Below are 72,089 nucleotides of genomic sequence, written 5' to 3' on the forward strand. Positions count from 1 at the left end.
AAGAGAAACAAGCCGGGCCTGGTTTGGGCTTGCGATTTGGGCTTGGGGGCACGGTCGTCCCAGTGCTGCTCCTGGCTCGGAGGGTCCGGACCGCTCCTCCGGACGTCAATGGCGTCGGGACTAGCACCTCTGTGCCATGGGGTCGCAGCTCCTGGCACCCCACACGATTCGCCCCGCCGAGGATTGGATCTGGTGGGAAACAAGCTGGGACGACCGAATCTGTAGGAAGAGGCGAGGATCCGGTCGGCAACGGGGGCAGCCTGGCGCGGCGGCGGGGAACGGTGGCCGTGAGTGTTCGAGGGGAGAAGACGAGGTAGATGGGAGATGGGAGCGAGCGGTTCTGTTGCGGGTTCGATCAAGGGACGAGGTGACGAATCGTTTTCTCTCGCGGTGGCACACGGCTGTAAATAACTACAACTTCTAATTCACAAAAACGTGGAGCTGGGAATCGGTAGCTTCACAAAAATGCACTACAGCCCGTCGTGGCTTCCTAGATTTCAGCTTCTTGAAGCTATTGCGTTCGGGCTAGCTTCGGGCTGAGATTTTCAGAAGTTTGAAGTGGGAGGAGATCAGAACAGGTAAGATGCAAACTTGCAACATCTATGGAGCTATCTTATTGAGGGTGGCATGTAGATAATAAGCAACCATGTAAAACTGGAGCAGCGTCAGGGCACTCGACCATGCAGGATGGACTGGCGAGAGGAAAGAGAGAGAGTTGGAGAAGCATATGCATCTTGTAGGAGCCATTCGGCTGATGCTTACGCGCAACAACACTAACGGCAACCTTAGAGAAATCATGGAAGAGTGCGATGAAGAAGAGGATAATGACCACAACAGTTGAAATTTTCAATCGGAACATGCATATACACCCAGCCATCATGGAGACAACAGGGATGAAGCCAATCGACTACTTAAAGTGGAGAATCTATTACAACACCCCATCAATTACTCTTTCTTGGAGAAGATGAATAGGTAGAGAAAAAACCATTAGTAATTTGTGCCAATGAAGGGGAGGTGACCAAGACGAAGGAAATTAAGGAGACAAAAGAGCACAGAGTGCCAATGAGAGCAAGGCAAGGGAAACAAATAGTACCGGCATACCATGGAGGAGATGAGTAGTCAATCCGCCTGTGAGTCTTCGAGGTAGATTTTATACCTACAATATGCATGTAGGGAAAATGGAGGAGGGGCTGAGGGTCTGCAGCATAGGTAGCAGCAAGGTTTCCATGGCTCTACGATGGCCTCGGGAAGGGGTGTGGAGGGCAGCTGCGGCTGGGCCAGGCTGATATAGTGATATGGATGGTCGGAGGAGACCGGCTGGGCAAAGCCGACAGTGGTATCTATGGAGAAACTATTGGCATGCGGAAGGAGCGGTGCCACAGCATGCATCGAGTCTCCTGTTTGGGTGGTGGCGAGGCCGCTCGTGCTGGAGCTCACTTCCGGCGGCAGCATAACAGGGGGAAGATGTGGTGCAGTGCAAAAGGCAGCAGCGTTCGCTGGAGAGAAAATACGGTGGGAGGGCGTGGAGACTTTAAGACTGCCTCGTACGTTACAAAAAATGAAAGAAGAAAGGGAGAAGAAACGGCGACTTGGCACCGCACTAAACAAAAATTGAATGGAACGATTTGTTGGTCTGCTAGTCTTCTTGTCTTCGGCTTGGCAACAGAATGCTTGAAAAAGTTGTTGCTGTGGCAGGGACTGATGATGAGGTGGGATCGTTTTGTTAGGTATATAGAATAGGAAAAATAAAATAATTGATGATATGGCATGTATAATGGATAGGCTGCATGTCAAGAGAAATATGGTAGTGGGGATGAACTATTTAAGTATTATAGATTTCATGGAACACTTCTACGACAGCACAGGTATGACTATCTTGATTCTGTCATAAAATCGTCATGGATGTACATGCATGACAAAAAACGCGACCTACTGTGACAAACACGTATCATCGCGGAAGTGTATAGGTCTTTAGAGCAGACAACGCTATCTGACAAAGCGCATGTCTTGTTGGTTACGGATAGCTCGTCAGAGGAGGATTCAGAGACAGATGACCAGTCCTATCCCCCCCCCGAGGTGCATGCTCCAACTTGGCAGGATTATATTGCTCATATCGTGCATATGGTATCTTGCATTGCGATGTCATTTGCTTAGTTTAGACATGTTTTGTGTGAATGCCACCTGTTTAGTGTCTAATTACCATATATGTGAATTATGCAATGTCATCTTGTTGCAAGACATCATATATGTGAATTATGCAATGCTATCTTGTTGCAAGGCATTATATATGTTAATTATGCAATGCCATGAAGTTTAGCCAAGCGTCATATATGTGAATTATATCATGCCATCCATTTTTTGTATTTCTCATTGCATTTGTCAACAATGTTTGTATATTCAACTGCTCTTCCTGTGCATCAGCCATTTGAATTGGTGATGGAGAAATCTGGAGTGAAAACAAGGTCTTCAGAGCAGACAATGCTACCTGCTAAAGCGGATATCTTGCTGGTTACAGATAGCTCTTCAGAGGAGGATTCAGAGGCAGATGACCAGTCCTATTATCCCCTTGAGGTGTATGCTCAAACTTGGCAGGGTTACATTACTTATATCATGCATATGTTGTATTGCAGTGCTTAGTTTTTATATCATATACACAATATTGAATGCCATCTCCTTAGTTGACACATCATATATGTGATTGCCTCTGCTCACTTGCTTAGTATATAAATCATATATTTGAATTATATCATGCCATGATGTTTACATAGACAGCATGTATCTGAATTATGGCATGCCAACCCATTTTCTAAAGACATGATATAGTTATATCATCTCATCCTGTTTACATAGTCATCATATTTTGAATTATGTTATTCTATCCGTGAATTATATCATGCCATCATGTTTCCATCGACGGCATGTTCGTGATTTATGGCATGCCAACCACTTTAATAGACACATCGTATAGTTATATCATGTCATCATGTTTACATAGTCATCATATTTTGAAGTATGTCATTCTATCCTGTTTAATTAGCCATCATACATGTGAAATTGTGTCATGCTATCCTGTTTAATTAGCCATCATATATGTGAAACTATATCGTGCTATTCTGTTTGGTTAGATAACATAAATGTGAATTATTTCATGCCATGTTTTCTTCCCTACCGTCCATTGCACCTGTCTATCTTACAATGTATGTACATTCAATTACTTTTCTTGTTTATCAGCCATTTCAATTGGAGGGCTGATGGTAGTATCTGTGGGAGTAAAAACACGGTCCTCAGAAAAGATCGTGCTACCTGTCGATGTAGATAGAACCACGGTTGTACTTGCCCAAGAACCAGCCCCACCACACATAACCCAGACTCACGCAGATTGTACCCCTACCCAGTTGGACAGAGAACCAGCTACACCCCTTCTAACCCCAACCCCAGCAGATAGTAACCCAGTTCCAGTTGACACAACATCATCTCCACCACAGAGCACCCAAACATGATCAGTTAGTAAGGCAACTACAGTTCCCAAAGCACGAGGACCACCACTCCGAACCCCAAGTCAATGCTTAAAGCAGAAGAAGAATTGTTCTCAGGTCAGGTTCCGTAGCTATGGTTCATACTACTTTGCTCTTGCATCACTGTATTTACTCATATCAACTAATTTCAAATTTGAAGGATGCAATTGAAACCCCAATGGCACAATAGGTATGTTTTAAACCTGTTTCTTTAACGTGTTTGTTGTTGTAACTTGCTCTATGTTGATTTCAGATTCAATTGAATGAACAGTTATGTTCTCATGCCATGCACATTACAAGTGTTGTTATTGCTGTGTAGTTTCCCACACTTATACTTTGTCTGTGCTGCTTTGTATTAAATAGATAAGATTCGAACTGTCTCTATCTTGATTTGGCAACATATACTAGAATGATATAGACCATACAGTGACCATACTACATAGATATATGTTTGTTTCGTGCTGTTATCCTGTCCACCTTACTACTGAACCGGTTTACCAAAATGTGTTTCATATACAACATGGTAAACTTGTGATGTGTTTGTTTGTTTCTCTTTTAGAACGCGGATAATATATTGGAGAAGAGTACCCCCGTTATGCAATGGTAAAGGAATTAATGCAGATAAGGTTCAAGATAGTGAGACATCCATGTTGGTCTCCAAGAAAGCTGATAAAAACTATATTGAAGACACTGAGACGACCCCAAAGTCCTATCTTGATGTAGTGTTCGAGTTAATGGCTACTATTGCTGGCACCAGCTCTTCAAACTCGCTGCCTGAATCAGTTCGGCTTCTTGAGTCTCAACTTCAAGTCGAAAGACATCGATCAGATGTTATGCGACAAGAAGCCGAAGGACTAAGGAAGTCCCTGCAGAATTCAGATGCATACTTCCTGGTGCAACAGCAAGTGCTGGAGGATTTAAGCGCCAAACAAGAGAAAATTAATAAGCTTGCTAAACATCTTGCCAGCATTATGGGTACCCAGGATATTGTTTCTTGAGCTCTTCTGAAGTGGTTTCAGTTCTGGACTTGTTTTGCAGCGGCGTTTATTTGCACTGGTCGCCAACTTTGACAACCAGTGTACATGATATGCGGCTTTGTTCCCTATATTTGCACTAGTGGCAAACTTTGATGCCCAGTGGATGTAATATGTGTAATAGCCGTGATAGCCTAGCGCAAGTTGCTTGCTTATTTATTTCCTTGTTGTCTTATTTATTTGTTTGCTTATAGTCAGTGCAGTTTTTTTTCACGGTTTGCTAGTGGCCGCAATAACCTATTTTTTAAAACTAGGCCACAATAACCATGGGCTACATATTTACTGTATTTACCATGGGCCTCCTACGGGCCGTAGAAACAATGGGCCTTCTACGGGACGTAGCATCAATGGGTCTTCTACGGGCCGTATGATCGATCGGCCAAACATGGGCCAATAACAGACCGCATTATGGGCCATAAACGGGCTAGATTTGAAATCGTCCGTTCATGGGCCGACCATAATGGGCTATCGTTAATTGGTCGTATTTGATGACGTTACGAAAACGGCCCAAAGGATTAACGGGCCAATTGTAACCACAGGCTGAATTTGGCCCACAAGCAGAAAAGGCCAGTAACGGGCCGTAAGTAACCGAATACTGGAAATAAGCCCAAGAATAAATGGGCCCTGAGAAGTACGAAAGATAACACGGGTTGGAAACGACCCAATGGAATAATGTGCCGTTAATGGGTATAAAGCGGTACATTGTTCATTGCGGGCCAGATTCAACACGGGCCGTTAATGGGCCAAGAGTTACAAATGGCCTCGTATGGGCCAAAAGATATCATGGGCCGGAAGTTACAATAGGCTGGAATCATATTGGACGGCCTAGATGAAGCTATTGGGCTTAATTCTGATAGGCCGTAACGGGCCATGAGTTAGCGGGCCGTAAATGGGCTATATACGAACAGGCCGTTAACAGGCTTTCCATGTGCCGACCCATTACCTTTTGACCAAGTCAAATGGGCCGGCCTTTTCACCAGAATGGGCCTCTGTTGAGACGTGCCATGTGTCGATGTATCATAGGCGCCTCCTGTCCAATCAATGGATGACATCTGTCCCAACGGTGAGCCAACACGTGTTTCCTTCGGCCAATGAAAATTTTACACGTGGAAAATCCTCATTGGTTCGGGCTGTTAATGTGTTATCGGATCCAAAACCGGACCCGATAGCATAACGGCGACCCATTATGGTGGATGCCACATGTCGGTCACCCTTAACAAAAGCACTTCTATGATGCGCAATTTATCGTCATGGAAGTGGACACTTCTGTGATGATAATTTTGGTAATGTCATGGAACACTTCTACGACAGCACAGGTATGACTATCTTGATTCTGTCATAAAATTGTCATGGATGTACATGCATGACAGAAAAGGTGACGTACTGTGACAAACATGTATCATCATGGAAGTGTATTTTTTTGTAGTGTTGGCCACAACTTCCTTTTGATTGCTCAAAAGGTCATTGAGATTCTTCTCACCTTGTATGCAAGACATAAGGCCTTTCTCAAGTTGCTCCTTTAACTTTGCATTCTCCTCCACAAGATGCACATGCTCACAACAAGGGTTAGTAGCATTTGCATTATCAATTAAGACCATATGAGGAAAAGTGGCTTTTTCCTTAGTTAGCTTCACTTGGAGTTGATCATGATACTCTTTGAGGCTAGCATGAGCACCCTTCAAGGCTTTGTGAACCTTGTCGAGTATATCAAACTCCTCCTTGAGTCTAGCAAGATCAACCCCAAGTTTGGCCTTCTCAGAATTTTGCACACGAGATACAACAAGAGCATGATCAAGATCTTTCTTTAATTTAGCATGGTCATCGTTGTGTGACTCCTCAAGAGCCAAACGATGACCGCGCTCTTCCTCAAGCACATTAGAGAGATCCGATATCTCATCGACATAATCATAGCTATGCCCCTCCATCTTAGAGATGGTTTCTTCGTGAGCCTCAATCATGTCATTGGCTTCACCAAGTTGTTCCAAGAGAGCAACAAAGTGCTTCTTGGATTTACCCTTTAGTTTACTCATAAAAGACTCGAATTCATTTTCCTCCTCATTAGACCCCTCACTTTCATCAATGCAATCCGTCAAAGAAGGATTAGTAATGATGGTAGTTTTGATGTTGGGGGTTACCTTGTTGGTGGCACTTGGCGGTGATGTTCTCATTGGGTGAGTCGAAGAGGGACACCCGTGGAGTCGTCGCAATGGCAACGGAGGCCATAGCAACCAACTCACTTTCTTCATCATCATCATCCTCCTCATTGTACTCTTCTTGTTCCACCAACCCCTTGGGAGGAGTCTTCTTGGTGAAGTTGCTCTTGTTGGGGAAGGACTTGGCCTTGTCCTTTTGGATGAACTTGCCACCATTGTCTTCCCTCTTCTCATATGGGCACTCCACAACAAAGTGGCTCACATTGCCACAATTATAGCAAGTCCTCACACGTTGCTTGCCCTTCGTGCCACTTGAGTTATTCTTGTTGAAGTTGGGACTTGTGTTCTTCTTGCTCCAAAATTGCCTTGAAGCGAGAGCCATGTGCTCATGATAAACATATTTTGTATCTTCGGGGTTGCTCTCCTCTTCATCCTCTTCTTCCACACTAGCCTTGGCCTTCAAGGCAAGGTTGGGCTTCTTTGCTATTTGAGAACGCAACACCTCATTGTCGGCGGTCTTGTCCAAGATACTCATTGCCACAAACTCATCCAACACTTCACTTAAGGACAAGGTGTGAAAGTCCGGCCTTTGACGGATGACAGAGGACATGGCCTTATGGTAAGGCATCATGGCTTTGAGAAACTTGCGCTTGATCCAGTTGTCATTTGTATCCTTGCTCCCATGATCTCAGAGTGAGACCACAAAAGTGATTAATCTCCGGTAAAGCTCACGAGGTTCTTCACCTTCATTCATTGCAAATTCATCGGCTTCATATTGCACCACTTCATAGTTGGAGCGTTGAATGCTTGCGCTTCCCTTGTAAAGGGAAACAACATGGTGCCATGCTGCCTTTGCCACGATGAAAGGTCGGAGATGCGAAATATCTTCGGATGGAATTGCATCTTTGATGATGAAGAGAGCATTCTCGTTGAATTGATGATCTGCGGCTTCTCGAGGGGTGAAGTTGCTTGGGTCATGCGGATAGAAACATTGCTCAGTGATTCTCTAGATATTAGTATTGACATGATTTAAATGATGTTTAAAGCGATAGACCCAAGAGTCAAAATCCTCATTTTTCACAATCTTAGGGGGAGAACCGGCATGATTCAAATGAGTGGAGGGAACCGGTCCTCCATAAGTAAGTGGAGGTTCAACATGGGCATAGATGCCATTTCCACTTCTACCACTAGATGAAGGAACTTTGTCACTCATAGCTTCCCCCTTGTCGGAGTTAGCATTCGTCACCTTGTTAGTGGGATTGACCACTTCCAACGGTGCGGTGGACAATTTAAGACCATCAAGAAAGTTCTTAAGCATGCCTTTGACCTCGGTCGTCATGGAGGTTTTCAATGTGTCCAAGGCCACATTGAACTCCTCACGTGTGACCGAGGTTCCCTCATCGGCCGTAGACAAGGATGGAATCACACCGGGTGCTCCTCCTCACCATATACGGTGTCAACCATACTCTTCGGATGGCAAAGTCCTTAATAAAGAGATGAGGCTCTAATACCAATTGAAAGGATCGATATAGTTGACTAGAGGGGGAGTGAATAGGCAACTAACAATTTTTAGCTTTTCTTTAACAATTTAAGCTTTGCATCAAAGTAGGTTGTCTAGACATGCAACTAGGTGAGCAACCTATATGATGCAACAACAAAAGCACACAAGCAAGCAAGGGATGCAACACAAAGTAAGCCTGCACAAGTACAGGTACGAGATAACCAAGAGTGGAGCCGGTGGAGACGAGGATGTGTTACCAAAGTTCCTTCCCTTTGAGAGGAAGTACGTCTCTGTTGGAGCAGTGTGGAGGCACAATGCTCCCCAAGAAGCCACTAGGGCCACCGTACTCTCCTCACGCCCTCATACAATGCGAGATGTCGTGATTCCACTATTGGTGCCCTTGGAGGCGGCGGCCGAACCTTTACAAACAAGGTTGGGGCAATCTCCACAACTTAATTGGAGGCTCCCAACGACACCATGAGGCTTCACCAGAATGGAATATGGCTCCGCGGTGACCTCAACCGTCTAGGGTGCTCAAGCACCCAAGAGTAACAAGATCCGCAAGGGATTAGTGGGGGGAATCAAATTTCTCTTGGTGGAAGTGTAGACCGGAGCCTTCTCAACCAATCCCTAGAAAATCAACAAGTTTGATTGGCTAGGGAGAGAGATCGGGCGAAAATGGAGCTTAGAGCATTAATGGAGCTTAGGGATGGAAGAGGTAGTCAACTCGGAGAAGAAGACTCCCCTTATATAGTGATAGGACAAATCCAACCGTTATCCACTTACCCAGCCTGCGATGTGCGGTCACCAGACAAGCGGTACTACCGCAAGGGCCTGTAGTACTACCGCGGGGCCCTACGGTACTACCACTGGCGTGGCAGGAGCTAGACCATCCATGTTGCATTGCAGCAGAAAGCGGTAGAACCGCCGGAAGGGTGCTATCGCTTGCCCTTGCGGTACTACCGCGAGGCAGGGTTTGTCTAGGCTGGGAAAGCACAGACATAAAAAAATACATCCGTGGCTACTTTCGTTCAGTTTCGATCTGTGCAAAAATCCGACGCAGTACTACCGTGAACCTGGAGCGGTACTACCGCGTAGGGCGCGGATGTAAAAAATTACATTCACCCCTACTTCCGCTCGTGTTGTTGCGCCTGGCCCGAGGCCATGGTACTACCGCGCCCTGGGAACGGTACTACCGCAAGGGACTGCGATACTACTGCGACCGTGGCTGGTACTACCGTCAGCCTTTGCGGTACTACCACTCCCATGAGCAGTACTAACGCATGCCCCAGCACAACCAACACTAGGAGTCCTTCATTTTGCAGAGACATGGATAAACGGAGGATGCTCCAAAGAGCCAAAGGAAAGGTGGTGCAAAAGGAACAGACGTGTATGTGATGATTCCACCCAAACCTTTCCAAAGCTGACCCCCTCTTAATACGATTTTCCTACGACTCAAATCCACCAAAAAGAAACGTAGGGAAAACTCCGTCTTCACTAGACTCCGAGGGGAAATGAATCATCTTGTGCCTAAACATGAGATATCTAAAATGCTCAATGCACACGATTAGTCCGCAAATGCATTGTCATCAATCACCAAAACCACTAAGGGATAAATATGCCCTTATACTATCTCAACATCATTATCTGGTTCTTTATCATTATTTGGTTGAGTGTCTTCATGAACCTTATCATCATCTTTTTCATTATCACTAGGTGAGTGTTCATTACCAGATTGAGTTTCAACATCAGAGATAGAAACTTCATTTTCATTATCAGGAGGTTTTTCTATTTCAGGTTCATTAGAAGCATGCAAAGTCCTATCATTTTTCTTTTTCTTTTTAGAAGGACTAGGTGCACTAGTGTTGGCTCTTTGTGAATCTTGTTCAATTCTTTTTGGGTGTCCCTCGGGATAAAGTGGTTCCTGAGTCATTTTACCTCCTCTAGTTGCAACTCTAACAGCAAAGTCATTTATATTATTATTCATTTCATCAAGTAATTCTCTTTGTGATTTAGCAACTTGTTCCAACAGAGTTTGAACCATAGAAGCATGTTTTCCAACACCTCTAACATCATTTGATATTCTAAATAACAAGTCACTCAAGCGAGCAATCATATCAGAATTATATTTCAATTGTTTCATAACATTTGCATTGAAGTGATCTTGTTTTCTAATGTAGTTTTCAAACTCATAAAGGCATTGACTAGGATGCATATTGTGAGGATTATAATTATCATTGAACTTCATTATAGAATTCACCTCTACCACCTTAGGCAGTGGTGGCGTATTAAGCCCATGTATTTCATCAATAGGAGGTAAAATTTTAACATCCTCAGCTTTAGTACCTTTTTCTTTCATGGATTTCTTTGCCTCTTGCACATCTTCAGAACTAAGATATAATATATCCCTCTTCTTTGGAGTGGGTTTAGCCGGTGGTTCAGGAAGAGTCCAATCATCATAATTTTTCAATATATTATTCAATAATTCTTCAGCTTGTCCAACAGTTCATTCCCTGAAAACACAACTAGCACAACTATCTAGGAAGTCCCTAGAAGCATCGGTTAGTCTATTATAAAAAATATCAAGTATTTCATTTTCCTTAAGAGGATGATCAGGGAAAGCATTAAGTAACTGGCAAAGCCTCCCCCAAGCTTGTGGGAGACTCTCTTCTTTAGTTTGCACAAAGTTAAATATTTCCTGTAAGGCAGCTTGTTTCTTATCAGCAGGATTTTTTTCTAGAGAAGTAATAAATCATATCCTGGGGACTGCGCACACAACCAGGAGCAAGAGTATTGTACCAAGCTTTAGCATCACTCTTTAATGAGAAAGGAAATAATTTGAGAATAAAGTAATAGCGATTTTTCTCATCATGAGTAGAAAGGGTGGCTATGTCATTCAACTTAGTAAGATGTGCCACAACAGTTTCAGTTTCATGACCATGGAAAGGATCAGATTCAACCAAAGTAATTAACTCTGGGTCGATAGAGAATTCATAATCCTTATCATCAATAAAGATAGGTGAAGTAGCAAACTTAGGATCACATTTCATTCTAGCATTCAGAGATTTTTCTTTATACTTGCATAGTAATTTCTCTAGATCATCTCTATCTCTGCAAGCAAGAATATCTCTAGTTGTCTCTTCACTCATAACATAACCTTTTGGTACCTTAGGCAATTCATATCTAGGAGGGCTAGTTCTAGTAGGTGTTTCAGGAGATTCAGTTTCAAGCTCATCATCAGATTCAACAACATCATGTTGTATAACTCTAGCAATTTGTTTATCAAGAAATTCACCAAGTGGCACATCATCATTATCAAGCAAGGTACTAGCATCATCATATGCATTATCCATAGCAGAAGTAGCATCATCAATAACTTGCGACATATCAGAATTAATAGCATGTGGTGGTGTTGCAAGTTTACTCATAACAGAAGGTGAATCTAAAGCAAAACTGGATGGCAGTTCCTTACCTCCCCTCATCTTTGAGGGATAAATCTTAGTCTTTGGATCCTTCGGATTCTTCATAGTGATAATATGATAATAATCCCAAGTGACTCAACAAATATAGCTATGCTCCCCGGCAACGGCGCCAGAAAAAGGTCTTGATAACCCACAAGTATAGGGGATCGCAACAGTTTTCGAGGGTAGAGTAATCAACCCAAATTTATAGATTCGACACAAGGGGAGCCAAAGAATATTTGAAGGTATTAGCAGCTGAGTTGTCAACTCAACCACACCTGGAGATTAATTATTTGCAGCAAGTAATCTGTAGCAAAGTAATATGATAGTTTTGATAGCAGTGACAACAGTAATAGTAACGGTAACAGTGATAGCTGTAATAACTTAGCAGAAACAATATAGGATAAATTTGTAGGCATTGGATCGGTGACTTGTTGGATGATATTCATCATGAGACAGTTATAACCTAGGGCGATACGGCACTAGCTCCAGTTCATCGATATAATGTAGGCATGTATTCCGTAAATAGTCATATATGCTTTATTAAAAGAACTTGCATGATGATGTCTACTACACAACCTTCTTCTTGTAGATGTTGTTGGGACTCCAAGTGTAGAGGTTTGTAGGACAGTAGCAAATTTCCCTCAAGTGGATGACCTAAGGTTTATCAATCCGTGGGAGGTGTAGGATGAAGATGGTCTCTCTCAAACAACCCTGCAACCAAATAACAAAGAGTCTCTTGTGTCCCCAACACACCCAATACAATGGTAAACTGTATAGGTGCACTAGTTCGGCGAAGAGATGGCGATACAAGTGCAATATGGATGGTAGATATAGGTTTTTGTAATCTGAAAATATAAAAACAGCAAGGTAACTAATGATAAAAGTGAGCACAAACGGTATTGCAATGATAGGAAACAAGGCCTAGGGTTCATACTTTCACTAGTGCAAGTTCTCTCAACAATAATAACATAATTGGATCATATAACTATACCTCAACATGCAACAAAGAGTCACTCCAAAGTCACTAATAGCGGAGAACAAATGAAGAGATTATTGTAGGGTACGAAACCACCTCAAAGTTATTCTTTCCGATCAATCTATTGGGCTATTCCTATAAGTGTCACAAACAGCCCTAGAGTTCGTAGTAAAATAACACCTTAAGACACAAATCAACCAAAACCCTAATGTCACCTAGATACTCCAATGTCACCTCAAGTACCCGTGGGTATGATTATACGATATGCATCACACAATCTCAGATTCATCTATTCAACCAACACAAAGAACTTCAAAGAGTGCCCCAAAGTTTCTACCAGAGAGTCAAGACGGAAACGTGTGCCAACCCCTATGCATAAGTTCACAAGGTCACTGAACCCGCAAGTTGATCACCAAAACATACATCAAGTAGATCACGTGAATATCCCAATGTCACCACAGATAAGCACATGCAAGACATACATAAAGTGTTCTCAAATCCTTAAAGACTCAATCCGACAAGATAACTTCAAAGGGAAAACTCAATCCATTACAAGAGAGTAGAGGGGGAGAAACATCATAAGATCCAACTATAATAGCAAAGCTCGCGATACATCAAGATCGTACCATATCAAGAACACGAGAGAGAGAGAGAGAAAGAGAGAGAGATCAAACACATAGCTACTGGTACATAGGTGAACTACTCCCTCCTCATCATGGAGAGCGCCGGGATGATGAAGATGGCCACCGGTGATGGATCCCCCCTCCGGCAGGGTGCCGGAACAGGGTCACGATTAGTTCTTGGTGGCTACAGAGGCTTGCGGCGGTGGAACTCCCGATCTAGGTTTCTTTTCGGGGGTTTCTGTATTTATAGGAATTTTTGGCATCGGTCTCACATCAGGGGGTCTCCGAGTCGTCCACGAGGCAGGGGGGGGGGCGCGCCCTCCACCCTCGTGGGCGGCTCCGGACTCTTTTGGCCCAACTATTTTACTCCGGGGGCTTCTTTTGATCCATAAAAATCATCAAAAATTGGCACGTCAATTGGACTCTATTTGGTATTCCTTTTGTGTAAAACTCAAAAACAAGGGAAAAACAGAAACTAGCACTGGGCTCTAGGTTAATAGGTTAGTCCCAAAAATCATATAAAATAACATATAAATGCATATAAAACATCCAAGATGGATAATATAATAACATGGAACAATCAAGAATTATAGATATGTTGGAGACGTATCACATGACATCTTTTGTCCTACCCTCCCGTGGCAGCGGGGTCCATATTGAAAACTAAGGCATATTAAGGCCTTCTTTTAATAGAGAACCGGAACAAAGCATTAACACATAGTGAATACATGAACTACTCAAACTACGGTCATCACCGGGAGGGTCCCGGTTATTGTCACTCCGGGGTTGCCGGATCCTAACATGTAGTAGGGGGCTATAACTTGCAAGGTCGGATCTAGAACATGGATATAATGGTGATAACATAAACGTTTCAAATCTGAAATCATGGCACCCGGGCCAAAAGTGACAAGCATTAAGCATGGCAATCATAGCAACATCAATCTAAGAACATAGTGGATACTAGGGATCAAGCCCTAACAAAACTAACTCGATTACATGATGAATCTCATCCAACTCCTCACCGACCTGCGAGCCTACGAAGGAATTACTCACTCCCGGTGGGGAGCGTCATGGAATTGGCGATGGAGAAGGGTTGCGGATGATGAAGAACGAAGACCCCCCTCTCCGGAGCCCCAAATAGACTCCAGATCTGCCCTCCCGAGGAAGAACGGGGCTTGGTGGCGCCTCCGTCTCGTGGATCATGCTAATTCTTTCTCCCTCATTTTTTTCTCTGAAAATAGGAATTTATAGTGTCAGGGTTGAGGTCTACCGGGCCACCAGGTGGGTACAACCCACCTGGGCGCGCCAGGAGAGGGGGACGCGCCCTAGTGGGTTGTGCCCACCCAGGTGCCCCTCTCCGGCAGGTCTTGGCTCCAGAAATTCTTATTATTGATATAAAAAATCCTCTCAAAGTTTCGTTCCATTCCGGGAACTTATATTTTTGCACAAAAACAACACCATGGTAGTTCTGCTGAAAACAACGTCAGTCCGGGGTTAGCTTCATTCAAATCATGCAAATTAGAGTCCAAAACAAGAGGAGAAGCATGAGAAAAAGTAGATACATTGGAGACGTATCAAGCACGCGCGGGTGGGTGCCCATTTCGAAGCGATGGAGGGTGATCCAACAAGAGTGCAACAAGTTTTGTGCCACTCTTGAGAGCATCAAGGCTCGCCCCGTGAGCAGCATCGGCATGCAAGACATGGTATGCTATCAAGCCGCCCTCTTTTGTGTCATCAAGTTCATGCTTGCGTGTTCATTTGCATACCATTTGCCAATATGCTTGCATGGAAACATTTAGTAGGCATTTCAAGCTTTGGAGGCATTCAAGGTCTAACACAATGGTAAGTGCTTCAACCTCTCCCATTGCTTTCGGGTCATCAAGGACGAGGAGAAGTTCAAGGCGCAATATGCCGCCCTCAAGTCACGTGGGGTGATACGTCTCCAACGTATCTATAATTTTTGATTGCTCCATGCTACTTTATCTACTGTTTTAGGCAATATTGGGCTTTATTATCCACTTTTATATTATTTTTGGGACTAACCAATTAACCGGAGGCCCAACCCAGATTTGTTGTTTTATGCCTATTTCAGTGTTTCGAGGAAAAGGAATATCAGACGGAGTCAAAACGGAACGAAATCCATTGAAGAAGTTATTTTTGGAAGGAAAGCAACCTAGGGAACTTGGAGTGCACGTCAGGGGAGATACGGGCTGCCCACGAGGGTGCCCCCCCCCGGGCGCGCCCCCCTGCCTCGTGGGGCCCCCGTAGCTCCTCCGACGTACCCCCTGCACCCATATATACTCTCGTACCCTAAAACTTCCAGAACAGAAGATAGATCAGGAGTTCCGCCGCTGCAAGCCTCTGTAGCCACCAAAAACCAATCGGGACCCTGTTCCAGCACCCTGCTGGAGGGGGATCCCATCACCGGTGGCCATCTTCATCATCGCGGTGCTATCCATGACGAGGAGGGAGTAGTTCACCCTCGGGGCTGAGGGTATGTACCAGTAGCTATGTGTTTGATCTCTCTCTCTCTCTCGTGTTCTCTCTCGTGTTCCCTCTATGGCACGATCTTGATGTATCCCGAGCTTTGATATTGTAGTTGGATCTTATGATGTTTCTCCCCCTCTACTCTCTTGTGATAAATTGAGTTTCCCCTTTGAAGTTATCTTATCGGATTGAGTCTTTTATGAGAACACTTGATGTATGTCTTGCCGTGATTATCTATGGTGACAATTGGATATCATGTGCCACTTGATGTATGTTTTGGTGATCAACTTGCGGGTTTCGTGACATTGGGAACCTATGCATAGGGGTTGGCACACGTTCCTGACTCTCCGGTAGAAACTTTGGGGCACTCTATAAAGTACTTTTATGTTGGTTGGATGAATCTGAGATTGTGTGATGCATATCGTATAATCATGCCCACGGATACTTGAGGTGACAATGGAGTATCTAGGTGACATTAGGTTTTTGGTTGATTTGTGTCTTAAGGTGTTATTCTAGTACGAACTCTTTTATAGATTGATCCAAAAGAATAACTTTGAGGTGGTTTCGTTACCCTAACATAATCTCTATGTTTGTTCTCCGCTATTAGTGGCTTCGGAGTGACTCTTTGTTGCATGTTGAGGGCTTGTCATACTATCTATCTTTGTTATTATTGTTGAGAGAACTTGCACTAGTGAAAGTATGAACCCTAGGCCTTGTTTCCTATCATTGCAATACCGTTTACGCTCACTTTTACCACTTGTTACCTTGCTGTTTTTATTATTTCATATTACAAAAACCTATATCTACCATCTATTTTGCACTTGTATCACCATCTCTTCGCCGAACTAGTGCACCTATACAATTTACCATTGTATTGGGTGTGTTGGGGACACAAGAGACTCTTTGTTATTTGGTTGTAGGGTTGTTTGAGAGAGACCATCTTCATCCTACACGTCCTATGGATTGATAAACCTTAGGTCATCCACTTGAGCGAAATTTGCTACTGTCCTACAAACCTGTGCACTTGCAGGCCCAACAACGTCTACAAGAAGAAGGTTGTGTAGTAGACATCATGGGGGGAAAGCAAGCCGTGGAGGAGGTTGGGCACGGCGAGACGGCACGGCGAGCCGGCACGGCCGCGGGGGAAGACCAACTCCAAGAAGGAGGACAAGCGGGATGCAGCATCCAACGCCTTGATCGCAAGCGTGGAGGTCATAATGAACAAAAAGGACTCAAGGGAGGAGGAGAGCCGACACTTCAAAGAAGAGCAAATGAATGCCTTCATGGAGATCCAAAGGAGGAGGCTTGAGATGGAAGCGGAGAAGCAAGCCAAGATGCTTGAGCTAGAGGCGGAGAAGCAAGCCAAGATGTTAGAGCATCTCCATCCGTTCGGCCCCCCAGGGCACCGAAAAAGAGCCGCCTGGGGGCGAACCGGCGCTAGATCGGCCCCTGGGGGCGACCTAGCTCCTAGTCATCGGCCCACAGGTCGCCCAGGTTCGGCGATGTTCCGTACAAAATATATGCAAACTCGGTGATTTTGCACGAACTCGGCGAAACTTCATTGAAATTTGTACAAAAAACATGAAAACATGCAAACTATGCCTGAACTACGCCTAACCGCCACCGCCGCAGCTGCCGCCATTGTCTACATGCCGAGAAGCCTGTAGAAGCAAGCGCCGTCGCCGTCATCATCGTTGTCGCGCGGCTAGCTTGGGCTGGCGTTGTCCCTGCTGCAGCCCTGGCCAGGGTCGTCGAGGCGCGGTGGCGCGCTGGACGGGCCGGCCTCGTCCTCCTCGTTGCTGTCGAGGACAATGACGTCGCCCTGCTCGCGCCCGTGGCGCCGGGCCTGATGCCAGGCCTGGAGCTCCGCGTACGCCTGGCGCTGGCGGCGGACCTGCTCCCGGACGTAGTCCTCCTTCACCCACTTGAGGGCGGACTCGTCGTCGGGGGCCGCCATCTCGACGTGCTCCGGCTTCACCGGGAGCAGCCCCGGCTCTAGCTTCGGCCGGACCAGGCGGAAGGAACCGCGCGGGGAGGACCGGGCACCCTCGTTGATGACGAGGGCGCCACTGCGGGTGCGGCGCCCGAGCGGCATCTCCTTCGGCTCGGGCTTGACAGGGCGGAGCATGGCCGGCGAGCCGGAGCCCGACGACGAGGACAACCCCGACTCCATCCGCCGCGGCGTCCAGGAGCTCCCACGGCGGCGAGAGAAGGACGACCGCGGCGGGTACTCGAGGAGCGGCACGTTGCCGATCTCGATGTGGTCGAGGACGGCCTCGAGGGTGCGGCCTGGCACGCCCCATCACTCACGCCGCCCGTCAGAGTTGAGGCAGCCGCGCGGGATGACGCCGTTGGTGGAGACGATATGCCCCTCGCGGCTGCGTTGGAAGTACGTGGTCCAGAGGTGGTGGCTGTTGGCGGCGTAGCGCGACTCGTCCCAATGCTCCTCCGTCATGGACAAGCGGATGCGGGCGATCTCGGCCCGCCACGCCGCCCCTTCGGGCACCGGGACGCCGCCGGCGCTCAGCCTCCACGTCCCCGACACCCGCATGTCCGGGGGTGCCGGGTACTCAGCCTCGTAGAGCAGGCGCGCCTCCGCTTCTTGGAGGTGGCGGCGGCCGAAGCCGTTCGCCACGACGTCGTCGCCTGGGTATCTCTCGGCCATCTTTCTCGTCGTCGGGAAGAGGGGAGTGTTGCTATCTACGCCGGGGAGGGGGGAAAATGATAGTTGTGGCATCCACCGGCGGGGAGGTCGCCTTTTATAGCCATAGTTGGGCGGCCGCGGGCTGCATGCCGGGCGACGCGTGGCTGGACGCGCGTCGCGACGCGTTCACTGCGCCGCCCGTGAGGCATCAATGGAGGCTGACCGGCGCGGCAGCACGGCAGCCTTCGCATTGTTTCCCGCGGGAACCGAGCGATGAGGGCGACGAAGCAGCGTCTCGCTGACTCGGCGGGGCCATCCGCTTTCGCGCCAGTTTCGGCCCAAAGCGGCAAAAAAATGGGCTCCTGGGTGCGCGACTGGGCCGATTTTTGGGTGCCGGCATGGAAAAATCGCCTGGGGAGGGCCTGTTGGGGGCACGGCTGGAGATGCTCTTAGAGATCGAGGCCGCCAATGCCAAGACCAAGGAGAAAGAAGTGGCTCTCGCGAGCATGATGACCGGGGTGGAGACCATGAAGGTGGATCTCAACACAGTGTCGTCAAGGAAGATGTCGTGGTTCGAGAAGATGCAGACCGACATGCTCAAGTTCATCAACGAGCAGTGGCGGAGGCACGGGGGGGGGGGGGGGGGCAGCCAGGGCCCGTGCCCTCCCAACATCCTTATTTCCTTGGTAATATGCAAATGAACAGTGACATCTTTTTACTGTTACCTGCAGCCGGCCCTCCCCAATGTCCAATTATATGCATTCCTGCCTCCGCCACTGCCGACGAGTGATCTCACGCCTTTCTTTTTCGTATGTTGGCTTGTGTGCTGGCATGACCACGGGCCGCGATGGCTGGTCAAACTCAAGTCCCACCCCTTTTGTGTGCTGGCATGTGTGTCGGCCGCTGGCGAGTGCGCCAGCGTGAACTGTGTGGTGATATTTTTTGAAGCCGACAATGTATGTCGGCGCTGGCATGGTGCCGGCATGAGACATGGCTGCTCGTATGATCTATGCGCCGCGGGCCTTTTTTTAAATTGAGTGCAGACATAAAAATGGATCGGCGCGTTGGGTGGGCGGCCGGCCAAAATGCAAAATAGGACGGACACCGGGCGGGCAACCAACCCAAACGGACAAAAAGCGGACAAATGCGCCGTATGTTTGGGTCAGCCGGTTGGAGTTGCTCTTACTGTTCATTCACACAGTTTCTTCACAGTTTTCTGACGTTGCACGTACGGGTAAATTTTTTTTTTGAACTATTGGGACACACGGACGTTTTTTGCTAGCAAAGGATAGAGAGGATTCGCGAAGAAAACGAAGGACGAGAGGCTTCGACGAGTCCGTGGGCCCGTGTGAATACAACGTGCGCGGGGGGCAGAGCAGCGGGTCCGGCCAAAAGCAAGCGTTTCCCAAATCGAATTGCCCCTTTCTTTCCCCTCGTCCAAGCCTCGGCCTCTTTATAACCCCCACCACCTAATCCTGCCCGTCCACCAAAGCCGCCAGCCTCCCTCCCCTGCCTGCCAGCCCCCAAATCTCCCCTCCCTCTGTCGCTCTCGAATCTTCCCCGAGCATCGACCATGTCGGCCTACTGCGGAAAGTACAAGGGTACGCGATCCATCTCCCTCCTTCCCCCTCCTCCCCTCCCTCGTCGTTCTCTCGATACGTCGGCGGTTTGATCTGTCTCGCGTGTAGATCCGTTACCCGTTCGCCGTTCGTCATGCTTAGATCTACCTTTGCTCGCGAATCCGATGTACTGTATGCCCTCCGTACGCGCCGTGCTTTGATCTGCTTGGTTCTAGCGGTTACGCTGTTTTCGAGCGGATTTAGGCGCTGCGTTATTAGATCAGTGCTTTGGGTTCCCCGGTCGCGTCAGGTGATGGGTTGCATGCTGATGATTACTGCTAGGTCCATGCTAGTGATTATTTTGTGTGGATGATGATACTGGCGTTCCTTCTTTTTTTGCAAGTACTTTTTGGGCAAGTTGATAGACTCCGTTGCTCCATCTGTACATAATTCTGTTTGTGTTCGTTGTAGTGGTAATTATGGCTTTAATTATTGAAGATTGTACCTGTAAATCTAGATCTATTTAGATCCTGGTGGCTTCTTTTGCTAAGCAATATACTGTGCTTATATAGTTGCAAGCTGTATTGGTTTGCTCTGCTGCCATCTTAAGGGCTCCTTTGATTCAAAGGAATTTTATAGGATTTCTGGAGGATTGAAATCCTTTGGATTTTTTTGTATGTTGGTCCTTTGATTTATAGGATGGAATCCCATAGGAATTTTTTCCTATGGAATCTTTTGTACGACATTTTGGCTCCGTTTGGTTTGGAGGCAGAAAAAATGAAGGAATAAGTAACTGCACAGGAATAGAGTCGAGTGACTAGAGCGAGCCTATGGAGCCTTGTGACCTGTTCGGTGTGCAGGAAATGGAGCCCTTGGAGTACGATGAAGAGATGGGCGTTCTCACAGCTGATTAGAGTTTTTTATTGTCTCTAGACGTGATGACCTCCCATGCAGCCATTGTTTATTCGGCTGGACCACACTATAGCAAGAGCTTAGCCTCGCGTCTCGGTCAGAACATGAGGTTCCGGTGGATTTTTCGTTTCCTGTGAAAAGTACAGGTTCACGTGACTTTCCACTGGAACAGAATACCAGATTCCTGTGAAACGAACGCACTGCAGGTAGAAGTTACTAAGGAAACTGATCCTTCAAAAGTTCCTGTGAGATTCCTGCGTACCGAACGGAGCCTTTATAGGAAATCTAACATTCACTCCAACCTCTTTTTACAATTCCTTTGTTTTTCCTGTGCCATTAAACACCCATTGCTACTCCTATAGGATTCAAGTGGGCATGCCACTCTAACCCTATACTTTTCCTATTCCTACATTTTCAAAATCCTACGAATCAAAGAGGCCCTAATTCTTTGTTTCCCCTTTGTGTTAACCACCTTGTGCTGTTGTACAGATACTTCTACTGAGAAATTGTCAAAATTTCATAATCACTTGTCCGAATTATGGAATATCCTGTGCTTATATAGTCGCGAGCTGTATGAGTTTGATCTGTTGCCATGTTAATTCTTTGTTGCCCCTGCCCGTGTTAGCCACCTTGTGCTGTTGCGCAGATACATCTTTGAGAAATTGTCAAAATTTCGTAATCAGGTGTCAGAATCATGGTAGTCGGTTTGTTATACATGTGTTGTTAGTTACACTCAACTTCTGCAGTTTTGTAGATTTTAGCACAATCTGAAATACTTATGGCAATTGATCTTAAATACTGATGGTGGTTATCCTGCAGATGAGCTCATCAAGAACGCTGCCTACATTGGCACCCCTGGCAAGGGTATCCTTGCTGCCGACGAGTCCACCGGCACCATCGGCAAGCGCTTCGCCAGCATCAACGTTGAGAATGTTGAGGACAACCGTCGCGCCCTCCGTGAGCTCCTCTTCTGCACCCCTGGAGCCCTCCAGTACCTCAGCGGCGTGATCCTCTTCGAGGAGACCCTGTACCAGAGCACCAAGGGTGGCAAGCCCTTCGTCGACATCCTCAAGGAGGGCAACGTCCTCCCTGGCATCAAGGTGGACAAGGGTACCGTCGAGCTCGCTGGAACCAACGGTGAGACCACTACCCAGGGCTTTGATGACCTTGGCAAGCGCTGTGCCAAGTACTATGAGGCTGGTGCCCGCTTTGCCAAGTGGCGTGCTGTCCTCAAGATTGGCCTCACCGAGCCATCACAGCTTTCCATCGACCAGAATGCTCAGGGTCTGGCTCGTTATGCCATCATCTGCCAGGAGAATGGGCTGGTGCCCATTGTTGAGCCTGAGATCCTTGTTGATGGACCTCATGACATTGACCGCTGTGCTTATGTGACCGAGATGGTCCTTGCTGCCTGCTACAAGGCTCTCAACGACCAGCATGTCCTCCTTGAGGGTACCCTCCTGAAGCCCAACATGGTTACCCCTGGTTCCGACGCCAAGAAGGTAGCCCCTGAGGTGATTGCTGAGTACACCGTCCGCACCCTCCAGAGGACCGTCCCTGCTGCCGTCCCTGCCATTGTCTTCCTCTCCGGTGGACAGAGTGAGGAGGAGGCGACCCTGAACCTGAACGCCATGAACAAGCTCCAGACCAAGAAGCCCTGGAACCTGTCCTTCTCCTTCGGGCGTGCTCTCCAGCAGAGCACCCTCAAGGCCTGGGCTGGCAAGGCGGAGAACGAGGAGAAGGCCAGGAAGGCGTTCCTGGTGAGGTGCAAGGCCAACTCCGAGGCCACCCTCGGCACCTACAAGGGCGATGCCACCCTTGGCGAGGGCGCCTCCGAGAGCCTCCACGTCAAGGACTACAAGTACTGATCTACCTTCGGTGCTGTGGCACGTTTGGGTGTCCTGCTTACCAGTATTATCGTTTGGTTTTCAGGGTCCTGATATATCCTTCGGATATCGAACCTAGCATGGAACTTTACCTTAGGTAGTTTTGTTTTTGGAGTTGAATGAATATCCTGTTTTTGGAGTCGAATACCGTGTAACCTGAGTGCTGCGTATAGTAAGTTGGTGGTAAAACCTGTTATATGCTGAGTACACATGCTTTGAGTTTTCTATTTCGATGATTGTGCGTCGCTTAATTTTTCTTTCGTTGTTGCACTTGGCTGAAGCAACCTTCCTGTTTTCTCTTACATACTTCCTTGGGCTGGAGCAATCTTTCAATTTTCTCTCGAGCAGAAATTAAAACTTGAAATTTCAAATCAAGGTTCTGTATCCGGTTTTTAATTCTATATCACATACACATTTTCAGCCAGCAGCACTTTTTTGAATAATGCAATATTACAGCATTCTTTTCTTGTATTTTGGCTGCTTGGTTGAGACCATCCAACCTAGAGTAAGGCAGCGCTAATTGCAATCAGAAACCAAACTTGACATTCCGTGTATGCTCATGAAACCAAGCCGATAGTTGAACCATACGATGGTAGTGTACACGTGCAATCTTTTTTGTTTGCAGCACTTTTTTTGACTTTTTGAACGATTGGATAATAGTACAATAGTATCGTCAACACAACAGAACGATTGACCACTGCAGCAGTTTTTTAGTTAGCAGGCTTGACTGCCTTCTGATTAGGGATGTAAATGGCAAATAAATGGTGTCCGCAAGTCCCGTTTGGTTAGCGTTGCCTAGCTTCATAGTTCATTTTTGCAGAAAATAAAATAAAATTTTAAACTGTTCGATTATATAGTGGGTTTAAACGGGATTAAATGGGACCCGGTTCACATCCCTATCTGATTGAACTCATTGAAGAGATCATCCAACCTAGAGCGAGAGCAGCGCTGAAGTTGAAACCAAGAAGTTTCGTTGGGTCATCATCAGCGCGTATATGTACATCCACAGCAATCTGCATTTGATTTCAATTTCAGTGGCCGTGAAAAGTTGACTGCTTCCATGAGCACCCTGTCAAACTTAAACTTATGTCCGTGGACTTATAAATTGCAGCTTGAAGTGCACCCCGTCAGTTCCAGACCAGTGCTTCTCTGACCATTTCGAAATCATTCGTTTGCTTTCTTCGGGTTTCTGGCACACTTCATGACCCAAATTTGAATCCATAATAAGTGCCGTGATTTTAGTTTGAACTAAAAGCACGGCACTTATTATTGTGGACCGGAGGGAGTGCTTATTATGAACATGTGATGTGGTTCATAAATTTTTAACTACTACATAAATTTTGAACTGGTACCAGAAAAAAAGTGCTGCACAACATAACCGCACCACAAAGGGAGGAAGCAGTAGCAGATTCATGATTCATGAAGAGCTCTTTTTCCACCAATGTTGGTGACACACAGAGATTGACTCATTACCCAGCGACTGTTCTTTTTTAATTATAGCTTGGCAATTTGCCAGAGCATCAGATACCAAACAAGTAAAAACCTTCATCAGGATCCATCAAACACTTCTTTTTCTGTACACTTATTACCACACCAATGCGATTGCGCAAAGCCAGAGCAACAAATAATGGCGCTTGGCAAACGGACTGACTGACTGACGGCTTCGGCTTCGGCTTTCGCTTGCCAGACACGATCTGCGGAGGATGGTCGGCTGCCGGAGAACCCTTGCACTGTAGTACATCATCGCTATCCCCGCGCCCAACCGGAGCTGGCGCCGGAGCGTCGCTAGACTAGGTAGTCATAGTAGACCAGCAGGAGGTTGTCGGGGACGATGAGGGGCAGGCTGTCGATGAAGCTGTGGAAGTGCCTCACATTCTCCTTCTCCAGGGTCACCGGGTCGATCACGTCCTCGTCGCCAGTGAGCACCCACAGGTCCCTGGACTGGACTCGCTTCAGGCTTCCGCGGCAGAATGGGCACGACTGGGATCTTGTGTACCTGTAACCACGATGCACATTAGAGGTGGGGCTCGATGGCACTTGCAGCACAACAGAAAGCACAAGCTGCTGTCTAGTCTGAAGTAATGCTGTTGGAGAAGCCATTGACGGCCCCCAACACTGTAACGAAGCGGCACAGTTCATTATCATTATAACAACAACTTGCCATGTGCAAAACCTATGACACACACGACGCCGTGCAGATAACACTTGCCTTGGTACACAAGTGTGATCTGCCAGCTAAGGAAACATAATTAGAATTATTAGAATGTCACACGGTCTCTCCCGCGAGAGACAGGGCGAAACCTAACACGCCGCCAGCCCAGCCCCCTCGCTTCCCCACCTTCCCCTCGCCGCCGCCAGGGCGCGCCGCCGGGCGAAGCCCGGCCGGCATCGGCGGCGGCGAGGATCTCCTTCCTCCTCGCCTGATCTGCTGCGGCGCGGGCGCGGCACCTTGGCGGGGACGCCTCGTTCTGGCGCAGGGTGTGGTGGTGGGGCTGTGTACGGTCGCGCTGGTGGCGGGATTGGGCGGCGGCTGGGGCGGCGTGGTGCGGGGCGGCGGCGGCCAGGCCCAGCAAGCAGGCGGCGGCGTACGGCGGGATGTCCAGTGGCGGCGGCGTCCGATCTGGGCTCAGATGGGCTTCGGCGGGCCGTGCTTGCTGCTGGCTTGTCTTCCATGCTCCGTCAATGGCAAACTGCTCCTGGGCTCGACCCGCAACTCGAGTACGTCGGGGGCTCCGGCCCTCGGCGTGGCGGTGGTGGTCGGCCAGCTGGTTGTGGCATCACACATCCAGTCCCAGCGCCAAGTGGGAGACGATGCTGCCGGTGAAAACCGTGCTATGACTTCGGTCAGGGCGGGCGATGGCGGCGTTTTCGCGTCGTTATCTTGATGAAGACATCGCCACTGTAGCTACCGTCGACTCGCTTGCGCTGCTCCGGGGTGAAAACCTAGACCCGGGGTTCCCGGATCGAATGATGGCGACACTTTAGGCGTCGTTCTCCCTCATGGGGGCATTGTTTTTGGAGCAGCGGCTGGATGAAGGAGACAAGTGGTTGAGCGGTTTTTCATTTACCACATCAAAGACGGCGGATCTCGGCGGCGTGGTGCAATGGGGATTCAGTGTCCGATGCAAGGAGATGGACTCGCGCAGGAGGAGGACGCTGTCTGGCGTCATGGTGGCGTCGATGGCAGAGAGGCCTAGCGAGGTCGGTGCGTTAGTTTTTGCTCTGAAGATGGATTGGTGGAAGATGGCGGCGACAGCACATGAGAGTGCGTCAGACCGGTGTATACCCCAAACCTAGTATGTGGCTTGGTTGGGGCCTCCGGCATTAGATGTTAGGCATTTGTGCGATGTCTGTTTGGTATTAGGCTCGGACTATCGGCACACCTTCATCAAGTGGATAGAAATAGTGACATATGTTGCTAGGATGGTGGCTTCAGACTATCTGATGTACTACTTTGTAAGGTCTTTGTGAATAATTAATAAAATGGCTGCATGCATCGCTCAAATGCAGAGGCCGGGGGTAATCCTCCTTTTCTAAAAAAAAAAGAATGTCACACATTTAAATATCCTCCACGCCCCCTTGCGCTTATCCCTTCAAGTTTGTGCTGTGATATTGACAATTGCCACTAGTAATGCAGGACTGCTACTGGTTTTTATTTGTGGACGCAGCTTCCAGGTTGTCTCATTTCCATACCACTGATAAAATAGTCACAAGTGTATTTAGTGTGACAAACAGCAGGGCTTTAAGAATGGTATGAACTATGAAGTACCACAACTGCCCATCAAACGCAAAACAGATTCAGTACTACTCAATTAAACGGGATAGCCGAATGCGTCTCTTGAGTATGGCATAAAGTTGGAATGGTTGGATTATGTAATCTTTCCTAGTTGACAAATGGAATGCCAATAAGAAACACTGCAACTTCCAGCTTCCAGGCAACTAATCAAGTGTTCAGTGCAAGCAAAGCAAAATAATCTGAACAGATTTGCAGTGTTTCAAACAACAGTGAATCAGCGATAACATTTTTGTTTGGTGTGAATTTTGAATATTTTGGAGATAATGTAGCTTAAGTAGGGCTAAATGGAGTTGGAGGGCAATAGAATGCAGAATTGTGTGCGTCAAATACTACTGTTGGGTTGTTGAACTACTCTCTCCCTACCCCTACCAACACTGAATTGAGTAGGAGCAGCTCACAAACAGCACCAAGGTTGAAAAAGAAGTGAACCAATAACTTCTTCGCACAATACAAATGCATTGTTAGAACCCGTGATTCCAAAGCTGTCGCCGCTCACGCGATTCCTCACATATTTATCTCTTAAATTGACCTTATCTCGAGGCTCTTTCAACCACTGGCAATTTTTAACATTAGCGTGTGACGTGGGGACTATAGATGATAAACAACATATATGGTGCTAATTAAATACGCCTCAAACGGATAAGAGCAAGGGGAACCAGGGGCAATTACCAGTCTCGGTAACAGTTGATGCACATGGCATGGTTGCAGTTGGGAAGGACCATCTTGGTGCAGGCCTCCAGGCAAATGCCGCACTCGTCTTCCCTCTCGGCGTCCTTGTCATCGGCGTAAAGCTTCCGGCGGCCGCCGCTGTCGCCGTCCCCCTTGCACCACCCCTTCTCCTTGCAGTCTCTCGCCATGACGTTCTCCTCAATTTGTTGCAAGTAGGGGTATATTATGGCTGCATTCCATGGCACATCAGACGCACATGGTGTCAGTGCACGAAAAAGGCCTGAAACTGAAGAATTTCCCCCCAACTATGTGCTTGCTGCTATGCATACCGTAGAATTCTTTGAGGCTCGCTCGCCTTTCGATGGTGGATATGGAGGCATCCCCATCAACATAAACCTGCAGTGAGACCAAAGCATCTAAAAACATCATTATCATGGAGCAAAAAGATAAATAATCTGGAAATGAAATTCGGCTCATGAATTTCAGGGCCTGCAGCAAAGACTGAATGAAACAAGTACCTTGTAGACGAGAACCTCGAGAAGGCCCAGGTAGCTGGGGAGGGTGTAGGAGAGGGAGCAGCTGCAGTCCATCCACTGGATAAGGTTGAGGATGATTGGAGCCATGGAGCTGTAGGACAGCCTCATCTGCACGCAGGTGCCCCCGTAGGCCCTGTGGATAGCATGCGCCCTGAAAAAAGAAGCACCGATTCATCAAAACATGCCTGCAGACATGGATTTAACACCCCCACAAATTGCATCAAACATGTCAAAGTAGGGACCAAATACAGCCAGGAACCAAAAGGGGAACCTTTCCCTTTCTACTCCTTTTTCCAGAAAAAATCAAGTACAGAAGGAGAACAACACCCAGAATCAAGAAAAGCATGGAGGGGAAGGAGAGGATTTGCTTACAGGGTGTTGGCGTGGTGGATATCGGCTTCGAGGGCCTTGAGGGAGCCCCTGAGGGACAGCGGCCTGCCACCGTGAAGCATGGCTCTTCTCCGGCAACCCAAGAACCTCCTGTGGCTGTGGACTAGTATGGTTCAGAGAGAGAAACTTGGGGGAGGAGGAGAGGGGCTCGAGGAAGCAAGAGGCGACCGGGCTACCAAGCAAGAAGAAGAGCGCGGAGCAAGCTGTTGAGGTCTGGGTGTGGGGAAAGGTAAGCTTTGGGGAAGCTGTGAGGGAGAGGGAGAGGGGTGAGGAGCTTTTGTCCTGCGGCCTCGGCCCCCTCGGTTTTATAACGGGAGGGCAGGCTACGGCCGTGCAATCTGTGGCTGCTTTGCTTTCGCTTTGTTTTTGCTTCCATGGTTGCTTGAGGGCTTGAGGGGAGGATAGATAGAAAGGAAATGCTTGGGAATAAAGAAAGCGGAGGAGACAAAGGGAGAGGGAAAGGCTACACAAATAAGGCATAGAGCGGTTATGAGCTTATAATCTACGTATTTCCACTATCGTAGTACAAATATATAGTGATTCTATTCGCAAATCATAATTTACCTATAAATTTTGCTCGCACCAGTCGGTTTTTGGATGAGGCCGAAGATGGGGCGACGTGACGAGCGTCGATGACAAGCGTTGATCCCGACGAGGATGAGCCAGGACCTCGCCGGAGATGGGGATGTTGCTGGGAGGGCGTTTGCGGCGTCCTAGGTAGGCGAGGAAGCAGGTTGACGGGTGCAGATGTGGGGATGTTGGTGTCGGAAAACAGGAGGTTGGGGGTTGGGTGGGGCCAAAGATGGCCTTGGACATGAGAGATGTGATGGTGCACTCCGACGATGGAAGGACGAGGCAGCGGTGCGATCGCGGAGGGGAAGGGGGAGGTTGGCGGTTAGGGTTGGGTTGGAGGGCGACGACGCGAGGAAGAAGAACATGGGGAAAGAAGATGAACAATGCGATTTTGGTTGGTGGTTGTTGGATGATGATCCGACGCTCCATATTTTCAACCGGTGGCAAAACCGTTTTAGGTATCTGATGAATATGTGCTTTCGGTTTTTTGGTAATTTTTCTGCTATAGCTATTTATTCTTCATTTAGAGATTGCCATGAAACTAAAAAGATTATATCATCTGATGATTCTATTTTCTAATCTTCACGTTCCATAAATTTCACGTGTGTCGGTCGATTTTCAGACAACCCCAAAAATGGGACGACGTGAGGAGCGCCGGCAACGATGGAAGGGCGAGGCAGCGATGCGATCTGGGAGGGGGGAGGTTGGCGGTTAGGGCTGGGTTGGACGACGATGACGCGAGGAAGAAGAACGGGGGGGGGGGGATGAACAATGCTATTTTGGTTGGTGGTTATTGGATGATGATCCGACGCTTATTTTCAACCAGCGGCAAAATGGTTTTAGGTATCTAATGAATATGTGCTTTCGCTTTTTTGATGTTTTTATACCTATTTATTCTTCATTTAGAGATTGCTATGAAACTAAAAAGATTGTATTGTCTGATGATTCTATTTGTTAATCTTCACGTTCCCATAAATTTCACGTGTGTCGGTCGATTTTTGGAAAACCCCAAAAATGGGACGACGTGAGGAGCACGAACGACGAGTGTTGACCCCGATGAGACCGAGCCAGGAACTCGCTAAAGACGCGGCCGACGCTGCGAGTAGCAGTGAGCTGCAGCATCTCGGGTGGAGGTGAAGAAGCGGCTTAACAGGTGCCGGGGTGGGGGCTGTCAACGTATAAGAGCAAGGGGTTGGGGGAGGAGAGGTAGAGATATTGCCCTTGGTGACAACGACACGGTGGTGGGCTGCATAGGGGGGGGTGACACGGTTGCCTGGGGTGGTGCTCAACGGGATGGGTTGGAGGAAGAAAATGAGGATGAAGATGAACAGTGCATTTGTTGGTTGGTGGTCGTTGGATGTTGATCAGACGCTCCAGATTTTTTATTGAGGACATTGTTTTTGTACGAGATATGATGAATACGTGTTTCCGAATTTTGGGTATTTTTTCTTGTGCCTATTTATTATTTATTTAGAGATTGCTATGAAACTAAAAAACATGTTTGAAAATTCTCAATAATAGGTGTTTTGAGGGGAAATGTTGAAAATGAAATATATGGGAAGAAAAAGAAATGGGAGTAGATAGATAGATAGATGGATTGATGATGGATGGTGATAATGAGGCGTTGGAGGAGGGCGCAGAGGACATGTAGAAAAGAAAGCTCTTGGTGGGGGTGAGGTGGCTGGCTGGCCCTATCCACTACCAGCAGCACGCTGGGACCCGCCGCCGGTTTCCCCTCGGGCCCACTTTCTTAATCGGTTTGATTCAACGGACAGGGATGCTAATCACATTCAAAATCCTTTTAAAGCCCAATCATGCTTAAACCGAAGGAATCCATCTCAACTGAAATATCATACTCTATGCAAAATCTAGTCTCTACTACTATAGTACACAAATTTTCAAACTTGGATAAGCCACCCACAGTGATGCTGTTAGCCGTTGATCTCTTCCACCGGGTGAATCGCTGCCATTTATCAATGTTGGCCCCAAGTGATCCAACGGTCATGGTTCGTTGGATTCGCTTCATACATTCGCGCGCCAAAACGAGGTTGGGTAGATCTTTCTAGAGTTAACCGCACTTGGCATCTGACCAGACTCAGCTTGGTGGAGAACTTTCACGTGAGGACTGAGGACCTAGCTTTATTGTAGTGAACTGGCTCTGTTAGATAAGGACATACTCCAGTGTAGACTAGAAACATCTAAACAAGTGTGTACGTAGAGGCTGGCAGCCTATGTTACTGTAGACTGTAGTAGAAATTTGCTCCTCACATGAGTACAGTGGAATGCATGCACGGAAGCATATTTTATTTTTCTCAAAGAATTATTCCCTCCGTCTAAAAATACTTGTCATCAAAATGGATAAAAATAGATGTATCTACAATTAAAATACGTCTATATATATCTCCGTTTATCAATTTTGATGACAAGTATTTCCGGACGGAGGGAGTAGTAATATTGTTGTACGTTGAGAAATATGCAAACGACAAGTAGAAAATTTAGATTTGGATTTTCTTTTCTTTTTCCTAACGGGTGTTAAGTTATTTATAATGTTGTTCGGTGGAGAACACAAAGATGAAATAGAATTAATAAGAAAATGCTGACTTGAAGGTTTGGAAAGGTGAAAATTATAACATCACACTAATTTTATATGTATTTCAAGTTTGAATTTGAAGAAACTAAAATATTTAACAAACACATCAATATTATATTACTTTTAAAATAAAAGTATATGTTTTTTCTGATGCATTCTTCATATAGAAATTTGTTGTGCTACTGTGATTTGATACGAACAGTAAAAAAATCCATGAGTTCCTACCACAAAACACAAATATATTATTGAAAATTACATTATAATTTCATTATAACATACTGCAGAATATTTACTTTTACTTTAAAATGATTAAGTACTGTGATCACACATAATAATCTAACGTGCAAAGCACGTACAAATTACTAGTACAGTAGTAGTATATATTTTAGCTACCGCACTGTTGAGATATTTTGGTATTCAGAGAATTTTACCGTTTACGTCGCTTCACTCGCTACGGGAGATGCTACACTGATTGATGAGTTCTGCGCATGGGCAGACAACGGGAAAGCTCGCACTGTTTCTAGATCTTTCGCCGGCGGGACCCGCGGATCCCCACTAGAGAAAAAGCTATCGCATTCAGAGATCACTGGATCAGTCTATCAAGAATATTTCTCGGTGGCCCGGGGACCGGTCGGCTCGGCCCAGCCCATCCGAGCCTGAGGATGAGGGCACAGCCTGTGTCATCCTACTTTATCCTCTCAGATTCCGTTTTACCCTAGATTTCTGGCTCTTGTCCCGTCCCGTCCCGGCGAAATATTCATCGTCCACGGAAACTTTATTGGCTCGAAATATTCATGTCAGAAAACTTTATGGGTCTATGAATATGAAAATACTCGCAATTATCAGAGGAGGAGTACACGGCGATGGAAACTAGCGGGGGTGCCTCCGTGCCCGGTCGTTGCTTCAGCACGGCCGCCGACCAGACTTGGAATCCAAGGAAGAGGAAAAGAAAGAAAGAAAATACTTTTCGGCGCGTACTGGCTGGCTTGATCACGGGTCGGGTGAGACCGTGGGCCGATGACCATGCCGCATCATCACGGCGTACGCACAGAGAAAAGTTCTTCCAGCTCCTTAATCCGGGGTTGAAAAGTTCTTGTTTCCCTGCGTATGGCGTGCTTGGGAGGAGACAGCTCGCAGCTGTGGTTTATTGTCGCATCGTTTTCTCCTGGGCCGCAAGTATTCCGTTCCGTCCCGTTCCATTTCTTGGACGGCTCTTCTTAGGCTCTGACCCTTTGCAGCCGCAGGGTCCGGACATGCCGCACCGAAAGGGCCTTTGGTTTGTTTTGGAGCATCGGCTTTGTGAATGAGCCATTTTTCTTTTCGAATGGTCGAGAACAGCTATCTGTGGACGCATAATCTTATTGGATTAGTACTTACTCCATATATTATATCAACCGCCTGCTGGATTGATTCGTCGGGGTTCCCGATGTGGCATGACGAAAGGGATTGCCTCACCCTCAGAAACCCAAACCCTGCCTGGGTTTCTTTAGCAATTGTCGAGTACGGCCACGGGAGATGCCTTCCACCATGAGCACACGTTTTGTTCTGTTGGATGGACGGACCTCAAGTCACTCGCGGCGACGGAAGGAACACGCACACGCCGACTCGCCCGGAAGCCGCCGAGCCAGCGACCAACCGAATCCGGAGGGTACGCGGCGGCGGTGCGGCGATAAGGATCGCGAAACCAATCGGGTCGGCACGGGCTTGGCTACAGGCCACGGGACGCGTCACGCTCGAGTCAGCCGGGCTTATCGCGCGCACCGCAAGTTGCCGAGCCCACGCCGAGCATCGTCGGTCGTCGATCGTTTCTCTTTCTTTCTCTGCCGTTGAGGGCCTGTGGCGTGGGGGTCAACCAGCCTTGATTGAACGGCAGAGTGACTGGGAGGGAGGGAGGGAGCTCGTGTTCACTCCGTACGCACCCTCCGCTCCACGAGTCCACGGGCGGATGGTTCTGGATTAGCGGCATGGGCAGCAGTGGTGAGTGGCGGTTGGTTGTCTGGTTGGGGCAGGAACGGGTTTGAGGTGGAGGCTTGCCTGCGGTTGCCGGTCGGACGGGGCTACGTGGACGCGCTCTGCTTCACTACAGTTAGACTATCTCATTATTTTGTGTGTGCGTGTGGGATTGACCCATTGGTCGCTCTCGTGATGCTCTCCGGGACGTTGATGGTGTCCAGTGGATGGAGTAGGAAGCAAAACCCGAGGTCGGCGAGCTCAATTAGGAGCAACTCCAAAGAATTTCCTAAATTCTAAGCATACATAATAGGTTTATTTAGATAGACCTTCAATAGTAATTTCTTAAAGGCACAAAGCAAGCGTGTTATATCAGATTTTTTTCTTCTAAAGTTATTCTTCTTGCACGTGGGACCCATTGTCAACGGGTTGTCCCTACTTTATCTTCCTCGCCTACGCCACCTGCTACCGCTCTGGTCCCATCTGTCAAGGGTCATGCTCATGGACGCTCTGACCGCATATACCGTCTCTCTCTTTCGTCGTGGGTCCGAAGACCTGGGTCGAATCAGAGTAGCCGAGGGCTTTTACTCACTAATCGTTAGAATGGACATCCATTTTAAAAAGTAAAAGTAGTCAATGTAGATAACCATTCTTCAATAATTTTGAGCAAGATAATATTATATTGATCGGCTTTCTTAAGAAACGCAGTGATACATTAACATTGACACATTCAAACCATTATGTGTCTCGTTTGCCCATTCGGGAGATGAACTATATATGGTGGCCATTATGTGTCAAATTGATGTGTTGTTTGTCCATTAGAGAAATGTAGTGCATATAATGGGTCATACGGCAACCAAACTCCATTTTGCTGGGATCTTTGTTATCCCGTTTATGTAATGAATGAAACATGTTAGGTTTGACATCATTCCCTCACATTTATAATGTTGTGCCCCATTCTCCTACATTAACACCATAATTTATACCCATTATGTTTGTGTTTATATAGTACCAAAACAAACATCTTTTATACCCTTCGAAATTCCTGTGAAAATTCTCTAGTTGAGGAGGAGGCCTGAACATCGTAACAAAGTTTTCCGTCCATGTTGGGTGAGTATGCAACAACTAGTGTAACATACACTTTTTCTAACATATCATTTCTTCGCACAAAATCCCTCGACAAAATGACGCAACCTCAAGTAGGAGCAACTCTACATAAACACAAGGCGCATCAACCCCCTTCATCCTTGCCCCCTCCTCCAACCCATGGTGTGACGGTTCCTCTTCTTGCCCCTGCGCCGAGTTTTTGATCGACAAATCAACATTTTTGTGTGATGATTGCACTTGGTTCTGGCTTAACAGCGGTGTTCTTTGCTCTCTTTTTTACACTTGTACATGTACTCTTGAGAAATGGATGCATATATGATGAATGGACCTCGACTTCGCCTCCAAGGAGGATAACGGCGCTGAAAGACGTCGCCGCTGCCGGGCCAAACCAGCCGACCAAAGTTTCATCCGGTCCCAATCCTACACCACCAACCTCTGTTTGCTCTGGATGAGCCGTCAACCGGGGCCTACAAGGGAGAGAGTTCCATGGGGCTCAACCCTCTAGATCTGGCGATGAGGAAGGTCGTGCTGCTCCATGGTTGCCGCCCGGTGGCACCTCATCATCCGCATGGCTGAAGGCGCCGGCAACGCCATTAGCCACGGAGACGACATCGCCCTTTGACCCCGGCTAGGCCCGCCACCGCGCATGTCGGTCTGCACGCCGCCGCCGCCCGACGAGGCCCGTCGCCACAGCCCGCCACGAGTAATTGAATATTTACTCCGTACCCCTCCCGACTGTTAGAGCAAGTATAATAGGGTGACATAAGCAGGCTATAAGCATTAGAATAATATATCTTAGTTGGAGGAGTGAGAAGAGGAAAGAGAATAGAAGCAGGCTCTTGGTTAGTAGCTAGCTGCAACATGAGACCCAAGATTCTTTGTGAGGATGTAAGGCGAGCCAACTACTGATAAACTAGTACATATTTAAAACTTACTATTGTACATGCCGGCTAAGAGGTTGGCTGTAGATGACGTGACAACTTCTTATAGCTGACTGATGGTTGTATTATTAACCATGCTCTTAGGCCTCCTCTTCAGGCAAAATTGACAATTTTGACCTGTGGACGCAATATATTCACAAAATGAACTGCCCCTAAAACTATTTCACGCGGCTGACCTTTTTGAGTGGCTCTCGACATGCAGGCGCCACACCCTACGGTGCAGCGCCCAACTCTGGGGCGTTACACCTCTGTCCATGGTGGCAGCCGCTGGGCCCGCACCCAGCAGTGCAGCGCCTCCGAGCTAGGCGCCACACGTGTAATGTGCAGCGCCTAGCCCTTATGCGTTGCACTGTCTGTTACTAGTTAGCCGCCCCCTCCCCCACTCACCCCACTCACCCCACACACACCCCAACCCCCAAACACATCCCACCCGAGATCTGCCCCCTCTTCCCCTCTCTCCTCCTCTCAAATCCTTCCCCTAATCTTCCAAATTTGAAGATTTTGTCCGTGAATTTCGAACTCAAACCCTCCCTCAAGGTAATCTTCTCCGATCCCCTTGTTTTGATCCAAGTCATGCTAACAAATTGCTCATTTGTTGCTAGTTTGGAGAAACCATAGTTTTGTATGGATCTACAGATTTGCATGGAGATGTGAGATGTTTGTTTGCCAATTTCCTATGATTAGGCTTGTTAGTATGTTAGGGTTATTCTTATGGGTGTTCTTATGTTGGTGCTAGGGTTAGGGCTAGGGTTATGGTTGTTGTTTCATATATATGTTAGGGTTTGTATTCCTTGTTAATCTTTGGTTTAGTACTCATGGAAGAAATGTTATGTTGTGTTGTTTGAATGCTTATAGGGATGGGAAGAACATGTGTGTTTGTTCATCATGGGGACAAACATGCCTTCTTGAAAGGCAATATTGAACCGAAACCGGATGAGCTTGACATGGTGTTTGATAATGGTCCTAGCTATGCAGAGCTCTTGCAACAAGTGAGGAAAGATTTGAATTGGATGGACCCTAGTGATATCGTTGAGTTGGAGGGAAGGCATAATGTTGGTTTTGGAATGCACATCCGTTGGAAGACAATGTGTGTCAACTCGGAGCAACGTTGGGTTGCATACTAGGAGACAATGGCCGAATCACTGGACAAGGCTCTTGAGTTATTTGCAACGAAGAAGGTTGATTCAAGTTTGCATTTGGACTTGAACCGGAACCCCTCCCCTTTGGTTGCTAGTAGCCCCCCACCCTTGAACCGAGATGAAATTGTTGAACCTCTTATGACCCAAGAAGTGAGGCCAACATTGAGCCCGTTTCCAAACAACCAAAATGAAGCTTTGCAAGAGGAGAATGATGAGTATGCGGACGATGACAATGAAGTTGATCTCCATGACAACAATATGGGTGATCTCGACAAATATCATTTGCAAGAGACAATGGACCATTCCATCCCTTATTCCCGTGGCTATGCATCGGATTCGTATGACGAAGGTCCCGATGAACAAGTTGATGAGGAGGGGTTCACGGTGAAGGAGGCCGAAGGTTTCGAGAAGGTATTCAGTCGGGATCATCGGACTACATTGTTCAAGGATATTAGTCTCGCGGATGAAGCCGTGGTAGATGGTGGCCAAGGTATATCTCTTGGGGTTAGTCCAAGCTCTCACCGTGATTTGGATGATGGCAAGAACGGGATTGCTAAAGGGTCTAAGTTCCAAACCTTCTTGGAATTGAAGATGTGGCTCGACAACTACTCGGTTATGCATTATTGTGCACACAAGGTGGTGCACTCGGACGTTAATGTGTGCTACACGGTTGCATGTGCATGTGAAGATGAAATATGTCTGTGGATTGTGCGTGCAAGACCATGGAAAGGAGGTCCCACTTGGCATGTAGTGAGTTGTGTGTCAACTCACATGTGCCGAGGCAAAAGGGTGGATGGCAAGGTTGTGTCCCAAGACCATAGACAACTCACATCTGAGTTCATTACTTACAGGCTCTCCAACTCAATATCCACACTTCCAACAATGAGAATCCAACATGTCATTGACCTTGTGAAAGCCATCTTTCATTACAAGGTGAAGTACGACAAGGCATGGAAGACGAAGCAAGCCGCATTTAAGATGTTGTATGGTAGTTGGGAGGAAGCATACAACCGAATCCCTAGGTTGTTGTTAGCCATGGCCGCCACAAACTCGGGCATGGTTCATGTGGTCGAGCCTCATGGGAAAAAACAACGGATCATGACGGAAGGAAAGTCTGAGTATTTGGCCGTGCATTTTGGGCATTCGAGCAATGCGTGAGGGCTTTCGAACACTGTAGGCCGGTCATCGCCATTGATGGCACGTTCTTGACAGGACAATACAAGGGCACCTTGTTGGTTGCGATAACAAGCGATGCCAATAACCGGGTGTTTCCATTGGCATTTGCTTTGGTTGAGGTGGAGAATAATAACAAGTGGGAGTGGTTTTTGCATCTTTTGAGGACGAAGGTGTTACCCGCTCAGAGGGAAATTTGTGTCATATCGGATGGGCATCCAAGAATTCTTAATGCGGTGGAGATTGACATTCCTGGGCATGCTCCATTGCACCATCGATGGTGCATGAGGCTGAATCTGGCTGTAGCTTCTGTTGTTCTCTGGATAGCCTACCCAGGCGTGCAACGCCTCCGAGCTAGGCGTTGCACTGCACGGTGTGGCGCCTAGCTCGGAGGCGTTGCATGCGTGGGTAGAGCTATCCAGGGAGCAATAGAAAGTTTGCACCCAGTTTGGGGGGCAAAAAATCTCTATGTGTTGGTGTGGCGCCTAGCTAGGAGGCGCCACACTGTATAGTGCAACGCCTCCGAGCTGGGTGTTGCATAATACAATGCGGCACCTTCTAGCTAGGCGCCACACTAGGCTGTATCTGGCTATAGCTTCTGTTGCTCTCAAGATAGACTACCCAGGCGTGCAACGCCTCTGAGCTGGGCGTTGCACTACACACCATGGAGCCTAGCTCTGAGGTGTTGCACTATAGAGTGTGGCGCCTCTTTTTTGGGCGCTGCACCAACATTTAGTGTTTTTTTATCCCTCAAATTGGGTCATTTCAGACACATGTTAAGGCACATTTTCAGGCACATATACTTGCATCACAGAATAAACAGTAATGATCATCATGATGACATTTTCAACACCTCTTCAACTTGAACAAAGACAATATTTCTTAGAGTGACCATCACTTCAAGTTCAACATTACTAAGACATACAACCAATTCAAGTTCAACATTACTAAGAGCTACTACCACTTCAAGGTCAACGACATAACAAGTTCGACATAAGAAAAACGCCCACTAGGCGAGTTACATAACAAATGGAGGATAGAGACTAGTTCCTTGTGCGCTTTTTGGCTCCTCTCCCCTCTTGTTGGCTATCTTATTTGCCTTCCTAGGAAGAGCAACCCGCTCCGGCTCCGGCTCCGGTTCCTCCACATCATCCACGTCATCCACATAGTCATCCAAAGCCGTCATCCGCAAGGTGCCCATCGTCCTATTGCCTCTTTCGTGAACTCTTCGGTTGTGTATTTATTGATTCCCCTCCTAGGCTTTAACATGTATGTTGACCGAACTTGATAGGTCCCCAAGGTCATGTCATCATCAACCTATTACAAAAACAAAAGATATGGAAAAGACCGTCTGTGAGGATAAAGTTAGCAATGCATCAATAATTGAATATATGCTATTGGCTTACCTCTTGGGTGACCATGTTGGGGAACGTGGTAATTTAAAAAAAATCCTACGATCACGCAAGATCGATCACTAGGTGATTCATAGCAACAAGAGGGGAAACTGTTGTCTACGTACCCTCGTAGACCGAAAGCGGAAGCGTTATGACAACGTGGTTGATGTAGTCGTACGTCTTCACGATCCGACCGATCCTAGCACTGAAGGTACGACACCTCCGCGATCTGCACACGTTCAGCTCGGTGACGTCCCGCGAACTCTAGATCCAGTTGAGGTCGAGGGAGAGTTTCGTTAGCACGACGGCGTGGTGACGGTGATGATGAAGTTATCGGCGCATGGCTTTGCCTAAGCACTACAACGATATGACCGAGGTGTGTAACTGTGAAGGGGGCACCACACACAGCTAAACAATCAACTTGTGTGTGTGTGTCTTTGGGGTGCCCCCTCCCCGTATATAAAGGAGGGGAGGAGGAGGCTGACGGCCAACAAGGGGCGCGCCAAGGGGGAGGACTCCTACTCCCAGTAGGAGTAGGTCTCCCACCTTTCCTAGTCCAAGAAGAAGAAGAGGGAAAGAGGAGAGAAGAGAAGGAAGGAGAGCCCCCCCTTCCCTTGTCCAATTCGGACTGGGCAAGGGGGGGGGGGACGCCACCTCTGGCCGGCCCTCTCTCTTCTCCACTAAGGCCCACTAAGGCCCATTAATCCCCCAGGGGGTTCCGGTAATCCTCCGGTACTCCGGTTTTATCCGAAACTTCTACGGAACACTTTCGGTGTCCAAATATAGTCGTCCAATATATCAATCTTTATGTCTCGACCATTTCGAGACTCCTCTTCATGTCCATCATCACATCTGAGACTCTGAACAATCTTCGGTACATCATATCACATAAACTCATAATACTAATCATCATTGAACATTAAGCGTGCGGACCCTACGGGTTCGAGAACTATGTAGACATGACCGAGACACGTCTCTGGTCAATAACCAATAGCGGAATCTGGATGCTCATATTGGTTCCTACATATTCTACGAAGATCTTTATCGGTCAAACCGCATAACAATATACGTTGTTCCCTTTGTCAACAGTATGTTACTTGCCCGAGATTCGATCGTTGGTATCTCAATACCTAGTTCAATCTCGTTACTGGCAAGTCTCTTTACTCGTTCCATAATACTTCATCCCGCAACTAACTCATTAGTCACAATGCTTGCAAGGCTTATAGTGATGAGTATTACCGAGAGGGCCCATATATACCTCTTCGAAACACGGAGTGACAAATCCTAATCTCGATCTATGCCAACCCAACAAACACCTTCAGAGACACCTGTAGAGCACCTTTATAATCACCCATTTACATTGTGAAGTTTGGTAGCACACAAAGTGTTCCTCCGGTATTCGGGAGTTGCATAATCTCATAGTCTGAGGAACTTGTATAAGTCATGAAGAAAGCGGTAGCAATGAAACTATAACGATCATAATGCTAAGCTAACGGATGGGTCATGTCCATCACATCATTCTCCTAATGATGTGATCCCGTTCATCAAATGACAACACATGTCTATGATTAGGAAACATAACCATCTTTAATTAACGAGCTAGTCAAGTAGAGGCATACTAGGGACTATACGTTTTGTCTATGTATTCACACATGTACTAAGTTTCCGGTTAATACAATTCTAGCATGAATAATAAACATTTATCATGAAATAAGGAAATAAATAATAACTTTATTATTGCCTCTAGGGCATATTTCCTTCAGTCTCCCCTTGCACTAGAGTCAATAATCTAGATTACACAGTAATGACTCTAACACCCATGGAGCTTTGGTGTTGATCATGTTTTGCTCGTGGAAGATTCTTAGTTAACAGGTCTGCAACATTCAGATCCGTGTACATCTTGCAAATCTCTGTGTCCCCTTCCGCCACTTGATGACGAATGGAATTGAAGCGTCTCTTGATGTGCTTGGTATTCTTGTGAAATCTGGATTCCTTTGCCAGGGCAATTGCACCAGTATTGTCACAAAAGATTTTCATTGGACCCGATGCACTAGGTATGACACCTAGATCAAATATGAACTCCTTCATCCAAACTCTTTCATTTGTTGCTTCTGAAGCAGCAATGTACTCCGCTTCACACGTAGATCCTGCCAAGACGCTCTACTTGGAACTGCACCAACTGGCAGCTCCTCTATTCAATAAAAATACGTATCCGGTTTGCGACTTAGAGTCATCTGGATCAGTGTCAAAGCTTGCATCAACGTAACCGTTTAGGACGAGCTCTTTTTCACCTCCATAAACGAGAAACACATCCTTAGTCCTTTTCAGGTATTTCAGGATGTTCTTGACCGTTGTCCAGTGCTCCACTCTGGGATTACTTTGGTACCTCCCTGCTATGCTTATAGAAAGACATACATCAGGTCTGGTACACAGCATTGCATACATGATAGAACCTATGGCTGAAGCATAGTGAATGACTTTCATTTTTTCTCTATCTTCTGCGGTGGTCGGGCATTGAGTCTGGCTCAACTTCACACCTTGTAACACACGCAAGAACCCTTTCTTTAACTGATCCATTTTGAACTTCTTCAAAACTTTCAAGGTATGTGCTTTGTGAAAGTCCAATTAAGCATCTTGATCTATCTCTATAGATCTTGATGCCCAATATGTAAGCAGCTTCTCTGAGATCTTTCATAGAAAAACTCTTATTCAGGTATCCCTTTATGCTATCCAGAAATTCTATATCATTTCCAATCAACAATATGTCATCTACATATAAGAGTAGAAATGCTGCAGAGCTCCCAGTCACTTTCTTATAAATACAGGCTTCTCGAAAAGTCTGTATAAAACCATATGCTTTGATCACACTATCAAAGCGTTTATTCCAACTCCGAGAGGCTTGCACTAGTCCATAAATGGATCGCTGGAGCTTGCACACTTTGTTAGCACCCTTTGGATCGACAAAACCTACGGTTGCATCATATACAACTCTTCTTCCAGAAATCCATTTAGGAATGCAGTTTTGATATCCGTTTGCCATATTTCATAATCATAAAATGCAGCAATTGCTAACATGATTCAGTCAGACTTAAGCATCACTATAGGTGAGAAAGTCTCATCGTAGTCAACTCCTTGAACTTGTCGAAAACCTTTCATAACAAGTCGAACTTTGTAAACAGTAATATTACCATCAGCGTCGGTCTTCTTCTTGAAGATCCATTTATTTTCTATGGCTTTCTGATCATCGGGAAAGTCCACCAAAGTCCACACTTTGTTCCCATACATGGATCCCATCTCAGATTTCATGGCCTCAAGCCATTTCGCGGAATCTGGGCTCATCATCGCTTTCTCATAATTCTTAGGTTCATCATGGTCTAGTAACATAACTTCTAGAACAGGATTACTGTACCACTCTGGTACAGATCTTACTCTAGAAGACCTACGAGGTTTGGTAGTAACTTGATCTGAAGCTTCATGATCATCATCATTAGCTTCCTCACTAATTGGTGTAGGAATCACGGGAACTGATTTCTGTGATGAACTACTTTCTAATAAGGGATTACCTCATCAAGTTCTACTTTCCTCCCACTCACTTCTTTCAAGAGAAACTCCTTCTCTAGAAAGGATCCATTCTTAGCAACAAAGATTTGCCTTCGGATCTGTGATAGAAGGTGTACCCAACAGTTTCCTTTGGGTATCCTATGAAGACTCACTTCTCCGATTTGGGTTCGAGCTTATCAGGTTGAAGCTTTTTCACATAAGCATCGCAACCCCAAACTTTAAGAAACAACAACTTTGGTTTCTTGCCAAACCACGATTCATAAGGCGTCGTCTCAACGGATTTTGACGGTGCCCTATTTAAAGTGAATGCAGCCGTCTCTAAAGCATAACCCCAAAATGATAGCGGTAAATCAGTAAGAGACATCATAGATCGCACCATATCTAATAAAGTATGGTTACGACATTCGGACACACCATCTCGCTGTGGTGTTCCAGGTGGCGTTAATTGTGAAACTATCCCATGTTGTTTCAAATGAAGACCAAACTCGTAACTCAAATATTCTCCTCCACGATCAGATCGTAGAAACTTATTTTCTTGTTATGATGATTTTCCACTTCACTCTGAAATTCTTCGAACTTTTCAAATGTTTCAGACTTATGCTTCATTAAGTAGATATAACCATATATGCATAAATCATCTGTGAAGGTAAGAAAATAACGATACCCACCACGAGCATGAATACTCATTGGACCTTATACATCGGTATGTATTATTTCCAACAAGTCAGTAGCTCGTTCCATTGTTCCGGAGAATGGAGTTTTAGTCATCTTGCCCATAAGGCACGATTCGCAAGCACCAAGTGATTTATAATCAAGTGATTCCAAAAGTCCATCAGCATGGAGTTTCTTCATGTGCTTTACACCGATATGACCCAAACGGTAGTGCCACAAATAAGTTGCACTATCATTATTAAACTTCAATCTTTTGGCATCAACACTATGAATATGTGTATCACTACTATCGAGATTCAACAAAAATAGACCACTCAGCAGGGGTGCATGACCATAAAAGATATTACTCATATAAATAGAACAACCATTATTCTCTGATTTAAATGAATAACCGTCTCGCATTAAACAAGATCCAGATATAATGTTCATGCTCAACGCTGGCACCAAATAACAATTATTCAGGGCTAAAACTAATCCCGATGGTAGATGTAGAGGTAGTGTGCCAACCGCGATCACATCGACTTTGGAACCATTTCCCACGCGCATCGTCACCTCGTCCTTAGCCAATCTTCGCTTAATCCGTAGCCCCTGTTTCGAGTTGCAAATATGAGCAACAGAACCAGTACCAAATACCCAGGCGCTACTGCGAGCATTAGTTAAGTACACATCAATAACATGTATATCAAATATACCTTTCACTTTGCCATCCTTCTTATCCGCCAAATACTTGGGGCAGTTCTGCTTCCAGTGACCAGTCCCTTTGCAGTAGAATCACTTAGTTTCAGGCTTAGGTCCAGACTTGGGTTTCTTCTCTTGAGCAGCAACCTTTTTGTCGTTCTTCTTGAAGTTCCCTTTCTTCCCTTTGCCCTTTTTCTTGAAACTAGTGGTATTATTGACCATCAACACTTGATGCTCCTTTTTGATTTCTACCTCCGCGGCCTTTAGCATCACGAAGAGCTCGGGAATAGTCTTGTTCATCCCTTGCATATATCACGAAGCTTTTGTGGCTAGGTGGCAGTGACTGAAGAACTCTGTCAATGACACTATCATCAGGAAGATTAACTCCCAGTTGAGTCAAGTGGTTGTGGTACCCACACATTCTGAGTATGTGTTCACTGACAAAACTATTCTCCTCCATTTTACAACTGTAGAACTTATTGGAGACTTCATATCTCTCAATCTGAGCATTTGCTTGAAATATTAACCTCAACTCCTGGAACATATCATATGCTCCATGGCATTCAAAACGTCGTTGAAGTCTGTAAGATTGTGGATGTCGCCTAGAGGGGGGGGGATAGGCGCTTTTAAAAATTACGGTTTAGGCTTGAACAAATGCGGAATAAACCTAACAGTTAATTTGTCAAGCACAAAACCTACAACAACTAGGCTCACTTATGTGCACCAACAACTTATGCTAAGCAAGATAAACTACTAAGTGATAGCAAGATATATGACAAGAAACAATATGGCTATCACAAAGTAAAGTGCATAATTAAAGGGATCGGGTAAGAGATAACCGAGGCACACGGAGACGACGATGTATCCCGAAGTTCACGCCCTTGCGGATGCTAATATCCATTTGGAGCGGTGTGGAGGCACAATGCTCCCCAAGAAGCCACTAGGGCCACCGTAATCTCCTCACGCCCTCGCACAATGCAAGATGTCGTGATTCCACTAAGGGACCCTTGAGGGCGGTCACCGAACCCGTACAAATGGCAACCCTTGGGGGCGGTCACCGAACCCGTACACTTTGGCAACCCTTGGGGGCGGTCACCGGTACCCGTCAAATTGCTCGGGGCGATCTCCACAACCTAATTGGAGACCCCGACGCTTGCCCGGAGCTTTACACCACAATGATTGAGCTCCGAACACCACCAACCGTCTTGGGCACCCAAGCACCCAAGAGGAACAAGCTCAAGGGTACCAAGCACCCAAGAGTAATAAGCTTCTCAACTTGTAACTTCCACGTATCACCATGGTGAACTCAAACCGATGCACCAAATGCAATGGCAAGGGCACATGGAGTGTCCAAGTCCTTCTCTCCTAAATCCCACCAAACCAACTAATGCTAGGGAAGAAAATGAGAGGAAGAACAAGAAGGAGAACACCAAGAACTCCAAGATCTAGATCCAAGGGGTTCCCCTCACATAGAGGAGAAAGTGATTGGTGGAAATGTGGATCTAGATATCCTCTCTCTTTCCCCCAAAAAACTAGCAAGAATCCATGGAGGGATTTAGAGATAGCAAGCTCAAAGAAGGTCAACAATGGGGGAAGAACATGAGCTCAAAAGGATAAGGTTCATTGGGGAAGAAGACCCCCTTTTATAGGAGGGGGGAAATCAAACCATTATGCAGCCTGCAGCCCGCATCTGGGCGGTACTACCGCTGCTGGTGCGGTACTATTGCTGCCATAGCGGTACTACCGCTGTGGCAAGCAGGCATAGGGCAACCAGGGCTAAGGGAGAAGAAGTACATGCACTAGAGCAGTACTATCGCCCTGTGGGCAGTACTACCATCGATAAGCGGTACTGCCGCTCCCTACAGCCACTCGAAAACAGGGGAAGGCAGCGAGCTGAGCGGCAGTTGTAATGGATGTAGGAGCGGTACTACCGCTAAGAAGCAGTACTACCGCGCCCTATTGCCGTCCCTACTACCGCTCCCATATGTGGTCCTTTACGGAAACCCGACATGAAAAATTGAGACCACAGTAGGGACGGTAGTACCAGCGGCGCTAACAAGCGGTACTACCGCCGATAGGCGGTACTACCGCCCTGGCCGCGGTACTACCGCTTAGCACCCAATACCCCTTGTTTTGCATAACACAGATCCAATAAAACCAGAACTGCCATAACTTCTGCAAATGAGCTCCGAATTGAGCAAACTCAAGCTTGTTGGTTATAGTAAGAAGAGGCAGGGGAGGTATGCCACTTTTTCGCACATCTTCACAAATCCATTGTTACCACAATGGATGGCAAGATTCAAGAATTTGATCTCTTCGTGATGCTCCACTTGAACGCGCACACCACAACCTAACCCCACAAGGAACTCTCACATAGACATGGGTTAGAACAGAAAGCACAATGGACAATGCTTACCATACCATGGGATCACTTGATCCCGCTCGGTACATCTTCTACACTTTGTGAGTTGATCAACTTGATTAACTCTTGACTTAGTCTTGATCAACCTTGAATCTTTCCAACTCTCTTCATTTGGATGAAGTCTTGAAGGTAAACATGAATGATCACACAATCTTCTTCTTCAAGACATGCTTGCAATAAGCTCAACACTCACATGACCAATCTTTGGATAATTCCTTCATAACACCTTGGTCAACTCATAAACTCCTTGAAACCAACACATGGACTTCAAGAAAAGCCTATGGGCAAATCCTTCAGATATAACTCAAGGCAACCATTAGTCCATAGAGATTGTCATCATTACCAAAACTAAACATGAGGGCACCGCATGTTCTTTCAAAGTCCCGGTTCTAAGCCGTAATGCATGGCACACTGAACTATCGAGTAGTCATCAACACACGTCTGCCAGGCATTCACAATGTCTGCAGTTGCGGGCGCGGGTGGTACACCTAACAGTGCTTCCAGGACGTAATTCTTCTATGCAGCAATGATGATAATCCTCAAGTTACGGACCCAGTCCGTGTAGTTGCTGCCATCATGTTTCAACTTAGCTTTCTCTAGGAATGCATTAAGATTCAAAGGAACGATAGCACGGGCCATTGATCTACAACAACATAGACATGCAAAATACTATCAGGTACTAAGTTCATGATAAATGAAAGTTCAATTAGTCGTATTACTCAAGAACTCCCACTTAGATAGACATCCCTCTAATCATCTAAGTGATCACGTGATCCAAATCAACTGAACCATGTCCGATCATCACGTGAGATGGAGTAGTTTTCAATGGTGAACATCATTATGTTGATCATATCTACTATATGATTCACGCTCGACCTTTCGGTCTCAGTGTTCCGAGGCCATATCTGCATATCCTAGGCTCGTCAAGTTTAACCCGAGTATTCTGCATGTGCAAAACTGGCTTGCACCCGTTGTATGTGAACGTAGAGCTTATCACACCCGATCATCACGTGGTGTCTCGGCACGACAAACTGTAGCAATGATGCATACTCAGGAAGAACACTTGTACCTTGAAATTTAGTAAGGGGTCATCTTATAATCCTACCGACGTTCTAAGCAAAATAAGATGCATAAAGGATAAACATCACATGCAATAAAAAAATGTGACATGATATGGCCATCATCATCTTGTGCTCATGATCTCCATCACCGAAGCATCGTCATGATCTCCAACGTCATCGGTGCGACACCTTGATCTCCATTGTAGCATTGTTGTCGTCTCGCCAACTATTGTTACTACGACTATCGCTACCGCTTAGTGATAAAGTAAAATGATTACATGGCGATTGCATTGCATACAATAAAGCGACAACCATATGGCTCCTGCCAGTTGCCGATAACTTTGTTATAAAACATGATCATCTCAGACAACAATTAATATCACATCATGCCTTGACCATATCACATCACAACAAGCCCTGCAAAAACAAGTTAGACATCCTCTACTTTGTTGTTGCAAGTTTTACGTGGCTGCTACGGGCTTCTAGCAAGAACCGTTCTTACCTACGCATCAAAACCACAATGATTTTTTGTCAAGTGTGCTGTTTTAACCTTCAACAAGGACCGGGCGTAGCCACACTCGATTCAACTAAAGTTGGAGAAACAGACACTCACCAGCCACCTATGCGCAAAGCCCGTCGGTAGAACCAGTCTTGCGTAAGCATACGTGCAATGTCGGTCTGAGCCGCTTCATCCAACAATACCGCCGAATCAAAGTATGACATGCTGGTAAGCAGTATGACTATTATGGCCCACAACTCTTTGTGTTCTACTCGTGCATATAACATCTATACATAGACCTGGCTCTGATACCACTGTTGGGGAATGTGGTAATTTTAAAAAAAAACCTACAATCACGCAAGATCTATCACTAGGTGATGCATAGCAATGAGAGGGAAGAGTGTTTTCTATGTACCCTTGTAGACCGAAAGCGGAAGCGTTATGGCAACACGGTTGATGTAGTCATACGTATTCACAATCTGACTGATCCTAGCACCGAAGGTATGACACCTCCATGATCTGCACACATTCAGCTCGGTGATTTCCCGCGAACTCTAGATCCAGCTGACGTCGAGGGAGAGTTTCGTCAGCACGACGGCATGGTGATGGTGATGATGAAGTTACTGACGCAGGGCTTCGCCTAAGCACTACGACGATATGACCGAGGTGTGTAACTGTGAAGGGGGCACCGCACACGGCTAAACAATTAACTTGTGTGTGTGTCTTTGGGGTGCCCCCCTTCCCGTATATAAAGGAGGGGAGGAGGAGGCCGGCGGCCAACAAGGGGCGCGCCAAGGGGGAGGACTCCTACTCCCAGTAGGAGTAGGTCTCCCACCTTTCCTAGTCCAAGAAGGAGAAGAGGGAAAGAGGAGAGTAGAGAAGGAAGGAGAGGGGGGCGCCCCCCTTCCCTTGTCCAATTCGGACTGGGCAAGGGGGGGGCACCTCTGGCTGGCCCTCTCTCTTCTCCACTAAGGCCCACTAAGGCGCATTAATCCCCTGGGGGGTCCGGTAATCCTCCGGTACTCTGGTTTTATCCGAAACTTCTTCGGAAAACTTACGGTGTCCAAATATAGTCGTCTGATATATCAATCTTTATGTCTCGACCATTTTGAGACTCCTCCTCATGTCCGTGATTACATACGGGACTCTGAACAATCTTCGATACATCATATCACATAAACTCATAATACTAATCATCATCGAACGTTAAGTGTGCAGACCCTACGGGTTCGAAAACTATGTAGACATGACTGAGACACGTCTTTGGTCAATAACCAATAGCGGAACGTGGATGCTTATATTGGTTCCTACATATTCTACGAAGATCTTTATCGGTCAAACCGCATAACAACATACGTTGTTCCCTTTGTCATCGGTATGTTACTTGCCCGAGATTCGATAGTCGGTATCTCAATACCTAGTTCAATCTCGTTACCGGCAAGTCTCTTTACTCGTTCCTGAAAGGATCAATATAGTTGACTAGAGGGGGGGTGAATAGGCAACTAACAATTTTTAGCTTTTCTTTACCAACTTAAACTTTGCATCAAAGTAGGTTGTCTAGATATGCAACTAGGTGAGCAACCTATATGATGCAACAACAAGAAGCACACAAGCAAGCAAAGGATATAACATAATATAACTTGCACAAGTAAAGGTGAGAGATAACCAAAAGCGGAACTGATGGAGACGAGGATGTGTTACCGAAGTTCCTTCCTTTTGAGGGGAAGTACGTCTCCGTTAGAGCGGTGTGGAGGCACAATGCTCCCCAAGAAGCCACTAGGGCCATTGTATTCTCCTCACGCCCTCACAGAATGCGAGATGTCGTGATTCAACTATTGGTGCCCTTGGAGGCGGTGACTGAACCTTTACAAAAAAGGTTGGGGCAATCTCCACAACTTAATTGGAGGCTCCCAACGACACCATGGAGCTTCACCATAATGGACTATGGATCCGCAGTGACCTCAACCGTCTAGGGTTCTCAAACACCCAAGAGTAACAAGATCCGCAAGGGATTAGTGGGGGGAATCAAATTTCTCTTGGTGGAAGTGTAGATCGAGGCCTTCTCAACCCATCCCTAGAGAATCAACAAGTTTTATTGGCTAGGGAGAGAGACCGGGTGAAAATGGAGCTTAGAGCATCAATGGAGCTTAGGGATAGAAGAGGTAGTCAACTCGGAGGAGAAGACACCCCTTTTATAGTGGAAGAGCAAATCCAATCGTTATCCACTAACTCAGCCTGCGTCGCACGGTACTACCGCACCTTACGAGCGGTACTACTGCACGGGCCTGCGGTACTACCGTGGGGGACCGCGGTACTACCGCTGGCTTAGCAGGGGGCAGGACTAGACCTGTTGTGCACAGACAGGGAGCGGTAGAACCGCTGGCGTGGTACTACCACGCCCCCTTGCGGTACTACCGCAAGGCAGGGATAGTCAAGCCAGGGAAGGCAAGGATATAAAATTTTACATCTGTGACTACTTCCGTTGAGTTTAGGTCTATGAAAAAAATCTGATACGGTACTACCGCAAGCCCAGCATGGTACTACTGTGTAGGGCGCGGATGTAAAAATTACATCCGCCCCTACTTTCGTTCATGCCGCTGTGCCTGGCCAGGGCTTGCGGTACTACTGCGCAAAGGCGCGGTACTACCGCATTGGGCGTAGATGTAAGAAATTACATCCGCCCCTACTACCGCTCGGGCAGCAGAGCCTGACCTGAAGCCTACGGTACTACCGCTCCCAAGGAGCGATACTACCGTGAGCACTCACGGTACTACCGCACAGGATGCGGTACTACCGCAAGAGCATACAGTAGTACCGCTCTATGGAGCAGTACTACCGCCTGCCTTAGAACAACAACATTATTAGTCCTTCATTTTGCCTAGACATGGAAATACGGAGGATGCTCCAAGGAGACAAGGAAAGAGGGTGCACAAAGGAATAGACGTGTATGTGAGATTCCACCCAAACCTTTCCAACGCGGACCCCCTCTTAATAGTACAGCTTTCCTATGACTCAAATCCACCGAAAAGAAACGTAGAGAAATGCCGTCTTCAATAGTCTTCAAGGGGCACGAAATCGTCTTGTGTTTAGACATAATATATATGAAAATCTCAATGGACACGATTAGTCCGCAAAAGCATTGTCATCAATCACCAAAACTTAAGGGCTAAATATGCCCTTACAATCTCCCCCTTTTTGGTGGATTGATGACAATACGGGATTTGCACATAGGGATAAAAAAACGCGACGGCAAACACACAATCTATAAAATATAGATGGGATCCCCCTAGATGTGTGCACTCTAGAGATGTGCTTTGGACTGCACGGCACACATAATAGGATCAACACTTCCCCTATATTTTATAGGCAAGGCATCACTTGCAAGAAAATAACTAACACTAAGTAAGTAGGCAAGATAACTAGAGTGAGCATAACGAGAAGGGCACAAGATAGCATAGGCTCACGAATAACTTAAGCAACTAAGACAATACGATAGAGTGCATATGTCTTACACCACATGATAGATAACTTGGTCTTACGAGCACAAACCAAACCAAAGCAAATGAAAGCAAATGAGGTTCAACAGACCAAAAGAAAAGCGACAAGGCTAAACACACGACACAAGACGCGCAAATCCTACACTCTCTCCCCCTTTGGCATCGAGACACCAAAAAGGCAGAGAAGACACCTACGAGCTATGACACAGGTGGTAGCTCAGGTTGAAAACGACTCCTCGTTGGACTCGGCAGCGGGAATAAACTCCTCCTCTGACTCCATCCACTGATAGCCCTGCTTGGCTATCCAGGCAGCCTCAGGAGTGATGACTTCCTCCGAGCCACTGGTGATCTCCTCGCCAAGGGTCCTCAATATCTTCTTATCGCGCTGGTGACTCCTCTTGGAGTCAACATGGGCCTTGTACTGCCCCTTGGTCTGCATGAAGAACAGCTTCTTCATCTTTGTCTCCATCTTCTTAGCCCAAGAGGGCTCAGTAGAGGGAGGAATGTATCCATTAGAACTATCCTCATCAGCTTCCTCCTCCCCGATCTCATCCTCATCCACATGCATCCTGGCACCCTTGGCCTCAGCACTGGTGGTGGTGTTAGCCCATTGGCTCTTGACACGGAGCTTGATGGGCTCATGACGAATCCAGCCAAGGGCCTCGAACTCATCATTGGGATAGAGCTGCTCCCAGGTCTTGGAGATCAAGTGGAACAGGTAAGGTCCATAGATGGGCACCTTACAGTTGAACACGGCAAACTGAAGCTCGCACCACATGATATGTGAGACATCAAGTGGTTGCATCTGAGACTGACGGGCCTCCTCACACATGAGCATGATATCCACAAGATAGGCATGCACCTTGTCCTTGTCACCGATGCGCGGAAAGAGGGTGTTGCGGAAGATGAGATGCATGATGTCAAGGAAAGAGTTTAGCACCCATGCCTTCTTCTTATTGGGAAGCCTCTTCTCAACAAAGAAGGGCTGCAACTTGTTCTTGTTGGCTGACTCTGGATTAGCGTGAGGGCGAACTCCAACGGGCATGTTGAGCCCCTCATCAGGAACCTGAAGCAAGTCCATGAAGTCCTTCCACGTAGCAGTCATTTGCTTCCCATTGGTCATCCAGGTCATGGTCCGTGCCTCATCAAAATGGAAATGGACCAAAACGAAGAACTGAGCCACAATCTCGGGGTCAAAGTCCATGTGAAATGTGAGCATGTGCTCAATGCCAAACTGCTCCACCAGGTCCAAAGCCTCGCCAAAATAGTCATGGTGCTTCTCCTGCCTCATGTGAGTCATGTCAATCCAGTGCACGTCCACGTAGATGTTCTGCTTGGCCTTGATCATATCCAGATAGATAAGGTTCTACTGCTTGGTCCAGAACAGATAATTCCCTGTGAAGTTGGCACGTGGATTCACATAGGGGTTGAACTTCCTTCGAACAATGAACTCAGCCAAAGGTATCTCATCCACGACCATGGTGGGCTCCTTGAGCTTGGTGGCAGTGTGCTTGGTTCTGCGTTGGGAGGGATTGGAGCCCTTTGGAGCTTTATCTTGGTTGCGCAGGCACTTGGAGCCCGTGTCACGGCTGGGATTCGAGCAACAAACATTGGAACCAGAACCACCACCTGAGACACACAACACAAAAACACGCAAAAGAAGCAAGAAGGATCAATGCAAAGACCAGGGACAAAGCCAAAGAAACAAGCAAGAACGAGAGTTGGAATGACAAAACAGCAGAATTTGCACATCCACGGTAGTATTGGACCGGCACATGGATGTAAAAAATTACATCCTCTCTGGCCGCGATAGTACTGTGCCGGGGTGCCACGGTAGTACCGCACCTGGAGCGGAAGTAATTTTGTACTTCCGCGCCCCGAGCGGTAGTACCACTCCAAGGGCGGTAGTACCGCGCGAGGCAGATCGCGCGCGAGGATGCGGTAGTACCGCTCGAGAGGAGCGGTAGTACCACACAGATTCAAACGCGCGGATCTGGATCAGGAACAACCGCGAAACTCAGTACTACCGTTGATCAAACTAAACTGATGTGTGATACGTCTCCGTCGTATATATAATTTTTGATTGTTCCATGCCAATATTCTTCAACTTTCATATACTTTTGGCAACTTTTTATACTATTTTTGGGACTAACATATTGATCCAGTGCCCAGTGCCAGTTCCTGTTTGTTGCATGTTTTATGTTTCATAGAAAACCAATATCAAACGGAGTCCAAACGAGATAAAAATGGACGGAGAATTATTTTGGAATATTTGGGATTTTCCGAAGGAAGAATCAATGCGAAACGGTGTCCGAGGTGGCCACGAGACAGGGGGGCGCTCCCCCACACCCTGGGCGCTCCTGGCCCTCTCATGGGCCACCCGTAAGGCGGTTGATGCCCTTCTTTTGCCGCAAGAAAGCTAATTTTATGAGAAAAATCTGGGCGAAAGATTCACCCCAATCCGAGTTACGGATCTCCGGATATTTAAGAAACGGTGAAGGGGTAGAATCTGAGAACGCAGAAACAGAGAGATAGATCCAATCTCAGAGGGGCTCTCGCCCCTCCCAAGCCATGGGAGCCAAGGACCAGAGGGGAAACCCTTCTCCCATCTAGGGAGAAGGTCAAGGAAGAAGAAGAAGAAGGGGGCCCCTCTCCCCCTTGCTTCCGGTGGCGCCTGAGCGCTGCCGGGGGCCATCATCATCACCGTGATCTTCACCAACACCTCCGCCGTTTTCACCAACATCACCATCACCTTCCCCCATCTATATTCAGCGGTCCACTCTCCCGCATCCCGCTGTACCCTCTACTTGAACATGGTGCTTTATGCTTCATATTATTATCCAATGATGTGTTGCCATCCTATGATGTCTGAGTAGATTTCTATTGTCCTACCGGTGATTGATGAATTGCTATGATTGGTTTGAGTTGCATGTTTTATTATTGGTGCTGTCCTATGGTGCCCTCCGTGTCGCGCAAGCGTGAGGGATTCCCGCTGGAGGGTGTTGCATGCGTTCATGATTCGTTTATAGTGTGTTGCGTGAGTGACTGGAACACAAACCCGAGTAAGGAGATTGTTGTGTATGGGATAAAAGGGGACTTGATGCTTTAATGCTATGGTTGGGTTTTACCTTAATGAATCTTTAGTAGTTGCGGATGCTTGCTAGAGTTCCAATCATAAGTGCATATGATCCAAGTAGAGAAAGTATGTTAGCTTATGCCTCTCCCTCAAATAGAATTGTAATAGTGATTACCGGTCTAGTAACATAGTCAATTGCTTAAGGACAATTCCACAACTCCTATCACCACTTTTCCACACTCGCTACATTTACTTTCTTGCATCTTTATTTAAACAGCCCCTAGCTTTTATTTACGTGCTCTTTATTATCTTGCAAACCTATCCTACAACACCTACAAAGTACTTCTAGTTTCATACTTGTTCTAGGTAAAGCAAACGTCAAGCGTCTGTAGAGTTGTATCGATGGTCGATAGAACTTGAGGGAATATTTATTCTACCTTTAGCTCCTCGTTGGGTTCGACACTCTTACTTATCAAAAACTGTTGAGATCCCCTACACTTGTGGGTTATCAAGACCTTTTTCTGGCGCCGTTGTCGGGGAGTCATAGCGTGGGGTGAATATTCTCGTGTGTGCTTGTTTGCTTTATCACTAAGTAATTTTTATTTGCTGTTCTTAGTTGTTCTCTATCTTTAGTTGTGGATATGGAACACGAAATACCAAAGAAATTAGGTGTACTTGCTACTCATGGAGATGGGGAACCTCCTAAAATCCTCGATGCTAGTTATGTGAAAGAAATTATGTACTACTTTAATAATCCCGAGAAAGCCCCATTCAATTATGTTATGGGAGACACGTTGGATCAACGTGAATACTTTAGGGATTATTGCTTGACACAAAAAGGGAAACTATTATGGGATCAAATTTATATGTTGTATTGGTATGCTAGGCAACTATACTTGAGATATGATATTACTTGTTGCTCTAGGATGAAGGCTCCACACCTTCCCTTTTCATGCGAATTTAATGATAATAAAACCTTAGCTTCTTATGCTAATGGTATATATGATTACTGTGATGTGGAACAAATTGAAGAATTTGTTGCTTTTAAGGCTGCTTATGAAATTGAATCTTTGTTTGAAAAGTATGAAGCTTTAGATGATGATGTTTATAGGCCTGAAAATCTTGCTATACTTAGACATTGCTATGAAAATTATGAACACAATTACTATATTAATGCATTTATTGAGAAAGGCTCTGCTGTCCAAGAAGAGACTAATATTTTGCAGGAAGCTATGGAAGAAGAAATTGATGAAACTGTGAGCTCATTGGATGAAAAAGATGATGAGGAGAGTGAAGAACAAAAGGAGGAAGAGCGGATTGATCACCCGTGCCCACCTTCTAATGAGAGTAACTCTTCAACTCATACATTGTTTAATTCCCCTTCGTGCTTACCAAAGGATGATTGCTATGATGATTATTATGATCCCGTTGATTCTCTTCAAATATCCCTTTTTGATGATGCTTGTGGCCAAGATGCCAATATGAATTATGCTTATGGAGATGAACTTGCTATAGTTCCTTATGTTAAACATGAAATTGTTGCTATTGCACGCACGCATGATAGTCCTATTATCTTTTTGAATTCCCCAAACTACACTATATTGGAGAAGTTTGTGCTTATTAAGGATTATGTTGATGGGTTGCCTTTTACCACTACACATGATGATTTTGATAGATATAATATGCATGTGCTTGCTGCTCCTACTTGCAATTATTATGAGAGAGGAACTACATCTCCGCCTCTTTATGTTTCCAATATGATAAAATTGCAAGAAACTGTTTATACTATGCATTGGCCTTTACTTGGTGTGTATGAATTGTTCTTTTATGACATGCCGATGCATAGGAAGAGAGTTAGACTTCGTTGTTGCATGATATATGTTACTTTGTGCTCACTACTAAATTACAAATCATTTTTAATTAAAATTGGCTTTGATATACCTTGGGATCCGGGTGGATCCATTACTTGAGCACTATATGCCTAGCTTAATGGCTTTAAAGAAAGCGCTGCGAGGGAGACAACCCAGAAGTTCTAGAGAGTCATTTATTTCTGTTTAGTGCTTTTATATAGTTTAAAAATAAAAAAATAAAGAGGGGAACTCAAAACTTTTCAAAAAGAAAAGTGAAAGTGAGAGAGACAAGCATTGTTGAAGTGGGAGAGCTCCTTGAACTTTGTTCATGCTCACGGAAACTTTGTGAATCTTGATTACAGAAACTTTTCATCAAAAAATAATTATCCCCTTGTACGATTCCATTGTATTATAAAAATAATGTGCTAAGGTTTGCCTTTAGGATGTTTACAATGCTTGTTGGTTTGTGCGGTGCAGGACAGAAACTTTGGCTGTAGTGCTCGATTTTACATTTTTAACTGGAACGTCAAATGGTTCTGATTCCTTTTGCATTGTCTTGATGTACAACTTGTTTATTGTTCCTAATTGTGGTAGAATTTTTGGGGTACCATAAGTATGGTGGATGTTCATATTTCTACAGACTGTTCTGTTTTTGACAGATTCTGTTTTTGATGCATAGTTTGCTTATTTTGATGAAACAATCAATTTATATTAATGGATTAAGCCATGGAAAAGCTATATTACAGTAGACACAATGCAAAAACAAAATATGAATTGGTTTGCAACAGTACTTAGAGTAGTGATTTGCTTTATTATACTAACGGATCTTACCGAGTTTTCTGTTGAAGTTTTGTGTGGATGAAGTGTCTAATCGAGGAGGTCTCGATATAAGGAAAAGGAAGAGAGGCAAGAGCTCAAGCTTGGGGATGCCCGAGGAACCCCAAGTAAATATTCAAGGAGACTCAAGCGTTTAAGCTTGGGGATGCCCCGGAAGGCATCCCCTCTTTCTTCAACAAGTATCGGTATGTTTTCAAATTTGTTTCCTTCGTGCATTATGTGCAAGTCTTGGAGCGTATTTTGCATTTAGTTTTCATTTTTCTTTTATGCACCATGCTGGTATGAGATAGTTCTTGGTTGGCTTTATAGAATGCTTCATGTGTTTCACGTATATCGTTTGAAGTTTGGATTGCCTGTTTCTCTTCACATAGAAAACCGCCATTTGTAGAATGCTCTTTTTGCTTCATTTATATTCATTAGAGCGTGGGCATATCTTTTGTAGGAAGAATTAAACTCTCTTGCTTCATTTATATCTATTTATAGAGATGACATGAATTTGTCATTCACATGGTTAGTCATAAAATCCTACATAAAGTTGTAGATCGCTGAATATGATATGTTTGATTCCTTGCAATAGTTTTGCGATATAAAGATGGTGATATTAGAGTCATGCTAGTGGGTGGTTGTGGATTGTAGAGACACTTGTGTTGAGGTTTGCAAGTCCCGTAGCATGTACGTATGGTAACCATTGTGTGACAAATTTGAAGCATGGGGTGTTTCTTTGATTGTCTTCCTTATGAGTGGCAGTCGTGGACGAGCGATGGTCTTTTCCTACCAATCTATCCCCCTAGGGGCATGTGTAGTAGTACTTTGCTTCGAGGGTTAATAAACTTTTGCAATAAGTATATGAGTTCTTTATGACTAATGTGAGTCCATGGATTATACGCACTTTTACCTTTCCATCATTGCTAGCCTCTTCGGTACCGTGCATTGCCCTTTCTCACCTCGAGAGTTGGTGCAAACTTCGCCGGTGCATCCAAACCCCGTGATATGATATGCTGTATCACACATAAGCCTCATTATATCTTCCTCAAAACAGCCACCATACCTACCTATTATGGCATTTCCATAGCCATTCTGAGATATATTGCCATGCAACTTCCATCATCATCATATACATGATTTGAGCATTTATTGTCATATTGCTTTGCATGATTGTAAGATAGCTAGCATGATGTTTTCATGGCTTGTCCATTTTTGATGTCATTGCTACGCTAGATCATTGCACATCCCGGTACACCGCCGGAGGCATTCATATAGAGCCATATCTTTGTTCTAGTATCGAGTTGTAATATTGAGTTTTAAGTAAATAAAACTGTGATGACCATCATTATAGAGCATTGCCCCATGAAAAAAAAGAAAATAGAAAAAAAAAGAAAAAAAGGAAAGGCCAAAGAAGCCTAAATAAAAAAGGGGCCAAAGAAGCCCACAAAAAGAAAAAAAAAGAAAAAAAATAAAAAAATAAAAAAGAAAAGAGGCAATGTTACTATCCTTTTACCACACTTGTGCTTCAAAGTAGCACCATGTTCTTCATATAGAGAGTCTCTTATGTTGTCACTTTCATATACTAGTGGGAATTTTCATTATAGAAATTGGCTTGTATATTCCAACGATGGGCTTCCTCAAATGCCCTAGGTCTTCATGAGCAAGCAAGTTGGATGCACACCCACTTAGTTTTCAGTTTGAGCTTTCATACACTTATAGCTCTTAGTGCATCCGTTGCATGGCAATCCCTACTTGTCACATTGACATCAATTGATGGTCATCTCCATAGCCCATTGATTAGCCGCGTCGATGTGAGACTTTCTCCTTTTTTGTCTTCTCCACATAACCTCCATCATTATATTCTATTCCACCTATAGTGCTATATCCATGGCTTGCGCTCATGTATTTCGTGAGGGTTGAAAAGGCTGAAGCGCGTTAAAAAGTATGAACCAATTGCTCGGCTCGTCATCGGGGTTGTGCATGATGGGAGCATTTTTGTGTGACGAAGATGAAGCATGGCCAAACTGTATGATTTGGTAGGGATAAGCTTGCTTTGGCCTTGTTGTTTTGAAAAGACATGATTGCTTTATTGGTATGCTCGAAGTATTATCATTTTTTATGTCAAGTGATAGACTATTGCTTTGAATCACTCGTGTCTTAATATTCATGCCATGATTAGACATATGATCAAGATTATGCTAGGTAGCATTCCACATCAAAAATTATCTTTTTTATCATTTACCTACTCGAGGACGAGCAGGAATTAAGCTTGGGGATGCTGATACGTCTCTGTCATATCTATAATTTTTGATTGTTCCATGCCAATATTCTTCAACTTTCATATACTTTTGGCAACTTTTTATACTATTTTTGGGACTAACATATTGATCCAGTGCCCAGTGCCAGTTCCTGTTTGTTGCATGTTTTATGTTTCGCAAAAAACCAATATCAAACAGAGTCCAAACGGGATAAAAATGGACAGAGAATTATTTTGGAATATGTGGGATTTTTCGGAGGAAGAATCAACGCGAAACGGTGTCCGAGGTGGCCATGAGACAGGGGGGCGCGCCCCCACCCCCTGGGCGCGCCTGGCCCTCTCGTGGGCCACCCGTAAGGCGGCTGATGCCCTTCTTTTGCCGCAAGAAAGCTAATTTTATGATAAAAATCTGGGCGAAAGATTCACCCCAATCGGAGTTACGGATCTCCGGATATTTAAGAAACAGTGAAGGGGTAGAATCTGAGAACGCAGAAACAGAGAGATAGATCCAATCTCGGAGGGGCTCTCGCCCCTCCCAAGCCATGGGAGCCAAGGAACAGAGGGGAAACCCTTCTCCCATCTAGGGATAAGGTCAAGGAAGAAGAATAAGAAGGGGGGCCCTCTCCCCCTTGCTTCCGATGGCGCCGGAGCGCTGCCGGGGGCCATCATCATCACCGCGATCTTCACCAACACCTCCGCCGTCTTCACCAACATATCCATCACCTTCCTCCATCTATATTCAGCGGTCCACTCTCCCGCATCCCTCTGTACCCTCTACTTGAACATGGTGCTTTATGCTTCATATTATTATCCAATGATGTGTTGCCATCCTATGATGTCTGAGTAGATTTCTATTGTCCTACCGGTGATTGATGAATTGCTATGATTGGTTTGAGTTGCATGTTTTATTATTGGTGCTGTCCTATGGTGCCCTCCATGTCGCGCAAGCGTGAGGGATTCCCGTTGTAGGGTGTTGCAATGCGTTCATGATTCATTTATAGTGGGTTGCTTGAGTGACCGAAACACAAACCCGAGTAAGGGGATTGTTGCGTATGGGATAAAAGGGGACTTGATGCTTTAATGGTATGGTTGGGTTTTACCTTAATGAATCTTTAGTAGTTGCAGATGCTTGCTATAGTTCCAATCATAAGTGCATATGATCCAAGTAGAGAAAGTATGTTAGCTTATGCCTCTCCCTCGAATAGAATTGCAATAGTGATTACCGGTCTAGTAACATAGTCAATTGCTTAGGGACAATTCCATAACTCCTATCACCACTTTTCCACACTCGCTATATTTACTTTCTTGCATCTTTATTTAAACAGCCCCTAGCTTTTATTTACGTGCTCTTTATTATCTTGCAAACCTATCCTACAACACCTACAAAGTACTTCTAGTTTCATACTTGTTCTAGGTAAAGCAAACGTCAAGCGTGTGTAGAGTTGTATCGGTGGTCGATAGAACTTGAGGGAATATTTATTCTACCTTTAGCTCCTCGTTGGGTTCGACACTCTTACTTACCGAAAACTGTTGCGATCCCCTACACTTGTGGGTTATCAAGAATGTGTCATACCAAATAGCATGCTTGCTGCACTACCACTCGCCTACAATTCCCTCTTGCACAGATCTAGCCAAAAATCACATGAACAAGACAAGCATCTCCCCAAGACCTAGAAGCACACGAACGGAACAAAAAAGAGAAGGACTTTGGGAAATACCAGGGTCCATGGCAAGAGGACGAGGTGGGGAACGATCCCACCGGTCGGAATGCGAGGAGAGCGGCCGGAGACGGAAATCCGGCGAGGGACGCCGGTGCCGTTCTTGGGCAGGAGAGAGAGAGAGAGAGACAGGGTGGTAAAAATAGATGAATGGGTATGGGGGAGTTGGAACTCCCCCTGCCCCGCTCTTAGCCCCCACCCACTCGCAACGGCGCAGTAGTACCACAGGTCATCGCGGTAGTACTGCTCGGGCGGAAGTACCGCTCGCTGGGCGGTAGTACCGCTCTTCCAGCGGTAGTAGAAAATTACTGCCGCCATGGAAGCGGTAGTACCGTGCGCCTAGGATGCAACTGTGCATGCACAGAGCACACCACTCCTGCAGTAGTATCGTGGCTAGCCACGGTAGTACCATACCCCCAAGAGAGTGCAAGTTTTGCAAACAAAGAGAGAGACGGCCTTTGCAAAGCAACCTTTAACGCTCCAAGAGGCAAGCACAAAAGACAACACACACACGGCACAAGAGAAGGCAAAAGACAACAAGGACCAAAACACAAAACACAACTCCCAGGAAGAGAGGGCGGTGTCCTTAGCCACCTATGTATGAGTCAATTGATATGGCACTGCGAAGAATTATCCTTGGGCCCATGGCCAAAACTCGTCTTTGAAGCACAAGTACCATCAAGAATGGCTAATGTGAAAGAGTTGATCAAATTATGCATAATGGGGGGAGGGAGAGTTCATTGAGAGAACAACACTTCCCCTATGTCCATGCCTACACCTAAACAAGATATCTAGTTGAGTATGGCGGGGTGTGCAAGGATTCAAGATACATTGCTCGAATCAATGATATTTAGCTCATGCCTTAACTCGCGAAATCTTGCTTCATCCAAGGGCTTCGTGAAAATATCTGCAAGGTTATAATGAGTGTTGACATATTTGAGCGTGATCTCCCCTCGCCTAATGTGATCCCGGATGAAGTGATACTGAATCTCAATATGCTTCGTCTTGAAGTGTTGCACCGGGTTGAGAGAGATCTTGATGGCACTTTCATTGTCACACCAAAGAGGCACTTCATCACAAGTGACACCGTAATCCTTCAAAGTTTGCCTCATCCATAGAAGTTGAGCACATCAACTACTGGCAGCCACATACTCCGCCTCGGTGGACGTGAGAGACACACAACTTTGCTTCTTCGAAGACCAACTCACCAAAGAGCATCCAAGAAATTGGCACCCTCCGGAGGTGGACTTCCTATCCACTTGGTCTCCCACACAATCTGAGTCAGAATAGCCCTCAAGGTCAAAGTTGGCTCCTCTCGGGTACCATAAGCCAAAGTTTGGGGAATGAGCCAAATATCAAAAGATTCGCTTGACCGCAAACAAGTGGCTTTCCTTAGGTGCGGCTTGAAACCGTGCACAAATTCCCACACTCAACATGATATCCGGTCTAGATGCACAAAGGTAAAGCAAGGATCCAATCATGGAGCGATATACCTTTTGATCCACCGCTTTACCATTGGGATCAATGTCAAGTTGGCATTTGACGGGCATTGGAGTGGAAGCCGACTTGACATCACTTAGCTTGAATCTCTTGAGCATGTCTTGAGTGTATTTGGCTTGGTTGATGAAGGTTCCTTCTCTTCTTTTCTTGATTTTGAACCCGAGAAAGAACTTAAACTCTCCCATCATAGACATCTTGAACTTTGAGGTCATGAGAGCGGCAAATTCCTCATTGAGAGCTTTGTTAGGGGAACCAAAGATAATATCATCAACATATAGTTGGCAGACAAACAACTCCCCTTTGACCTTCTTAGTAAAAAAGAGTGGGGTTGATTTTCCCAATTTCAAATCCATGATCTTGCAGCAACTTGGTAAGGTGATCATACCACGCATGTGGGGGCTTGTTTAAGGCCATAGAGTGCCTCGTCGAGTTGATACACATGATCGGAGAAATAGGGGCCCTCGAACCCCGGGGGTTGTTTGACATACACCAACTCATTAATAGGACCATTAAGAAAAGCACTCTTCACATCCATTTGTTGCAACTTGAAATTATGATGAGAAGCATAAGCAATCAACAAAATAATAGACTCAAGGCGAGCAACGGGAGCAAAGGTTTCACCGTAGTCGATACCCTCGACTTGGGAGTAGCCTTGTGCCACCAAGTGTGCCTTGCTGCGAACAATGATCCCATGAGCATCTTGCTTGTTCTTGAATATCCACTTGGTTCCAATGATGTTATGATTCCCCGTTGGCCTTGGCACCAATCTCCACACTTGGTTGTGCTTGAAGTTGTTGAGTTCTTCATGCATGGCATTGAGCTAATCCGGATCCTCGAGTGCCTCATAGACCTTTTGGGGTTCGACGGAAGAGACAAATGCGTGATGTTCATAATAGTTTGCTAATTGTCTACGAGTGCTTACCCCCTTTCTTAGGCTTCCAACCACATTCTCCATGAGATGACATTTGGTTGTGAGCTTTCAAGAAATCTTAGCGGCATGACGCTCTAATTCCTCCTCAGGTGTGAAAAGAGGAGCAGAAACTTGATCATCTTGAGTGTCGTCTTGAGCTTGATCTTGATGTTGAGCTTGTTCTTGATCTTGAACTTGCTCGGAAGGGAGAACTCGACCTTGGGCATCACTTGGTGGCTCGCCACCATCTTGAGTTTGATCTTTCCCTTGGTCTTGTTCACGAGGTTGAGGGCCTTCAATTTGTTCTTTGGAAGCGTGTGGGTCTTGGGTCGGTGATGGCTCCACTTGAGTGGAGTCTCCTTAGGCCACAAGGGGTTCCTCAATGGGTAGGATATGACAAACACCCATTCTTCTTATGGCTTGGGGAGGAATTTCATCACCTACATCACAAGTACCACTTTCCTCCACTTGGGAGCCATTATTCTCGTCAAACTCCATGTTACACGTCTCCTCAATGAGTCCCGTGGACTTGTTGAGGACACGGTAAGCATGAGAGTTTGTAGCATAACCAACAAATATGCCCTCATAAGCTCTAGCCTCAAATTTAGACAAACGAACACCTTTCTTGGGAATGAAACACTTACACCCGAACACCCGGAAGTACTTGAGGTTGGGCTTGTTACCGGTGAGTATTTCATATGGAGTCTTGTTCATGCCTTTGCGGAGATAGAGCCAATTGGATGCATGACACACGGTGTTGATGGCTTCGGCCCAAAAGTTATACGGAGACTTGAACTCCGCCATCATGGTACTTCCCACATCCATCAACATCCGGTTCTTCCTCTCTGCTGCACCATGTTGTTGAGGGGTGTAAGGTTCAGAATATTGATGCTTGATCCCCTCATCACTAAGGAACTCATCCAAGGTGTAGTTCTTGAACTCAGTGCCGTTGTCACTTCTTATTGTCAAGATCTATGCATCATGTTGACGTTGACCTTCATTTGCAAAGTCGACGACAGTTTGTTGAGTTTCACTCTTCCTCTTGAAGAAATATACCCACGTGTACCTTGAGTAATCATCGACTATCACCAAGCAATACTTTCTACCCCCAAGACTATCAAAGGATGGAGGCCTAAAGAGATCCATGTGAAGGAGCTCCAAGGGTCTCTTCGAGTAGATGATAGTCGTGGGAGGGTGAGCCTTCTCATGTAACTTTCCTTCGATACAAGCACTACAAGCACGATCTTTGGCAAAGAAAACATTGGTTAGTCCATGGACATGGCCCCCCTTGAGAAGACTTTGCAAATATCTCATATTGACATGGGCTAAACGATGATGCCAAAGCCATCCCACATCAACTTTAGCCATTAGACATGTCGCGGTCTTAGTGGGTCGCTCCGAAAAGTTAATCACATAAAGACCGTTCTCGACATGCCCAACAAAGGCTACTTTAAGAGTCTTGCTCCACAAGAGGGCCACGGTATCAATATCAAAGAATGTGGCAATACCCATAGTGCAAGTTGACGAATGGAAAGTAAATTGTATGCAAGGGACTCAACAAGCATGACTTTCTCGATCGTGAGATCATGATAAATGACAACCTTGCCAAGACCCAATACCTTGGAGGACAAGGCATCACCCCACTCGACATTGGTGGGCATAGATGGAATCTTTTGCACGTCCACCACCAAGTCCTTGCTTCCGGTCATATGATTTGTGGCTCCACTATCGAGCAACCATGATCCCCCACTGGAAGCAAACACCTACAAGAGATCAATGCTTGGTTTTAGGTACCCATTTTGTAATGGGTCCTTTGATGTTAGTAACAAGGGTCTTAGGAACCCAAATAGACCATTCAATGTACTCATAAGTACAACCAACAAATTTAGCATAAACATGCCCATCACTAGCACGACACAACACATAAGAAGGGTTAAAGTCGTCGGCTTTGTTGGAAGGTGTGGCATTGCCCTTTTTGACATCGCCACCCTTCACATTGTTCTTATTCTCCTTTGAAGCACCCCTCCCTCCTTCACAAAGGTTTGCTTGAGAGGAGGAGGTCGTTTGGTCTTGTCATTCTTCTTATTGTTCTTGGACTTGGGTGCAAACCCAACTCCCTCCTTGGCCACAACTTCATTTTGATTGCTCAAAAGGTCATTGAGATTCTTTTCACCTTGTATACAAGACACAAGGCCTTTCTTAAGTTGCTCCTTCAACTTGGCATTCTCCTCCACAAGATGCACATGCTCACAACACGGGTTAGTAGCATTTGCATTATCAATTAAGACCATATGAGGAAAGGTGGCTTTCTCCTTGGTTAGCTTCACTTGGAGTTGATCACGAGACTCCTTGAGGTTAGCATGAACACCCTTCAAGGCCTTGTGAGCCTTGTCAAGTATGTCAAACTCCTCTTTGAGTCTAGCAAGGTCAACCCCAAGTTTAGCCTTCTCAGAATTTAGCACACGAGAAACAACAAGAGCATGATCAAGGTGTTTCTTTAATTTAGCATGGTCATCATTGTGTGACTCCTCAAGAGCCAAACGATGAACACGCTCTTCCTCAAGCGCATTAGAGAGGTCAGATATCTCATCGGCATAGTCATGACTATGACCTTCCATCTTAGAGATGGTTTCTTCACGAGCCTCGATCATATCATTGGCTTCACCAAGTTGTTCCAAGAGAGCAACAAAGTGCTTCTTGGATTTTCCCTTGAGCTTACTCATGAAAGACTCAAATTCATTTACCTCTTCATTAGACCCCTCACTTTTATCAATGCAATCCATCAAGGAGGGATTAGTAATGATGGTAGTTTTGATGTTGGGGGTTACCTTGTTGGTGGCTTTGGCCATGAGGCACTTGGCGGTGATGTTCTCGTTGGGTGAATCGAAGAGAGCCACATGTGGAGTTGTGGCAATGACAATGAAGGCCATGGCCATGAATTCACCATGATCATGATCATCATCATCATCATCATCATCATCATCATCATCATCATCCTAATTGTATTCTTCTTATGCCACCAACCCTTTTGTCAGAGTTTTCTTGGTGAAGTTGTTCTTGTTGGGGAAGGACTTAGCTTTGTCTTTTCGGATGAGCTTGCCACCATTGTCTTCCCGCTTCTCGTAAGGGCACTCCGCAACAAAATGGCTGCTACGTCTTGAGCTAGCGTTGGTTTTCCCCGAAGAGGAGAGGGTGATGCAGCAAAGTGTAGCGTAAGTATTTCCCTCAGTTTTGAGAACCAAGGTATCAATCAAGTAGGAGGCTCCTCAAAAGTCCCACGCACCTACACAAACAAACTGAGAACTCGCAACCAACGCAATAAAGGGGTTGTCAATCCCTTCACGGTCACTTACGAAAGTGAGATCTGATAGAGAAAGTATGATAACATAAATATATTTTTGGTATTTTATAATATAGATGCACAAAATAAAGATGCAAATAAAAGTAGATTGAAAGAAAATATGATAAGAGATAGACCCGGGGGCCATAGGTTTCACTAGAGGCTTCTCTCAAGATAGCATAAGTATTACGGTGGGTGAACAAATTACTGTCGAGCAATTGATAGAAAAGCGAATAATTATGACGTTATCTTGGCATGATCATGTATATAGGCATCACGTCTATAACAAGTAGACCGACTCCTACCTGCATCTACTACTATTACTCCACACATCGACCGCTATCCAGCATGCATCTAGAGTATTAAGTTCATAAGAACAGAGCAACGCATTAAGCAAGATGACATGATGTAGAGGGATAAACTCATGCAATATGATATAAACCCCATATTGTTATCCTCGATGGCAACAATACAATACGTGTCTTGCAACCCTTTCTGTCACTGGTAAGATCACCGAAAGATTGGACCCAAAGCTAAACACTTCTCCCATGGCAAGAAAGATCAATCTAGTAGGCCAAACCAAACTGATAATTTGAAGAGACTTGTAAAGATAACTCAATCATACATAAAAGAATTCAGAGAAGATTCCAATATTATTCATAGATAAACTTGATCATAAACCCACAATTCATCGGATCTTGACAAACACACCGCAAAAAGAGATTACATCGAATAGATCTCCACAATAGAGGGGGAGAACATTGTATTGAGATCCAAAAAGAGAGAAGAAGCCATCTAGCTAATAACTATGGACCGTAGGTCTGTGGTAAACTACTCACAACTCATCGGAGAGGCTATGGTGTTGATGTAGAAGCCCTTCATGATCGATTCCCCCTTCGGCAGAGTGTCGGCGAAGGCTCCAAGATGGGATCTCGTGGATACAGAAGGTTACGGCGGTGGAAATTGTGTTTCGTGGTGCTCCTAGATGTTTTCGGGGTCCATGGACATATATAAGAGGAAGAAGTACGTCGGTGGACGCCCGAGGGGCCCACGAGACAGGGGGCGCGCCCTACAAGGGGGGGCGCCCTCCTATCTCGTGGGTCCCTCGGAGCTTTCTTGACTTGCACTCCAGGCTCCCCCGATGAGATTTGTTCCAAAAATAACGCTCCCGAAGGTTTCATTCCGTTTGGACTCCGTTTGATATTCCTTTTCTTCGAAATACTGGAATAGGCAAAAAAACAGCAATATGGGCTGGGCCTCCGGTTAGTAGGTTAGTCCCAAAAATGATATAAATGTGTAGAATAAAGCCCATAAACATCCAAAAGGGGTAATATAATAGCATGGAACAATCAAAAATTATAGATACGTTGGAGACGTATCAATGGATCACATTGACACAATTGTAACATGTTCTCACACGTTGCTTGCCCTTCAAGCCACTTGAGTTGTTCTTGTTGAAGTTTGGCCTTGTGTTCTTCTTGCTCCAAAATTGCCTTGAAGCAAGAGCCATGTGCTTATGATAATCATATTTCTTGTCTTCGGGGTTGCTCTCCTCATCTTCCTCTTCTTCCACACTAACCTTGGCCTTTAAGGCAAGGTTGGGCTTCTTTGCTCTCTAAGAACGCAACACCACATTGTCGGCGGTCTTGTCCAAGATCCTCATTGCCACAAACTCATCCAACACTTCATTTGAGGGCAAGGTGTGGAAGTCCGGCCTTTGACGGATCACGGAGGACATGGCCTTGTGGTAGGGCATCATGGCCTTGAGGAACTTGTTCTTGATCCAATTGTCATCTGTATCCTTACTCCCATGATCTCGGAGTGAGACCGCGAGAGTGGTTAATCTCCTGTAAAGCACATGAGGTTCTTCATCTTCATTCATTGCAAACTCATCGACTTCATCTTGCACCACTTCATAGTTGGAGTGTTGAATGCTAGCACTTCCCTTGTAAAGGGAAACAACATGGTTCCATGCTTCCTTGGCCACAGTGAAAGGTCGGAGATGTGCAATGTCTGCGGGTGGAATTGCATCTTGGAGGATGAAGAGAGCATTCTCATTGAATTGATTATCCGCGGCTTATCTTGGGGTGAAGTTGCTTGGGTCATGCGGATAGAAACCTTCTTGAATTATTCTCCAAAGATTAGTGTTAACATGTTTTAAATGACGGTTAAAGCTATAGACCCAAGCATCAAAATCTTCATTTTTCACAATCTTAGGAGGAGAGACGACATGATTTAAATGAGTAGAGGGAATCGGCCCTCTGTAGGTAAGAGGAGGTTCCACATGGGCAAACATGCAATTTCCATTTCTACCACTAGATAAAGGAACTCTTTCACTAGAAGCTTCCCCTTATCGGAGTTGGCATCCGCCACCTTGGTAGTGGGATCGACCACTTCCAATGGTGCGGTGGATAATTTGAGACGATCAACAAAGTTTTTAAGCATGCCTTTGACCTCGGCCGTCATGGAGGTTTTCAATATGTCCAAAGCCACATTGAATTCCTCACGTGAGACCGAGGTTCCCCCATCGGTCGTAGACGAGGATGGATTCACACCGCTCCTCCTCACCGTCTATGGTGTCAACCATACTCTTCGGACGGAAAAGTCCTTAATAAAGAGACGAGGCTCTGATACCAATTGAAAGGATCGATATAGTTGACTAGGGGGGGTGAATAGGCAACTAACAATTTTTAGTTTTCCTTTACCAAATTAAAGTTTGCATAAAGTAGGTTGTCTAGATATGCAACTAGGTGGGTAACCTATATGATGCAACAACAAGAAGCACACAAGCAAGCAAAGGATATAACACAATATAGCTTGCACAAGTAAAGGTGAGAGATAACCAAAAGCGGAACCGATGGAGACGAGGATGTGTTACCAAAGTTCCTTCCTTTTGAGGGGAAGTATGTCTCCGTTAGAGCGGTGTGGAGGCACAATTCTCCCCAAGAAGCCACTAGGGCCACCGTATTCTCCTCACGCCCTCACACAATGCGAAATGACGTGATTCCACTATTGGTGCCCTTGGAGGCGGCGACCAAACCTTTACAAACTAGGTTGGGGCAATCTCCACAACTTGATTGGAGGCTCCCAACGACACCATGAAGCTTCACCACAACGGACTATGGCTCCGCGGTGACCTCAACCATATAGGGTGATCAAACACCCAAGAGTAACAAGATCTGCAAGGATTAGTGGGGGGAATCAAATTTCTCTTGGTGGAAGTGTAGATCAAGGCCTTCTCAACCAATCCCTAGAAAATCAACAAGTTTGATTGGTTAGGGAGAGAGATCGGCAGAAAATGGAGCTTAGAGCATCAATGGAGCTTAGGGATAGAAGAGGTAGTCAACTCGGACGAGAAGACACCCCTTTTATAGTGGAAGAGCAAATCCAACCGTTATCCACTAACACAGCCTGCGACACGCGGTACTACTGCACCTTACGAGCGGTACTACCGCACGGGCCTGCGGTACTATCGTGGGGGACCGCGGTACAACCGCTGGCTCGGCACGGGGCAGGACTAGTTGTGCACAGACAGGGAGCGGTAGAACCGCTGGCGCGGTACTACCGCGCCCCCTTGTGGTACTACCGCAAGGCAGGGATAGTCAAGCTAGAGAAGGCACTGATATAAAAAATTACATCCGTGACTACTTTTGCTGAGTTTAGGTCTATGCAAAAATCCGACACGGTACTACCGCAAGCCCAGCATGGTACTAACATGTAGGGCGCGGATGTAAAAAATACATCCGCCCCTACTTCCATTCATGTCGCTGTGCCTGGCCAGGGCTTGCGGTACTACCGCGCAGAGGCGCGGTACTACCGCATTGGGCGCGGATGTAAAAAGTTATATCCACCCCTACTACCGCTCGGGTAGCAGATCCTGACCTGAAGCCTACGGTAGTACCGCTCCCAAGGAGCGGTACTACCATGAGCACTCACGGTACTACCACGCAGGATGCCGGTACTACCGCAAGGGCATGTAGTAGTACTGCTCTGTGGAGCAGTACTACCGTCTGCCTTAGAACAGCACCATTAGGAGTCCTTCATTTTGCCTAGACATGGAAAGACGGAGGATGCTCCAAGGAGCCAAGGAAAGATGGTGCACAAAGGAATAGACATGTACGTGAGATTCCACCCAAACCTTTCCAATGCAGACCCCCTCTTAATAGTACCACTTTCCTACGACTCAAATCCACCGAAAAGAAACGTAGAGAAATGCAGTCTTCAATAGTCTTCGAGGGGCACCAAATCGTCTTGTGTTTAGACATAATATATCTGAAAATCTCAATGCCCATGATTAGTCCGCGAAAGCATTGTCATCAATCACCAAAACTACTAAGGGATAAATATGCCCTTACAGTTCTGTAATACTTCATCCCGCAACTAACTCATCAGTCACAATGCTTGCAAGGCTTATAGTGATGAGTATTACCGAGAGGGTCCAGAGATGCCTCTCTGAAACACGGAGTGACAAATCCTAATCTCGATCTATGCCAACCCAACAAACACCTTCGGAGACACCTGTAGAGAACCTTTATAATCCCTCATTTACGTTGTGATGTTTGGTAGCACACAAAGTGTTCCTCTGGTATTCGGGAGTTGCATAATCCCATAGTCCGAGGAACTTGTATAAGTCATGAAGAAACCCGTAGCAATGAAACTGTAACGATCATAATGCTAAGCTAACGGATGGGTCATGTCCATCACATCATTCTCCTAATGATGTGATCCCGTTCATCAAATGACTACACATGTCTATGGTTAGGAAACATAACCATCTTTGATTAACGAGCTAGTCAAGTATAGGCATACTAGGGACTATATGTTTTGTCTATGTATTCGCACATGTACTAAGTTTCCGGTTAATACAATTTTAGCATGAATAATAAACATTTATAATGAAATAAGGAAATAAATAATAACTTTATTATTGCCTCTAGGTCATATTTCCTTCAAACCACACCCACATCCTCATCCTCCAAAGGATCACCATGGGCAGAAGTGGGATCTGATGGTGTTGCCGCCCTAGACCGTTGAGGTGATACATACTCGGGGTCACGACAACCGACAAGGTTCGATAGCCACCTTAACCTTTGGCCCTGACGCTGCAACATGTACAAGTGAATGAGATATCAAACGTAGCAACACATGTTACATGGACAATTGAAGGAGATGTGAACCTTAATGAATGCTCGAAGTGCACCTTCCCATCGCTTT

General features: G+C 45.9%; 2 protein-coding genes across 2 annotated transcripts; one reads left to right on the forward strand and one right to left on the reverse strand.

Moving 5' to 3' along the window:
* The first annotated feature begins 19,809 nt into the window (after nucleotides 1-19,809).
* LOC123071651 (fructose-bisphosphate aldolase 1, cytoplasmic) lies at nucleotides 19,810-22,981 on the forward strand. The gene is made up of 2 exons (XM_044495230.1): nucleotides 19,810-19,998; nucleotides 21,688-22,981. Exons 1-2 carry the CDS (start codon nucleotides 19,971-19,973, stop codon nucleotides 22,734-22,736), a joined length of 1,077 nt encoding a protein of 358 aa, XP_044351165.1. The 5' UTR covers nucleotides 19,810-19,970; the 3' UTR covers nucleotides 22,737-22,981.
* A 1,242-nt stretch (nucleotides 22,982-24,223) lies between these two features.
* Nucleotides 24,224-28,443, reverse strand: LOC101290657 (E3 ubiquitin-protein ligase AIRP2). The gene is made up of 5 exons (XM_044495231.1): nucleotides 28,128-28,443; nucleotides 27,738-27,906; nucleotides 27,549-27,615; nucleotides 27,220-27,448; nucleotides 24,224-24,750 (listed from the first exon to the last, which is right to left on the reverse strand). The coding sequence occupies exons 1-5, from the start codon at nucleotides 28,205-28,207 to the stop codon at nucleotides 24,540-24,542; spliced, it is 756 nt and encodes a 251-aa protein (XP_044351166.1). The 5' UTR covers nucleotides 28,208-28,443; the 3' UTR covers nucleotides 24,224-24,539.
* Between the last annotated feature and the right edge of the window lie 43,646 nt (nucleotides 28,444-72,089).

Source organism: Triticum aestivum, chromosome 3B, assembly GCF_018294505.1.
Source record: "Triticum aestivum cultivar Chinese Spring chromosome 3B, IWGSC CS RefSeq v2.1, whole genome shotgun sequence".
In the NCBI taxonomy this organism is placed as follows: domain Eukaryota; kingdom Viridiplantae; phylum Streptophyta; class Magnoliopsida; order Poales; family Poaceae; genus Triticum; species Triticum aestivum.

Coding starts and splice junctions, on each gene's coding strand:
- LOC123071651 (XM_044495230.1), top strand. CDS start 19,971: ATGTCGGCCTACTGCGGAAAGTACAAGG. Junction 19,999..21,687: donor CTACTGCGGAAAGTACAAGG/GTACGCGATCCA, acceptor GTTATCCTGCAG/ATGAGCTCATCAAGAACGCT.
- LOC101290657 (XM_044495231.1), bottom strand. CDS start 28,207: ATGCTTCACGGTGGCAGGCCGCTGTCCCTCAGGGGCTCCCTCAAGGCC. Junction 27,907..28,127: donor ATCCACCACGCCAACACCCT/GTAAGCAAATCC, acceptor TTCTTTTTTCAG/GGCGCATGCTATCCACAGGG. Junction 27,449..27,548: donor GAGCCTCAAAGAATTCTACG/GTATGCATAGCA, acceptor CATGGAATGCAG/CCATAATATACCCCTACTTG.